The following is a 72,089-nucleotide window of genomic DNA, read 5'->3' as shown; positions in this document are numbered from 1 at the left end:
CGCTGCACCCAATGTAAGGTTTCTCATACTTTATATGTGTTTATTTTATAATCGTTTTAGAAGTTCATATTTAGGGTGTTAATCAACATACTTCCCAGAAGATACCCCAATAGTTTGGCCCACGGATAATTTAGAACTCCAACAAATGTTTCTCCAGTTATATGGGCCGGATTTGACTGATAAATTCAAAGCCCAACAATCTTTAATCTTATCCCCCTGATATTTCCGAGTTAATAACCCATTTATTGGGTACCCGAAAAAGGAAGGCCCACACTTGGTATAATCCAGTTCCATCGTCCTCTCAGTGCAAATTATCAGAGATTTCGAATGAAGTATTACCTGGAGAAGAAGCATTACTAGCTCTGGATACTAGTGCAAAATTCTCAAGCGGCTGTACTACAGCAGGAGAGAATTCAAAGAGTCAAAAGAAGAGCAAACAAAGGAGAAGTATCAAAGACAAGAAATCTTTGCAAAGTGCAAACTCAGGAGTCAAAACCAGAAGTAAGAGGAAATCGGCTCAAAGTGTGGAGGGGAATCTAAATGATGCTCTTTAAAACTGTTTTGAGCTACAAATCAGTTATGTCCAGAATTTTGGTCAAGGCGAGGAGGCGGCCGGAAGCATGCCCCCACCTCCCCAATGAGGTGCTTATCTTGGAACTGCCGGGGTCTTCGAAGACCCACGGCAGAAAGGTCCCTCCAGGGACTTATTCGAGAGAATGATGCGGATTTCTTATTTCTCTCGGAAACTAAGGTGAGCACGAAATTTATGGTTCAACTACTGAATAGGTTGGGTTTTATAAACTCTTGTTGTATCCCTGCGGAGGGCACTGCAGGTGGTTTTTGTGTAGCTTGGCGAGTTGGGGTGCAAGTGGACATCCTAGAGGTGTTTGATATGGGTTTTAAGGTGAAAATAGAAGCTTCTCTCGATTATCCTCAATGGGTGTTGTTCTGTATTTATAGTCCTCCATATGCTGTTTTGAAGAAACATTTCTGGGACTGGCTGATCCAAATTGTTCAACAGTGCAAGGATGCTTGGGCTATAATGGGAGACTTGAATGTTATCATGGAGGAAAATGAGAAAATTGGGGGATGTAAGTACCAGTTACGAGAAGGGAATATTCTAAAGAACTTTATGTTCAACTCTGGAGGTGTCAACCTGGGTTTTGAAGGTGCCTCGTGTACTTGGCAAAATACAAGATCTTTCCCTCATCATATCCGTAAACGCCTGGACAGGGTTATCGCGGATGACCAATGGTGTGTCTCCTTTCCTAGAGCCTCGGTAGTACATCTGCCGATCTATGGATCAGACCATGCCCCAATATTGCTAAAAGCTTGGGGAGAATATGAGAAACTCTTGTATCCATTTCGTTTCCTAGAAGTTTGGACTACGTCATCGGAGTGTGGCAATATTATCTCAAACGCTTGGCAATCTGTAGCGTCAGGAAATGAGGGCTCTATCCTATGCAGCAAGCTGAAATACACAAAGAAAGAATTAAAAAGGTGGAATGCTATGAGATTTGGCCACTGTGAAAAACGGCTGCAACATCTTAAACGCGATCTTGGAGTGATCCAAGAAGCTACGATATCACAGGAAAACCTTGAAAAAGAAGCCACTATCCAATTAGAAATTCTAAACTTGGAGGAGAAAATTGAACGAATATGGAGGCAAAAATCAAGGGAGTGTTGGCTGAAATTTGGAGATAACAACACCAAATTCTTTCATGCTTCAACGTTGATCAGACGTAGACGAAATCGTATCAGTTGTATCGAAGCTTCTCCGGGTTTGTGGTTAAAAAGAGCGACAGCAGATTGGAGATTACTTCCTCTCAAATTTCAAAAATCTATATCAGACTACAAACCCGTGCTTTGGTGATGAGTTTGAGTCCCTATTCTCAGACCAGGTTACTATGGAGGAAAATGAGGCAATTTGCAGTATCCCGAGCGAAGAAGAGATCAAGAATGTGGTGTTCAGAATGCATCCACTAAAGTCCCCTGGACCCGATGGTTTCCCAGGAATTTTCTTTCGAAAATACTGGCACACGGTTGGTGAACAAGTCTGTAAAATGGTTCAAGAATTCTTCTCTAGTGGTATACTCCCCCCGACTCTAAATCACACTTTCATTTGCTTGATTCCTAAGCACGATAACGCAAATTCCTTCGACCGATTTCGACCGATAAGTCTGTGCAATTTTGGTTATAAGATTATCTCCTGCATTCTCACTGATAGATTGAAGAAAATCCTGGACAGGCTGATATCCCCACATCAATCGGCCTTTATCCCAGGCCGGTGGATAGCAGAATGTTCAGTCTTGGCTCAGGAGGTGTTACACGCTATGAAGAACAAGAAGGGTAAAAGAGGTGTTATGGCAATAAAGACGGATTTGAGCAAAGCTTATGATAGACTCGAATGGAAATTTATCCTCAAAGTGTTGCAAGCCAACGGATTCAATAAAAAGGTGATATCACTAATCATGTCTTGTGTAAGTTCAGTAAGCTTCTCAATTCTCCTTAATGGTGCTCCCCTTGCTCCCTTCAATCCTAAGAGAGGTCTGAGACAAGGGGATCCACTATCACCCTTTTTATTCATCCTTTGTAGTGAGGTGTTATCGAAAATGATTTTCAAGGCTGAGAAAGATCAGAATATTGATGGGATTAAAATCTCGAGAAATGCCACTCCGATATCCCACTTGTTTTACGCAGATGATGCTATTTATTTCTGCCAAGCAACAGAGGAAAATGCTTCAGTTCTGATGAGTATTCTGAAGCAATATGAAGATTGGTCAGGTCGGAAGATTAACAAGGAAAAAAGTGGTGTGGTTTTCTCTCCAAACACTAAGGCAAACACAAAGGATCGTTTGATGGAGATTCTAGGCATGCCAAAGCTGAATAGAAATGAAAAGTATTTGGGAAATCCTTTTTTCTTTACTGCCAATAGAAGAAAGGATTTCCAGTTCTTGAGACAGAAAGTGTTGAATAGAATTGAAGGTTGGAAAGCTAAATGCCTATCGCAGGCTGGAAGAACAACACTGGTTAGTTCGGTGCTACAGAGTATTCCAACCTATTTTATGGCAACCACTTTGGTTCCTCAGTCCCTCTGCGAAGAGTTAGACAAACTTTTGGCAAAGTTTTGGTGGATAGGTCCTCGATCAAACAAAGAAAGATACGGTGCCTTAAGGAGTTGGGGAAACTTATGTCAACCGAAAAGTTGTGGTGGTCTCGGATTTAGAAGATTTCAAGACATGAATCATGCATTACTGGCAAAGCTGTTTTGGGAAATTCTCCAAAAGAAGGACAAGCTATGGGTCAGAACCCTTAGCACAAAATACTGCTCTATCTTGGATGCGTGGTCGGTGGATAAACAAGATTCAAACTCGAAACTTTGGAAGAATTTACTGCAAACGAGGGAACTCTGTGTGAAGGGTGCTGGTTTCGTAGTGGCTAATGGGGAGATTGATCTTTGGACGAAGCCTTGGATCCCTTGGAAAACAATACAACAACTGAAAGACGGATTTCATTGTAACCGAGTACATGCCTTCACTAAGGTGAAAGATCTGTTCAAGGATGGAACTCAAACATGGAATGAGCCCCTTGTGCGGGCCTGTGTCGATCAAGAAATTGCTGATTCAATCCTTTGTATCAAGCTGCTTTCAGAGGGAGAAGACATTTTATTCTGGAAACCAGCAAAATCAGGAAAGTTTTCTGTGAAAAGTGCGTACTAGCTCCATCAGCAGGACAGATTCTCGGCCCCTACTCCTATCTGGAAAAATCTCAGGAAACAGAAAATGCACCCAAGATTAACTTTGTTTATGTGGAAAATCCTGAATGACTGTCTACCGACCCTTGGAAAACTAAGCTTCCTAAACATCTCAAATAGATCGTGCATTTTTTGTGGTGAACTTGAAGATACTTATCACCTGGTTACTCAATGCAGCATAACCAGAGGCTTATGGTTCAAAAGCATCTGGGGATTGAGGCTAGATACTTTCAATTGGAAGGAGGTAAAGGATTTTGGTTAATGGTGGACTGAATTGGAAGATATGGAGCTCAAAATCTTTACTGTCTGCATATACGAAGTTCTTTGGTTCTGGCGTAATTCTATCAGATACAACAACAAGCAGTGGAGTATCGAGGAGATTTTTAAAGACTGTTCTAAACGAGCGGTTGAATTCTCTAATACATCTTCAGACTTGGAGGACAATGTTAAGGAACCTATGATTATGATCCACTCCACAGACATAACAGGTTATCATGTTTTCCAGGTAGATGCTTCAGTTGCAGACGGCAGTGCTGGAATTGCGGCAGTCTATAAAAGTTATTCCAACGACACAGAAGACTTCCTTCCTATAGATCATTTGAGAGTGGAAAATGTCCTTCAGGGGGAGCTTGCTGCAATCTCCTTGGCTCTTTCGACTGAAAAACAACTTGGTATGGAAAGAGTGGCTATCCAATCCGATTGCAAGACTGTTGTTACAAGTCTTATCTCCAATACAATGCCGATACAATGGCAATCCTATCTATGTTTTTTGAATGTTTGTCGAAAAAGAAACAATTTACTGATGTCGTGTTCATTTCAATTAGTAGATCTCTCAATGTTGTTGCGGACTCTCTTGCTAACTGGGCCCGAGTTCAAAGGAAACAGTTACAAGGAACGCCAAGGGAAGTGACCCCCTTTTGTGGTCACTAGTTTTTTTTCTCCTTGGTCTTAATGCATTTTAATTATAAAAAAAAATCAACATACTTGTGAGTAGATCTAAGATCCTGGTAAAATAATTTCCAACAACTGGTCTCAGAGCCATGGTAATTGATTTGCTTGCAAGAAATTTGGACTCAAAAATGATTTGTTTGATGTTTTGGATGGTATCATGTTGTTTTGAGTATTGTTTGATGATTGATTGATGTTTGTGAATTTTTGTGAAAAATAATTGAATATTTGTTTCTGGAATTATTTTTATTGGATATTATGGAAAAAATTAAGCAATTTACTTTTTTACAGAACTCAATTTCGATTTAATTTGAATTAGTTATGATTTTTTGAAGTTTTGAAAAATATCAGAGTCGTGCATCATCATCACGCACGCGCGCACGAGGGTTGTCTCTCGGACATCACGCGTTTAGACACAATCCTTGTCTGAAACCGAGGCGTCCACGCGCGGAGAGGCTGCATGCAGCCTCCTACGCCGACGTTTCTCGGTCACGCACTCTGAGATGCGCGCGCGGGCAGTATGCTCAGCATACTGTCCGTACAGCTCGCAATTTTTTCGTTTTTCTTCGATTTTTCATGCTATTTCATGGATTTAACTTCCGATTTTTTGTGTAGTTTTGTATTTAGACATTTACTATTCCTAATTCAATTATAAATATCATAATTAAATTAATTGTTTTTTTTAATTTAATTCATGATATTAGTGTAATTTGAATTTGAAAATAGTAAATATCTATCTTTTTTGCTTAATTATCTATCTTATTTTTAAATTTGATTATATCTTATCTTATTTTTTAAATTTAAGGTCAGATTTTAAATTTTAAATTAAATATTTTTTTTAAATAATTTGACCTTATTTAAATTTAAAATAAGATAACTATAATCATGTAATTTTAAATAGAAGTAAGATATTTTGCTAACTTTTAAATTTTGTTATTTTATTTATTTAAATTAAATCATAAAATCTGAAAAAGATATTTATTTATCTTTTTTTATTTTTATTGAATATTTAATTTATAAAATAACATTAAACTTTTAAAAGTAGTTAGCAAATTTTGAAATGATATTAGGTTAGTTGAAACCTAATTTTTCAAAATTGTAGGTTTAATTTTAAATATTATTTTATTAATTTCAAAAATATAAATTTTATTATTTTATTTTTTTATTTTTTCGAAAAATAAATTTTTTATTATTTAATTATTTTTCAAAATTTAATTATTTAAAATTAAATAAATCCTACATCCAACTATCCAGCTAACCTTGTTGCAGGAGTATGTGTTTTAGCTTGTTTGTAAGTTTTTAAAACCTATTATTGCTTGATTGCAAATAGTCATGGTTAACTTGTTGATAGATCCAATGATCTGATTTTAACTCATGGCTCCCTTGGTCAAGTAAATAATTTGTAACAGGTAATTTTCACAATCTTCTTTCATCTGTGTATGACCTAGCAACATGATAGGATCCATCCAAATTGTGTACCTGTGTGAGCCTATGTGTTTAATTTTATTATAGATGCATATAGGTTGTTGTTGCTAAATAAAATATCATAGTTTTTTTTTATAGATTTTATTTAGGCCCATTTAGTTTTTGGGCCTATTCAATTAATAACAGTTGTTCACTTTAAGGTTAAATTCCTCTCTTTTGGGCCTTGTGTGAGAGTTGGGAGCCATAGAAGTGGGTACGACATACTGAACCCAGCACCCCCTCACATGAACCACCCCAATTGTGAAGGCCCATTTGCCTAATTTGAATAACTGTACTAGGTTAATTAAATTAGTTTAACTTAATAAAATTGATTAGCAACATAATTAATTTCATTTATTTTTTGAAATTAATTTAAGAAAACCATAGTTCAAAGAATTTTTTATTCTAAGCTAAACTATATGTATTTTCTTGTATTTAATTGAATATAGAATTATAACCATCTAGATTCTTTCTGAAGCTTAATTTAAATTTTTCATTAAATATTCCTATTTAAGTTGATATATAGTTATCCATAACTAATCGGCTTAAATCTGAATATCTTTTGGATTTAAAATTTCAAAATTAAGTTGAGTAATTTTAGGAATAGGTTATTAAGATTCTTTAGATATTTTTTAAGTTGATATTTTTTCAAATATTAACTTAAAATAGAATATTTTCAAATTAAGTGGTTACAACTTAATTTTAATTTAATTAAATCTATTTTGAAAGATATTTAAGTTGATTTTTTAGATTCTTCTAAAATAACTTAAACAAGATATTTTCAAAGTTGTTCCATTTTATTCGAATTTATTTTTCGAATTTAAATAATAATTGAAATTTAATTAAAGTTGATTTTTTATTTAAACCAACTTTAATTTGTAATTTTTCATTATTATAATACGGAATAAATGATTATACAAAATACATATTTTAAAATAATGAGCTTTAATCAAAAGACATTCGATCTCCATTGTTGGTTTTACATAGCGTTTATTTTAGTGAGTAATCCTCCCTAATGGAGGATCGTTCATTATCAAGTTCGCACCGTTTAATCTCGAAAGATAAGTAGTTTGTAAGAGTTTTATATGGTATGGATCACCCTAATGGTGGCGACCATATTTGACTTACAAAATTATGAAACAATGGTAGAAGCTCATAAGATAGATTTGCCTTGACTCTCGCCTAAACGGGACAACGCTGAATTCCAATCTTGATCGAATAAAAGGTTGCTAGAATGATTATCATTTTAGATGAGTTGACAACTCTATTCAATGGATGATGCTTTGACTCTCGCCTAAACGGGACACTGTATCAGTTTGTTGAAAAACCTTGGAAAATAAACTATGTTAGATTTAGTATATTTATAACATATGTGATTATTTATTATTTTCTGAACATGTGTATGAATTTATGAACCAAAACCTTACTTCTGTTTTATTGATGTGTTGTAGTGCCAATATGAATAACCCTCACCCTGATCCTCTCCTAGTTAATATCTTAGCAAAAGAACTCTATAGTGTGAAAATGCATCCTGGTAGTTGCATAAACTCGCACCTGTTGATGATGAATCTGAAGTTCCAAAAGGCAAATCTACTAGGAATTGATTTATCAAGAGAACAATGGGTCCAATTCATTCTTAATAGTCTTCCTCCGGAGTATAATGAATTTGTTGTTTCCTATATGATCAACAATTTCAACTCCTCCGACATAGACAAGCTCGAAGCAGAATTACGAGCCCATGAATAGAATCTGATTGCAATGGGTCCTCTTGGGTTTGCAATTCATAATCAGAGGAAAAGGATTAAGCATGAAGGCTCTAGCAAAGCTGCTTCTTCAAGTACAATTATCAGACATAATCTTCTATGTTCGAATTGTAATGAAAAGGGACATCAAGAAGAACGATGTCCCCGGCTTCTAAACAATTCAAACGAAGGTAATGCTTTTGTCTTTGAATCATGTGTTTTAGAGAACGACAAATCCGCTTGGATTGTTGATTCTGGGTCTACTAACCATGTATGTTCTTCACTGCAACTGCTTGAAACTTGGGAAAATCTGCTTCCAGGAGAGTTAAAGCTTAAAGTTGGTAATGGCGAGTTAGTGTCGGTCAAAGCTAGAGGAAAAGCCCGCATCAAGTTTCAACAAAGATTTTTAATTTTAGAAAATGTTTTATTTATTCCAAACTTTAGTAGAAACTTGATTAGTGTCTCATGTTTGCAAACACAATCTTATATATTGAATTTTTCGAGTTCTAATTGTTCAATTTCTCGTAATGGATTTCAAATATGTGTTGCTACCATGGAACAAGGGCTTTATGTTTTAAGACCAAATACACAAATCTCACTAAACAGTGAACTTTTCAATGTAGCTAAACCTAGAAACCTCAAAAGAAAAGAGATTGATAATGATGATCAAACTTATCTATGGCATTTACGTTTACGTCAAATAGGCTTTGATAGACTCAATAGGCTAACCAAAGGCGGTCCATTGAAAAATGTCGTCTTAGGTGAATTGTCAGTATGCGAGTCCTGCCTAGAAGGAAAAATGACTAAACGTTCTTTCTCTGCAAAGGAAGAGTGTGCCAAAAAACCCCTAGGGTTAGTGCATTCCGATGTCTGCGGACCTTTGAATGTAAAAGCCCGAGGTGGTTATGAGTATTTTGTCACTTTCATTGACGATTACTCTAGATATAGTTTTCTTTACCTAATGCAAAAGAAATCTGAAACGTTTGAAAAGTTTCAAGAGTTTCATGCTTTGGCTCAAAACCAATTAGGTAAATCATTAAAGATCTTGCGAATTGATAGGGTTGGAGAATATATGGATATGCAGTTCAAAGATCATTTAATTGAACTTGGAATTGAATCCCAATACACTGCCCCAGGCGCTCCACAACAAAATGGAGTTGCAGAAAGAAGAAATCACACTCTTTTGGAAATGGTTAGGTCTATGCTGAGTTATTCAACTCTGTCTACGTCCTTCTGGGGATATGATATACAGATGGCTAATGACATTTTAAATGTTGTTCCATCTAAAGCAGTCCCTAAGACACCCGTCGAACTTTGGAATGGTCGTACACCTAGTCTACGCCACTACAGAATTTGGGGGTGCCTTGCTCATGTCTTGAGAAAGAAAGAAGGCAAACTTGAATCACGTACCGAAGTATGCATGTTTGTCAGAAATTCTAAAGAGACTAGGGGTGGACTATTTTATAGTCACAAGGATAACAAAGTGTTTGTTTCTACAAATGCTACTTTTCTTGAAGAGAACTATATTAAAGACAACAAACCGAAAAAGTAAAGTTGTTCTAGAGGAAATGCTTTCAGATATAACTCCTTCCAATGTTCCGTCCTCTTCCACTCAAGAAGAGGACAATCCCACTCCCTCAGTCGAACCAACTGAGAAAACTACTACCAAAGTTCCTGTTCAGAAGATCACCGCTCCTCGTCGTAGTGGGAGGGTTTCAACAAAACCAACTCGTTATGGCTTGGATGGTGAAATCAATATGGTCGTTGGTAACGGTATTGAAGGCGATCCATTAACCTATAAACAGGCAATGGCTAGTCCGCAACGGAAATGATGGTCGGCCGGCATGGATTTAGAAATGGATTCCATGAAAAAGAACAAAGTCTGGGAATATGTAGACGCACCTGATGACTATCATCCGATAAGATGCAAGTGGGTTTACAAGAAGAAAAGAGGAGCTGGAGGCGAAGTCGAAACTTTTAAAGCTAGACTTGTAGCCAAGGGTTATACCAAAAGAGAAGGCGTGGACTATGAGGAAACTTTTAGTCTTGTTGCCATGCTCAAATCCATCTGAATTCTTCTCTCCATAGCTGCTGCTTTCGATTATGAAATCTAGCAAATGGATGTCAAGACTGCCTTCCTTAATGGGGTACTTGAAGAAACCATCTATATGGAGCAACCAGAAAGCTATGTTCTTCCAGGGCAGGAAAAGAAAGTTTGCAAATTAAATAGGTCTATCTATGGACTTAAGCAAGCTTCTCGCTCATGGAACAAAAGGTTTGATGAAATCATCAAGACCAAGTAGTAGTATTCCTGGTCCTTTATGTTGATGACATGTTGATTATTGGAAACAATATCAAGAAAATGACTCACATCAAGGAATGGCTTAACACTCAATTCGGTATGAAAGATTTGGGTGAAGCAACCTATGTTCTTGGTATTCAGATTATCAGAAACAGGAAGAACAGATCCCTTGCTCTCTCTCAAACAACCTACATTGATAAAGTTTTAGAGAGATTCTCCATGAACAACACCAATGGGGCAAAGATGCCTTCTAGATATGGTATTCGTCTATCTAAGGAACAGTCTCCTACTGATCCTCAAGAGATAGAGGACATGGCGAAAATTCCTTATGCTTCTGCAGTTGGAAGTCTAATGTATGCAATGTTATGCACTAGACCTGACATCTGCTATGCAGTAGGAATCGTGAGCAGGTATCAGTCTAATCCAGGACAGGAACATTGGAATGTAGTTAAGTATATTCTAAAATACTTACAGAGTACAAGGAATCTTGTGTTAGTCTAGAAGGGTGGTGCTTTAATGTATGAATTCATCTGAAACCCTTTTCACATACTTGATCCTATTTATTGTGTTGTCAACATATTGGAAAGTAAACATGACTATGTGAATAAAGTTTCCTAGATTTATTAGACACAGGGTTTTACTGATATGATAATCTACAATAGAGTTTACTTGCATTTGGAGAAATGCTATGTTCTTTCCAGAGCATTGGTTAAAGGAAAGCTCAGGTTGGATGCATGGAGTATGCATCATAAGGGACCGATATTGAACTTTGACTTAGATTTATTAAACTTACTGTAATATCTATTCAAGTCAATATCGCCTAGTTGATCCTAGATCAAATGATCTTAATCCTGTTATGATTAGGCTCAATCTCAAGAGGCTATTCGTGTTCTTTGATTTGTTAGTTAAGCCTACTTTTAGGTCCGGGTGATACGTACATTTTGGGAACACGGTAGTGCAATTGAGTGGGAGTGCTAACATAAACATGGAATCTATAGCTTCTATCTGGCGAATAGTAAGTAAAGGATGATCTCCTTCGAGCTTGACCAAACAAAAATAAATGGTGGAGTACTCATTTCACATAAGCTGAAATATCATTTATACGGGGTTAAGTGTTTTAAGGATAAATACATTGTAGGGTGTAACGGTAATCTAATCCCTTTACAGTGTAGATCATTCATATAGAGGATCATTGATCAAATTAGGATTATAACAATGGATAACTAATGATGTGTCTATATGGTGGAACATATAGAGCATTCTATATACTGAGAGTGCAATTCTAAGTTCTATGCGTGGATTCAACGAAGAATTAATAAGTCAGTGAATTTAGGTTATAAATTCTTGATCTGCTTATTGGAAGCTCGGTTATATAGACCCATGGCCCCCCACTAGTTGAGATAATATTGCTTGTAAGACTCATATAATTGGTTTTGATTAATCAATTATAATTCTCAATTTAGACTATGTCTATTTGTGAATTTTTCACTAAGTAAGGGCGAAATTGTAAAGAAAGAGTTTTTAGGGTATATTTGTTAATTATGATACTTTGTATCGTTCAATTAATAAATATGATAAATGACAATATTATTTAATAATTATTTATAGTTATTAAATAGTTAGAATTGGCATTTAAATGGTTTAATTTGAAAATTGGCGTTTTTGAGAAAATGAGATGCAGAAATGATAAAACTGTAAAATTGCAAAAAGTGAGGCCTAAATCCACAAAACTAGGGCCGGCCACTTTTATAGCATTTATCATTTGATATTTTCATTATTTTAATGCCAAATAATTCAAACCTAACCCTAGTGGAATGCTATAAATAGATAGTGAAGGCTTCAGGAAATTTACACTTAACTTTCTACTTTTTCCTTCAAAGAAAAACCTGAGCCTTCTCTCTCTATACCTAGCCGCCACCTTCTTCTCTCTCTTCTTCCTTGAAATTTCGAAATCACTTAATGTTAGAGTAGTGCCCACACACAGCAAGTGATACCTCAATCATAGTGAGGAAGATCGTGAAGAAAGACATTCAACAAGAAGGAGTTTCAGCACTAAAGAAGGAGAGAAAAAGATCCAGGTTCAGATCTTGAGAATACTCTGCGACAGAAAGGATACAAGGGTTAGAGATCTGAACGGAAGGAGTCATATTATTCCGCTGCACCCAATGTAAGGTTTCTCATACTTTATATGTGTTTATTTTATAATCGTTTTAGAAGTTCATATTTAGGGTGTTAATCAACATACTTGTGAGTAGATCTAAGATCCTGGTAAAATAATTTCCAACAGTATAATGATGATGTTCAAGTTTTGGGGTACTCTGTCTGCCATGTTGACATCGAAATTGGGGGACAGGATGTTAATGCTTGGCGTTTAACATGCCTATATGGTGAACCTAATAGATGGATTTGTTATAAGACCTGGGATCTTTTAAGGTCTCTATCATCTAAGTATGCTTTGCCTTAGTGTGTTATTGGTGACTTAAATAACACTCTCTCACATTATGATAAAAGAGGAGGCAACCCGTACCCTCAAGCGTTGCTGGATGGTTTTCAAGAAGCATTGAACGACTACTATCTTCATGATATGGATTTATCGAGTTATCCATACACGTGAGAAAGAGGTCGAGGCACCGAAAGGTGGGTTGAGGTTCGGCTTGACAGGGTGTTGGTTAATGCGGATTGGTCTTAAATGTTTACATCAGCACAGTTATTTAACCTTGAAGTTTCTATGCCTGATCATTGTCCTCTTCTTCTTCAACCTGTGGTGCTGAATTTTACTCAGCCTATATGTCATTTTCGGTTTGAAAATGTGTGGCTTAGAGAGACAATGTGTCTTTAGGTGGTCAAAGACAGCCTGGAGTTAGGCATGAACAATTCTGTGGTGGAAAAAATTTTAATCTGTGGGGAAAAGACTTTACTGGTAACTTCAAGCTTCTGATTGCTGAATGTAAAAAGGAGATAAGGAAGCTTAAAAAAGCAGTGATATTGGCTCGATACAAAAAGGCCCAGGAGCAACTCCACAAAATTTTCACTCAAAAAGAAGTTTTCTGGCGTCAACGGTCTAAATAGTTATGGTTAGAAGCAGTAGACCAAAACAATAAGTTTTTCCATGCGAAAGCTACTTCTAGGCGCAAAAATAATCTGATTCATAAATTGCAAGATGCTTATGGGTGTTGGGTGGATTGGGATACTGGACTACCATTGGTGATTATTGATTATGTTACTAATCTTTTATCGTCTAGTGGGTCTATTTCAAATGATATTGTGCAAGGTGTGGTGCTATTGGTGTCCTTTTAGCAGAATGAAGACCTTCTCCGAGATGTTACTAAAGAGGAAGTCCGCAAAGCTCTCTTTCAAATGCACCCAGACAAGTTGCCAGGCCCTGATGGTATGACACTGAGATTCTTCCAAAAATATTGGAGTGTGGTGGGAAGCGATGTGGTAACTCAAGTTTGAGAGTTTCTTAATACTGGTATGCTTCCTAATGCTTTGTGCAAAACAAATATTGTCCTTATCCCTAAAAAGAAAAATCCTACAACCATGGGAGATTTGAGACCCATATCCCCTTGCAATGTGCTTTTCAAGATCATTACCAAAGTTCTAGCTAACCACTTGAAACTCATCCTCCCCTAAGTAAAATCTGATACATAGAGTGCTTTTGTGCCGGGTAGGTTGATCTCCGATAATATCATGGTTTCGTTTAAAGTTATGCACTACCTCAAACGTAAAAGGCAGTGGAAAGAAGGTTATATCACAGTGAAGTTGGACCTTAGTAAATAATATGATCGAATTGAGTGGGATTTCTTCAAGCCATGATGCTTAAAATGGGTTTTGAAAATCGTTTTGTCAATCTGGTGCTGGTCACGGTTACTTCTGTTTAATATATGGTGGTTAATAGTGGTCGTGAGATGGGTCCTATTACACCGGCTCGGGGTCTTCGCCAATGAGACCCTTTGTTTCCATATTTGTTCCTTCTATGTGTGGAGGGTCTCACATCATTGATTAAAAAATTCAAAAGACAAGGGGATTTACATGGTTGTAAAGTTGCTAATGGCGCACCTGTTATTTTACATATGTTATTTGCGGATGAAAATTATCTATACTGTAGAGCAAATGATCGAGAAACTGGTAGTGTGATGCGTCTGCTAAACATATTTGAGATGGCTTCAGGACAAAAAGTCAATTATGCTAAGTCATATATCTTTTTCAGCTCCAATACTCTTGTGGCTACTCAAAATTAGGCTCTGTGGTGTCATGGGCATGATGGAGGCTGATGATCACTCTAGTTATTTGGGGCTCCCAAGTACTATGGGGAGAAACAAGGATGCTATTTTGGGGTTTTTAAAAGAAAAATTGCAGCAGAAAATTCAGCGATGGGAGGGGGCGTTTCTTATCAAGAGCAGGCAAAGAGATCCTCTTAAAAATGGTGGCCCAGGCCATTCTAAGTTATGCAATGTCGGTATTTCTACTGCCTTCAAAAACTTGCAGGCATCTTGAGCAAATGATGGCCAAATACTGGTGGCAATTGAATTCAAAGAAGTCTCGAGGTGTTAGTTGGGTCAGTTGGTCACGTTTGTGCAAGCACAAGAGTGCTGGAGGCTTGGGTTTTCGTAGTCTTCATGATTACAATATGTCATTATTGGGTAAATAAGGCCGACGTTTGCTGAAAAATGAAAACTCACTTGTTGGTCGCCTCTTTAAAGCAAGGTACTACCCACGAGGATCTTTTCTGAATGCTACGCTGGGTAATAACCCAAGTTATATATGGAGGAGTATTTTTGAGATGCAAACTTTGATCAAAGAGGGAGCCCAGGTTCGTATTGGTAATGGACCAAACACTAGTATTTTGGGAGCTCCATGGCTGCCAAATGCTCTATCTATATGTAATATCAACTCACCCTGGGTTGAGTACTTACACAGTTCAAAATTTGATGAAAGTGACTCAAAAAGAGTGGGATGAAGAGATTATTCGGGATAAGTTCGACAATAGGGATTAAGATATTATTTTAAGCTATACCTTTAAGCAACTCGATTGAAGAAGATACATGGTATTAGAGAAGAGATACTGTTGGTTTTTACACTGTGAAAAGTGCCTACCAGTACCTCCAAGAGTTGAAAGAGGTGTGGAGTGTGGACATGGAGGATATGGTGTGGAAAACTCTGTGGAAGATTAAAGCCCCACCAAAAGTCCTACACCTTATGTGGAAGGCATTAACCAATTGTCTACCTACTCGTACCCAGCTTTATTCCAAGCATATACCTGTCAAGTTATCTTGCCCAGAGACGATTGTTCATGTGTTGCTGCACTGTCAATTCAGCAAATCTTGCTGGAATCGGTCTGGTTTGGCTAGTGTTTCTGCACACAGTAGCAATTTCTTCTTAAGGTTTAAGGATTTGGTTGACAAGAATACACCAAAACTTATGGAGGAGGCTGTTATGCTTTATTGGTCAATATGGCAGGCCAAAAATGGTGTTATTTGGAACCAAAAAAGTTGTTCTACGGCCGATGTAATGTTCACAGCGAGGTTAACTTTAGCTCAATGGAAACACGCTCACTCAAGAAAATTTGAGCCACTGCTGGTTCCCTCAGGAACTTATGACAGTGGCGAGCGTTGGACAAAACCTACTACACATATGCTAAAGATAAACGTTGATGGAGCCATTTTTAAGGCTGCTAATGCTAAATATATATTCTTTGAACATGTTTTGCTGGTGCTACACTGCTACTGCTGGCGAACATAGCTATTGGAGGAGACGCTGGTTGGAGAGGGCTGAACCGCCATCAATGGTGGCGAAAGATCTGGAGAGGAGAAATAAGGTATGAGATCTGAAGCCCAAAATCGCACTTCACCAGGAAAAGTAAAAATAGAAGAAGAGAATAATCAATTGAAATTTCGATCTTATATTATATAGTTTTATTTTTCAAACAGAGAGTTCGGGACTTATATTGTTAAAATCTTAAATATCTTCTATTATTAATATTATTAATATTATTTTAATTAGAAGAAGTCAATCCATCAATTTAAACGAATAGTTTAAAATAATATAAATTTCTGTTAAAAAAATAATATAAATTAATTAGGAATATTTTGTTAAAGTTAAGGGAAGAATATCGTTAAACCAAGAATTGTCGTTAGATAAACACTTTTAATATATAAAGATATAAAGATTTGGTTAAAAAAAATACTATATTTAACATATCTACAATTTTTTTTTCATTTTTACCCTTGTAAATAAATAGCCCAAATTAAAATGTCATATTATTTAGGAATAATTACATAAGGCATCATTTTTTGTAAAATAATTATATTTTTACGTTCAAAGAATGTTTTTTTTTTTTATTTTTACGGTTTTCCAAAAAAATAACACGAAAATAATATAAAATCAACAAGAAAACTACATAAAAGTAACATCAAAATAACATCAAAATAACAACAAAAAATAACATACAGATAACAAAAAATTAATAAGAGTACTACATAAAAAGACCGTATTTTCTGTAAATAAAATAAATAAAATCATAAAAATGTTTAAAATTCCGTCAAATCGTATTTTTGAACTTTTTTTTTTTTTTTTTGATGCGAAATAATTCCTATTATTTATCAAGTTTAATTTTGTAGGGTTTCATGAAGCAGACCCAAACCAAACCAATAGACCCTAGCTTAAACCTCAACTCTTTCTTTCTTCTCATAACCCATAACCTCTCTTTGTCTCAGTTACTCAAGTCTCCCTGTCCCCTTTTTGGTTGGGTTTCCTCTCTCACTAACTCATCAGCAGGACAGGACTTCCGTTTAGATACGGGCATAGGCCGTCGAGTTCTCGAACTTGGGCTCATTACCATATGCGCTTCAATCGATCATTTCTTCACTACTCACAGGTATGAATTTGAGGCGCTCCTAATGAGGATTGGTTCCAGAACATTGAGTCTCTGAATCGTTGTATTTTTTTTTTTTCATGGTTTCTGATTGTTGTTTTTATATGTAATAAAATTGTTCGGCTTTTCTCACGGGTTTGTGGATTCTATGTTGTGGATGGGAAACGAGGGGTGATTTCTTTTTCCCTCTTCATATTTTGTGGTTTCTCTCCTTCGATTTCTGTTCACTCTTATTTATTTGTTGAATAGTATTGGTTTCTCAATCTAGTGTTCTATCCCAATGTCACGATATAATATTGCTTCATTCATTTCAGGAAAATGCTTTGTATTACGAATGGTTCTTTCTCCATCTGATTAGTTATTTGAATATGATATATTCAAATAACTAAATTTCAAAGAGTGTCTTTTAAATTATATACTGTAATTTAATTTATAATGGTATGTTTTGTGTTTAATTTATAGTGTTTTAGATTTGTGTAGAGAATGGAATTCTTTTGTATAGGGCCAGTATGTGGATGTATTTACTTCTTATTCTTCTGAGGCAGAGTGGGGGAATAACCTTGCCTTAGAATTTTTGTTATTATTTGTAATTATGGTTTTTCTTCCACCATAAGGGAGACTTTTAATATATATCGGGGAGGATCCTGTCAATGACATAAGGATCTCTTCTCCTTTTTCAAAAAAAAAAATATTTTTTCCTTTCCACCCATTTAGTTTCTATTATTTTGTTTTGGTTATATACTCTGATTTTGTTATATTCTCTAATAAATGTATAAGTAATGAAACTAACTTTTTTTTGCTCTTCAAACTCTTCACAGTTTTATGCTTTAAACTTCGTATGAGAATATCAAACTCACGCTAAAAATTCTTCACAAGAAGAATAGTTATTGATTTTGAAATATGCTTGCACTTTTTTATAAATATATATATATATATCTCATTTATTGTAATCATATTTTTAGTGATTAAAGTATCTGTATAAAGGCAATTAGACACTTTCGCTTATTTCGAATTTCAGATTTCTACAATTTGAGAATGGTTCTCACAAGTTCATGGATATGTTGTAAGTTGTGTAGTTTTTGAAAGATGCCTTGTGCTGTGGATGCCTATTGGTTGGGAATGGGTGCAACTATTCATTGTGAATGTGTGCAACGGTTAAGATAATATAGACTATTGCTTTTTTTGAACAATAATATAGACTATTGTTAAAGTTGACTATTCTAAGTCTTTCATTGTGTATATTATGTTAAATCACAAGAATCTGTTAAAAGCACAACAAAATAAGGTCAGGTAGACATTTATTTAATAGCTAAGATAAGATATTTTTGTCTGTGCCTGAGTTGGTTTTGAATATTGGTTTTTTATTTTTGTTTCTAATGGTTTTGAGTGGTTTCACGCTTTAATGGCTAACAAACATGACAACCTTACTTAGCATATCGTTCGTTTTTAACTTTAAAAGCACCTAGAATTTATACACTTATTGTGGCGAAGCTGTTGGGAGAACGGATCACTGATTTGTGCAATTTGGAATGTAGATGAGCAGCTAGACTTTCTATTGCTGTATTTGGAATAGAAGTGCTGATTGTTCCCAAGCCATGGCTCTGTCAATTTCTAAAAGGTTATTACGATCTCTTGGTTCTTCATCTGCATTTTCCTGCTGCCATTCAAGATTTATAGGCCCGTCAATTTGCACAACTGATGGTGAGATTATAAATTATTTGACCCTAAGTTGTAAATTGATTTTATAGATTGCATTATTGGATCTTGTTGTGGCTTTCCCTACACACACATATACATATTACATATATTGATAAACATATGCATCTGCATTGTCTACCTCGTACAGATTCGTGCAACCATGTTCGTGGGGATAGCTTACTTTTTAAAGAGACTTCGGCTATTGTCAAGGTAAGTTTAATGTAGTTTCTTCTTTTGTAGCGTTTAGTGTCATACTTAAAAGCAAATGAGATGTTCAACATGCATTCATGCCTTTGCACAAAATTCATTTATAGACATATTAGTTTGCCTCTATGTAGGGTGGGTTATCTTTACTTTCTTATCGGAAGTTTTCAACTTCTATCCTGACCCCTGAAGCCAGTGAAGGTGCATTTCCCTCTGATCTGTTGTCCGCTAAGCCTGTGCTAGAATCTGACCGAAAGATAGGTATGAAGAAGATTTGAAACCATTGCATACTTGAATCTCTTATCTGCAACATTTTAATCTAGTAGAAAATGTAATTAGATTATTACTAGAGGTTATATAGGTGATAGCTTGGGGTACATTTTTATAGCTGTTGATTTATAACTAAATGTCATTGTTGACTTTTGCTCTTATCCTTTACATGATTTGAGTATACAAACAAGATTTTGTCACTTTCTTGTGTTTAGGCTGTACAATTTTGTTTGTATGTCTACTGATGTTGTGTATCTCTGTTTAGGACTTTATCAGGACCTTGTAATTCCTGTGACAAATTTTCATAATGAAGACAAGGGCTTCATGGTTTTGGATGGTGAAGTCTTTGATGTCCCTATCAGGAAGGACATTATTCATCGAGTTGTACTATGGCAACTTGCGAAACGACAACAGGTGCTGATCAAACTGTAATGATGCTTGAAGCATGTTGTGAGAAGTATTATTGGTATCAATATTACCATATTATATGTATATCCAAGATTTAAAGCTACAAGAAATTTTGAAATGTACAACATTAGCTTTCTTTTTAACAACCCACATGCTGCAAAGTGTTCTTTATATAACTAGTCTGCATTCCAGCAGAAGGAATGGACTGATTGGTGCTGACAAGATTGTAAGTAAAATGTTTAAGTTCTTTTGGATTGAATGATATGCAGGGAACGCATTCAACAAAAACTATCAGTGAGGTCAGTGGAACTGGGAGAAAGCCATGGAGACAGAAGGGTACTGGTCGTGCAAGACATGGAACATTGCGTGGCCCCCAGGTACATTGTTAAAGAATTTTTATATTATTGTTCCTTTATGACTTTTTCAAACACAGTGATGACATTGTATTGTAAATGGGTAACAGTTTCGGGGAGGTGCTATAATGCATGGGCCTAAGCCACGAAGTCACGCTATTAAGTTGAACAAGAAGGTCCGAAGGCTAGGGCTAAAGATTGCTCTCACTGCCCGTGCAGCAGAGGGAAAGGTGACTCTCTATCTCTATCTCTCTCTCTCTCTCTTTTCTCAATGTAAAACAATTAGCTTCTGTCTTCCTCTGTTTATAATGTGTTCTGAAGTTTATTTGTGATATTGTAAGCAAATAAAAACAAGGCTAGTAGAACTCTGGACTGCAGGTGGTCTGATTTTGTTCAATTAATGCATTTTGTTTTCAATTTGTTTTCAATGGCAAGGGAGATTTGAACTTGAGACCTTTTCATTGTAAGAAATTGTGAAGAGAGGTGTGATACCTTTAGGCTGAACCTATGACCACTCAAATAATGCATTTAATTAGTGCCTTTGTTATTTCTTAGCATGAGTGATATTCTGGATTTGCGGTGAATTTTGTATTCTTGGAGGAATATTTTATAGCTGATTAACTATAAGTCTCAATGGGGCTGAATTTATGAACAACATCCTAAGTAAATATCTTTCACACATGTTTGTGAGTAATTTCATTTTAAACAAATATTTTATTTGTATATACGTTATTATATAAATGTTGCACATGTCAAAAAAAAATATATAAATGTTGCAAGTCATAAACAAAAATTTTAGTGTGCATGTATTGTCATTTCTCAATCTTGGCACCTATTATACATGTATGTTGTGCTTTTTTGTAAGTTGAATTTGATTATGTTATATGACAATTGATGATGAAATAATGATAGAGTTTCTAGTTTAGCCAAACTTATGAAGACAGAAAGAAGAGATGCCTAATTAGCAAAACTTCCAAATGTACAGCTTCTGGTTTTTGAGGACTTGGAGGTTCCTACTCATAAAACCAAGAATATTGTGAACTATGTTCAACAAATGGAGAATGCCAAGAAATTTCTGCTGGTGGATGGGGATGTAATAGGTGAAAAGTTGAAATTGGCTACTCAAAATCTGCATTATGTGAACGTGCTGCCCTCAGTTGTAAGTAGTGCATGTCTAACCCTTGAACAAGATGTGTATTTGCTTGGCAAAATTACTTACTAGAACTGACTTTTTTTATGAAATAGATTTTCATTTGGATTGCCTGATGGAAACTGCTACTATTTAAACTTGTTAAATAATTTACCTATCCTCATGTTCACCATAATCTTGTTGGTTTAGGTAATTCCCCTTAACATTCTACTTAATCCATTTTCTTACATGTTATTACAGGGTCTCAATGTCTACAGCATTCTGCAACACGACACACTCGTAATGTCTCGTGCTGCAATCAACAGAATTGTAGAGCGAATGAACACACCAATTAACCGTTGATGGCATTCTAATGTTCTCTTGCTCTACTTTAGTTGCAGTTCCTTTTTTCTGTTTTCTTTTCATTCATAGGAAGAAAGAGATCCCTAAAAAATAATGAGGCTTGTTATAAATTACTCGAACACAGTTCGACATGTCAATTTTCCTTGCAAAGAATCTTGTAATTCAATGTCAATGTGAGGGAGTTTTATGACACATGATTGGTAAAGAACCTATGAAGGTTTGAATGGGAAGTTACCTGATTTCTTAAGTTGTCATAGGTTGATTACGCAGCTTGGGTGCAATCTTTGCTCGTACTTGCAGTGATTTCTGTTCGCAAATGTGTAATAATACTTTGTGTTAACTTGAAAGGGAAAAAGAATTACAGATGTGTTGTAAGAAGTTTTATGGGAGCTTTTATAAACATGATTTCTAATAGTTTATTTTTTGGGATGGAAAGTTTTTAATAGTTAACATATACAATAGAATCTCTATTCAAGAATACACTTGGGACTAAGCAAATTATATTCTAATTGAGAGGTTATAACTAAATAGAGTTACACTAAGAAAAAAAATTAAAATACTAAAAAATATCAATGTAACAATAATAACAATAAATAATTATTAATACTATATTATATAGAATTGTTTTAAAGTAAATATAATGTTAATACATATATTACAATTTGGAACAAAATTATTAATTTTATGTAAATAAATTTACGAAATATATGTATATATTTTATGAAGATATAATTATTCTTATATAGAGGTATACTTTGTTAATACGGGACTTAGAAAATGTATAACTAATTACAATTTAGAGGTTATTCTTATTTATAACTGGCTCAAATTGGGACTTGATAAATGTATAACTAATTACAATTTAGAGGTTATTCTTATTTATAACTGGCTCAAATTGGGACTTGATATTTTTATAACAAATTAGAGGTTATTCTTGAATAGAGTATTCTTAAATAGAGGTTCTACTGTATATGGAATATTTTTTTAATGATGGTTATTAAAGAAAATTGAATATAAATATTAATTTTAAAATTAAATTATTAAATTTTGATCCAATAGTTAAGTTTTTATATTTAACTTAACTAAATTAAAAAAATAAATATAAAAGTCAAAATTACCTTTTTTTTAATATTTTTATTTTTGCTGAATAATTTTTTTCTTTTTTCGATTAATTTTTTGTAATGAAACTTTAACTCATATAATCTAAAAATAAGAAATTTATTTTAATTAGATTAAAAAAGTAAGCATATACTTAAATTTTCTTAATAATATTCATTAGGAGTAATATCAATTAAGAATGCACCACATTTATATTTATATATTAGTTATATGTATGTGCATAAACATTGTATAATAATGTTTTAGTGATGTTATACTAATTATTAGTAATTTTTTACATAGAATATAGTAATTGTATTAGCATTTTTTGGAATGTGACACGTGTAAGGTTCAACTTTTTGTTCCGCTTATAGATCCATTCATAAGGCCCAAGTAGGTTAATAACTTGGTCTAAGAATAGAACTACATCAAGGTCTATATTCAACTAAGATTGCCCTGCGTTTAAAGCCGGACAGATGAATCTGGAAGGGTAGCATAACCAAATCATTGAACACCAGAAGAGGTGTAGACAGATATCCTCAGGGGTATCCTGAAAGAGTAGTAAAAGGGATATTAAAAATTGTCAACCGTTCGGGGCTAATCTGACGTGGCATCCCTTTGACACCAAATCCCACAAAACTAGGGGTTTGTCACCTGTGTTAGACTTGGGAAAGGCGCACAACACAAAAAGCAAACTACCTTTTGTCCAACGTTCACTATTGATGGTAGAATCTCGTCAACTAAATGTTAACCCAAGATATGTTTCGAAGAGGAGGTGAGTTGAAAATTTAAAATAATTTCGGTAATTTAAAACTTAATACACAAAACTATACAATTAATTAATTAAATACAAATAATATGGAAATCAAATATATAGAACAAATATTTAAGCTTGTAAAGTAAAGAGTTTAAGGGTAAGAAATTGCAAACTCTCAATTTTTACAAGGTTTTGTAGAACTAAGCCACCTACGTTCTTGGTCTTCAAAGCTTTGGACCTAGCTTTGAGTTCCACTATCGAGCCAAGTTAACAGGCTTGACTAAGCCTTACAACTAGGAATTTTTCACCAAGGTTTCAAATCTCTTACGATAGTTTTCACCGCCAAGGACTATTAACCTCAAACTTGATTTTTTGTAGTGCCAATCTCACTCTAACTGAGTTGTTTACAATACCGGTGCCAACTTCACCTCAACAAAATATGAAAATGTGATTATGACTACAAGAAAATTCACTCTAGAAATGTAAAGATACAATGAAGAACCTAGAGTGATTAGCAAGCACACTTAGAAGATGTAAATAAAAATTTGAGCTTAAGTGTGTGAAAATTGTTTAATTAGATTGAACACGAGGTGTTATCTCAAATTTTGTCTACTTGACGTGGCATGTCCATGTAAGCAAAGATAGAGTACAGGTGAAGCACAGCCTTGCCAATAGCAAGACATGGTCTCCATACAAGGTATGACAAAATCGTCAAATAGTAACCGACACTACTACAAAATTAGGTTTTAGTGACACTATTTAGTGACTCGCACAAAAGTGTGGGTCACTAAAGGGTTAGGGGTGAGCTTTAGTGACATGCACATAAAGATCCTAAAAATTCAGTGTTAGTGTCCTATAATTTGCGTCACTAAAAATATGAGGTGTCACTAAAAAATAATTCCCATATTTTCTATTTTTTTTTTTTTGAAAAAAAAAAATATTGACTTATAGTGACACGCCAAGCGTGACTGCATACATGTGGCCTGACACACTTGGCACGTCACTATATCACAAACATTAAATTTAATTTACAATAATAAAACAAGGCACAATATTCAAAAAAAAAAAAACTAATTTTAAATAATAAATATTTTTTTTGAAGAGAATAATTAATATTTTATTTAGAAATAAAATTCAATAAAAAAGTCAACACCAAACATTTAAACCAGCTCTAATAACTAAATTGAATACAATTAATTTATATAATATATTATATAAAACAAAGTGGAAAACCCTAATTTCTATGCACATTTCAGCCGCATAAAAACTCTTCTCTCTTATAAAAAAAAAAAAAAAAAGCTTCTGTTCGCCTGGCCTCCTTCTCTCTTCGCCTGGGATTTCCTTCTCTCTTCGCCTGGAATTTCCTTCGTCTCTCACTGTGACGACGATGACCTCCAAGGGAAACGCCTGAGACACGATGATGGACGACTCCCACTGCTCCACCGTCGGCTTCTCAGCTGCCCAAACGCCCACGGTCTCCCTCGTATCTCTCTCGATCTATCTCTGATCTGTGTAGGTGGACCAGCTCCGACCTTGTCTGCCACAAACTACTCGCCCAGTGTCACGGGCTCACCTTTTCAGGCAGCGGAACACCCGTGCGGCACCTTGACTTCTCTAAGCCAAGGTCAGCCTTCCAACCATCCGAGTAACAATGGGCTCATTTTTCGCGCGACCGTGTGCCTCGGACACACTCCCGTCTCTCGAACAACTCCCGCCGAGTCATGCTCGCAAGCATCCATGAGTGCATTCATGTACCGAGACTCTCTAGCCAAGATACTCGCACTGTCCATAGGTTCCCACCATGGTCAGACAAATCCCAACACCGACGCTCACCTTGTCACTCGTGACCAAGGTAGCATGTGTGGCGAGATGCCAACACCAAGCCAACGTACCAACGCCTCTATCATGCCCCATTCGATACTGTCCGAATAGTCTCCCTCGTCGCCCAAGGACTCCCATACGTCCATGGACCAATCCTCAAGGCGCCATGCCTCCACGCATGTTGGCAGGCCCTCAAGACAAGCCACCAAACCAGTTGCATACATTAGACCTTTGCCCCTTTCCAACATGGTGCATCCGTCCCATGCGCGTATGCAAACTAGCCCACGAATGACTACCCGTGTCATCTCGTGTTGAGACTCGTGGCCTAGGCGCACCACGACGTCTCCTGGAGGATCTAGGCCACGTCTCGTGCAAGCGGCATACCGGCAAGCCAAGGGAAACGTACCATTGAACCTCTGGCGGCATTCTTCGACGCACTACCGGGTCGGCCCGATAATGTCCATGAGTACTCCAACTCATGGAGACATATGAGTCCCCTCGTGGTCCTCATATGCCCGCCCTACTAGTCCCCACTGGCTAGTAGTAGCTCACTTAGCACCAAGGTGCAAGGGGTGGTGGAGAGCTGACACCAGAGTACCCCCTTTTAAAGAGCATTCTGAGCTTTTAGCCTTCTACCAGGAACATAGATGATTTTTGCTCTGTAGACATATGGGAAGCACCATATACCAAATCACCTAGTTTCGCCAAACCGATTGCACCATTCTATTTGTAGACCCAAATAAATGGTGAATACCAAGTCCCGTCCCGATCCGGACAATATTGAAGATATTTACGAAAATGCCACTGCATACAAACTAAGCATCAGCATGCCACCTGCATGCACCACAGCATGCGCCACCACTTGGCCAACTTGTGGGCATCACTTAGCTTGTAACGTGCCATCATAGACTGCACGTAACATTCTCCCCCACTTCAACATGTCGATGCCCTCATCGACGGACCGCAGGCAAATCTCCCTGATCTCGACTCCTAAGCTTACCCCACGCTTCTCCCAACATGAACTCCTCTAAGTCCATCACGACGTCCCTCCAGTCAACCAAGTAGCCCTTGCAACACTGACCCTGAAGCTACCACATCCTCTGATTGCAGCTCACTCGCCAATCGTCCAATGCATACTCCTTTCGACAAGGACAAAGTATGGTGCACCCCTCGGGGTGAGGTTCGCAAACCAACCGTTCCCAACGGCACCTACAAAACACGCTTTCACTGAAGCCATGTCCCTCTGGACAAGTCCCTTCGGAAACTACACACGCCAACTCTATGGCGCACCATCCTCCTGATGGCAATCGAGCAAGACACTCTCATCGCAGGATAAAGTTTGGTGCGTCCCACCTGGACGAGGCTCGCAAGCCAACTGCACCCAATGCAGCACCAAGTGCACTCTTGCACCCAATTTCTTCGCGAAGTTCACAACATTGGCCCTCCGGCCCAACCGTATACCCACGGCTTCATGCAAAAGGCCCCACTGACCCATTGCACACTCGCTCCTCTGAGCTCCTGCTTGTGTCGGCTCCCAAAATTGTGTCACAAGTTTATCTCCCAAAATCAACCCTGCATCCTCTGATGACTCGCTAATTTTCGATGAACTTGATGACACCCAGTCTTACTCTTAAGACTTGAAGTCATCCCAATCCGCTATCTCCCATCGGCAAATGTTCTCTGAACCATTCGGCTTACAGTGTCCCATACAACACCAGTGTTCCCATAAACACAAAACATGCCCATAACATGCCGCAAACTAGTTCAGTCTTGATCTCAGTCTACGCCCTTGCATATTGTCTATCTGCAGCTTGCAGCAATCATGCAAGTCTTCACCCTGAACAACCAATCTGTTGTAGTGTTTCCCTCTGGATTCACACACCAAAACTGAACAAGTACCCTGATTCTTCAAACACATGAATTAGTGGGCTCCCCCACTCCAACTTGGGAAGGACTTCTCTCTAAGAGGAATATCCCTCAAGATATAGCTCGCAAGCTAACCGCATACTCGCGTGCGGTTCCTCCATTCCACATTTCACTTTGATGAAGATGTTGCACTAATGCCTCGATCATTTTGACTCTTCGCCCCTCGACATTTCAATGTTGCCTTAGTATTGTAGTCCTGCTGACTTTCACCCTAGGCCAACATTGCCATGATGTTATCTTAGTACCTGAGTCCAGCAGACTTTCACCCTAGATAACTGGCTCTGCCTGTGTCCTGAGTCTTCTTGACTTTACATCCTGAACAACAATCAATCTCCATGATACTCATCTCGATGCTTGTAATGAATAACTAGTCTTGTTGAGTGAACCGTGAAGGTCTCTCCCCCACTTCATCTGTTGGCGTCCTCGACAACATGCCCACACGCAAATGCCTGACCGCCCCAACTCTTCATGCACACCATGTCATCTAAAAGTGCATCCCGCAGGATGTGACTCTCGAGTCAACTATCTCATTAGCACCCCTGTCGATTTCCACATGCATGCACTAACTTCCCACTCAACCATCCAACTGATTCATACTTGCATCACGTCCTTCTGGCTCCCACGGTGTACTAAGTTCCAATGACGCAGCCCTCTGGCCTTCATGCAAACTCTAACACCCTTCTCGACCTTCGCAGGCCAACATGACTACTAAGTCTCACTGGCACGGCCCTCTGGCCTCCACACAAACTCTAGCGCCATCTCAATGCTTGCGCTCGGTCTTCTCAGCCCTGCTGGTTTCCTTGATGCCTTTATTCCACAACTCCGCGTCTCTATCGCTGTCTTTATGTGACTTACGCCCTCTGGTGATTTAACAAGCCAACACATTCCACTCAACTGCCTCGGCGCTTCCATATGGATCAAATAAAACTCGCATGCGAACACCTCCAAGTACAACCATCCTCTGACGATTGCGGCCTCTGCCTGCCTTGGTCTCCATGTGCGTCCCATCTTGACACACACATGTAGCAACTGAAGCATTCCATGTCTATCCCAATTAGACCCATCTCAGTTATCAACTCTCGACCTCTGTCGTGACTAACAAGGATTTGACGGTCCCTGCACTACTTCCACACTCCTGCCAGAAAGCTTCCTTTTCAACAAAAGCGCCTCCTGCGGCTTACAATGTCACTCAGGCAAACTTGGCCTAGTGTACCAAGCATACAGCATGGACTATCCCCTCAACCTTGTCCTATGCCAACGAGTTTCAAACATTCTGTTGCGCCTCTCTACAGTTTCACGTGGTAGTTGTCTCTCTAGCATCCCTGAACTTGACTCGAAGCAACCATCCATGTCTCCTCTTTAGGATGTCCAGTATTCCCATGAAGAGAAGCAACCAAGTCTTAACTCCATCTCAGCCTACTGATCCTCTTTAAAAGACTAACTGGCTCAACGACGTCTTGTTCCAACATTCGGACCATCTCGATCCGTCCACACGCCTATATCCTCTCTAGGATAGGCCAACCAGGTTCACCTCCCACTGAGATGAACCTGGCTCTGATACCAACTGTCACGGGCTCACCTTTTCAGGCAGCGGAACACCCGTGCGGCACCTTGACTTCTCTAAGCCAAGGTCAGCCTTCCAACCATCCGAGTAACAATGGGCTCATTTTTCGCGCGACCGTGTGCCTCGGACACACTCCCGTCTCTCGAACAACTCCCGCCGAGTCATGCTCGCAAGCATCCATGAGTGCATTCATGTACCGAGACTCTCTAGCCAAGATACTCGCACTGTCCATAGGTTCCCACCATGGTCAGACAAATCCCAACACCGACGCTCACCTTGTCACTCGTGACCAAGGTAGCATGTGTGGCGAGATGCCAACACCAAGCCAACGTACCAACGCCTCTATCATGCCCCATTCGATACTGTCCGAATAGTCTCCCTCGTCGCCCAAGGACTCCCATACGTCCATGGACCAATCCTCAAGGCGCCATGCCTCCACGCATGTTGGCAGGCCCTCAAGACAAGCCACCAAACCAGTTGCATACATTAGACCTTTGCCCCTTTCCAACATGGTGCATCCGTCCCATGCGCGTATGCAAACTAGCCCACGAATGACTACCCGTGTCATCTCGTGTTGAGACTCGTGGCCTAGGCGCACCACGACGTCTCCTGGAGGATCTAGGCCACGTCTCGTGCAAGCGGCATACCGGCAAGCCAAGGGAAACGTACCATTGAACCTCTGGCGGCATTCTTCGACGCACTACCGGGTCGGCCCGATAATGTCCATGAGTACTCCAACTCATGGAGACATATGAGTCCCCTCGTGGTCCTCATATGCCCGCCCTACTAGTCCCCACTGGCTAGTAGTAGCTCACTTAGCACCAAGGTGCAAGGGGTGGTGGAGAGCTGACACCAGAGTACCCCCTTTTAAAGAGCATTCTGAGCTTTTAGCCTTCTACCAGGAACATAGATGATTTTTGCTCTGTAGACATATGGGAAGCACCATATACCAAATCACCTAGTTTCGCCAAACCGATTGCACCATTCTATTTGTAGACCCAAATAAATGGTGAATACCAAGTCTCGTCCCGATCCGGACAATATTGAAGATATTTACGAAAATGCCACTGCATACAAACTAAGCATCAGCATGCCACCTGCATGCACCACAGCATGCGCCACCACTTGGCCAACTTGTGGGCATCACTTAGCTTGTAACGTGCCATCATAGACTGCACGTAACACCCAGCCGCCGCTTTTTGTACATTGGAGCAGGTTATCTACTCTCTTCTCTACTTTCCCTCTCTTCAGATTTCTTATTTTTTTTTTTACAGATCCACGATGATGGTTGTTGTTCATGATGAGTGATTGTGGGTGTTTGTAGTGGACGACGGTTAGCGGTCAACACCGATTAGTACGCTCATTGCCGGGATTGAAAATGAGCTAGAATATTTAGGTTTTGATAATTTTTTCTGATTTTTTGTCATATTTATTTTGGGTTTATATTATGTATTTAGGTTTGTATATATTTTTTATTATTGGTATTGGGTATTTTTCTTTGAGAAGATCTGTACATTGTAAATTAATTGTAACATTTTTTATTTCATTTAGTAAATTAACCCATTTTATTTTACTGTCAGTGAATGATTTTATTTATTATTAATATGATAGTATTTATATCGCCTAAAACAATTATTTATATTCTATAAAAAAAATCTAAATGAATTTGTATATTATTATATCCATTAATATTAATAATGGTATCTTTTAAATTATATAAATGGAATATTAAAAAAAATAGGAAATTAATTAAAAAAATAAAATAAAAATAGATTTAGTGACACTTGGGGAGACTCCGTATTATCTTTAGAGTCTGACAATTTGGGACTATAAAATTCTATAGTGATGCACTTTGAGAATCTCTAATACGTTTTAGTGACGCGTGTTGAGTGTCACTAAATAATACATTTCCAGTCACCCACATTAGTGACGTTCAATGGAGTGTCACTAAAAATATTTAGAGTCTCTCGAGGCGTGTCACTGAAGCCCATTTTTGTAGTAGTGCGAAAGGAGTGAAGCAAGCCATCAAGGAGCTGTATCAACATGTTTGGCCGGCCAAGAGAAGCCTATAGGCCATCCAGGGTGAGCTTGTATGGCTGGCCAGGGTGAGCTTGTATGGCCGGCCAGGATTTGGGCGCAAGTTGGCCAACTAAAAGGTGACTTTCAGACCAAGAGAGCTTCCATTTGATCAAGGGAACCTAGCGTCTACAAGAAAAAGGTGTACAAAGCTAGCCTCAACTTGCAAAAGGTTGGCCTCCTCTTGGTAAAGGTGACAGTAACATTACCTACCAGACCCTGGAAGGAACATGACCTGCCAGACCCTAGCAGGGACATGACCTGCCAGATCCTAGCAGGAGCATGGCCGACAAGGAGTGACCTGGCAAGGTGGATGGCCGGCTAGGATTTACCTGGCAGAATTCTCGATTCTACTTGATACGTGGACTGCAAGCTAACTGCAAATTGGGCCCTTAGCAGCCTAACAAACTAGATGGAAAATATCTATTTTAAATGGGCATTTCAGTCTTTTGTATTTAATCAATTTAATATGTAAATATCTAATAATTTCAGTTGTAAATTAGGGTTTAAGCTCTCCTATATAAAGAGCCTTAACTCAATTCTAGAAACCTAAGTTTAACTCTAGCCTCCAAGTCATTAGCTCTCAACTCTAAGTCTGAAACCCTAGCCTTCTTCTCTCTCTCTTCTACACGCCCAAAGGGCTTCTCTCTTCCTCTCTCTCACACGCCTCTAAGGCCATATCTCTTTCTCATTATACATCTATCTACTTGATTCATACTTTGTAACCTTAAAGAGAGCTATATCAGATCCCACCTATAGTGATCTGAATAGTATTATCTCTAGGTATTAATACACAAAAAGAGGAGTAGGTCATTACCCGCTAACAAAGGGGGCCAAACCTCTATAAAAATCCTTGTGTCCTTTTACTTTATTGTTCTTATTGTGTAACGTGTGACAAACATCAAATTAATACGACCCATGTGTCAGTTGACCACTTTTTGCAGTCAACAGTTTGGTGCTTTCATTGAGAGCGATATCATATCTGATCAAACACTATAGTTAACACGAGAAGAACTTTGATTGTACCATCTACATCTTTGGGTCTTCTTCAAGACCCACTGATTGCAGATCTTGATGTCCATGTTCCAGACACGACTAGAATTCCCATGAATACTGCAGATGTGGTCACCTCTGCCATCTCGGTAGGCACCACGGATCTGGCCACTACAACTAGCCAAAGTAACATAAACATTCCAGTGGATCTGAACAACATGCCCTTACCTCCAAGGGAGGACCCTCCACAGGTGCCTCCCACTGAAGAAAGGACCCTTGGTAAACAACCCATAGGAACAATAACTGGATCTCGTCATCGGTACTATGCAGGAGAGACAAGGACCATGATTTGGTGAGCCTGCTATTGGCGAGCCCCATGTGGACCACAGAGAAGATCTAGAGTTAGCCTGACTTAGAGAGGCCATCTACCAAGCTGACCTAACTGAAGAACCACATGCTGCTAATTGCAATATATTTGCTCAGTAGAGACGCTAATTCTTGAGATGGATGGATGACCAAGAGTACATCCTTCGATCTCACCAGGCGAAGTTGGATTACCGCAACAAAGAGGCTAGCAACCTAATAAGGCAGTTCAATCAGAGAACTAATGGAAGAGGCCAAGATCTCTTTAGAATATGCACATATGGATTTTTATTTTCTATTCCATGAAAAGTCAACAAAAACATAAAGATGTCGGGTTTGACACCGAGACTTGACATATTAGGTTGAAATATAAAGCATGACGGTATGGAAGTTTGGTGGCATGAAGGTAATCATTAAGTGTTCTCTGTTGTATTTTATTATTATTATTCATTGCAAAAGGATTACCGATTATTGTGTGAACGGGAGAATGAGTAGTGGATGGATTGGAAAAAGTTTCACTAGAAGTGGTTTTGTCAAAAGAAGAGTTACTCATCCACTCTTGTTTGCTTTTTTTTTAAAAAAAAAAAATATATATATATATATTTGTTCAACTTGTTTCCAAATTACTTTCGAGGTTTTCAGAATGGACCTTCACAACTTACTAGAACTCCCCGGGGTTGCCAAGTAAGTGTGAGGGGTTCATCAACCTTTTTTGACCAAACCTTTCTAAGTAAAATTGAGTTGTTTATTTTTGATAGAAAAAGATTGTTTTTGTTATAAAAAAAACACAAAAAATATAATATTACAATGATTAACACAACAAATGTTCCAAGGCCAATTAGAAAGGTTGTTAAGGTATCGCTTTATCTCAACCTTGCCTAGACAGAACAGAGGTTTCCAGGTAAAGTGGAGGGTACACTAACATAAACTTTATTTAAACCTTATAGATAGAACAATCTTAGTTTGTGTCATATACAATATTACACCGTTGTACAAATACTAAGCGTTTTATGATTAAAATGTTAGAATCTTTTTTTTTTTTTTTGTATTTTATGATTTTTTAAAGGACTTAAATTATAAGAGTACTAAGAAAAAGACAAATAAAACTCAATGAAGAAATAGAATTAAAACATAATAAAAACTATCACGCTAAACAGAAGTCAAAGTGAGAACGAAATAAAAATTAAAGGGAACAATTTTTTTAAAAATATATATATATAGTTGTGAAACTAAATATTTATAAAATTTCTAAGGAGAAAAGATGAGAAAAAAAGTGAAGAGAAATTTTTGCTACAGTTTTTCTACACTAAAAATGACTCTAAGTTACCCTTTAAAAACTAAAATGAGCTTTTTTTTATACAGTCTCAAAATGACTAAAAAGCAAAATAGAAATAAATTAAGGTCTTAAGAACAATATAAAATAATATTAAAAATAAAATCTAATTTATTATTAATATTATTATTAACTATGTTGTTAGAAAATAAAATTTCTTTCCAATGCCAAGCTAGGCATGGCTCTTGGAGAGATGAAGACAAAAGAACTTCCATGTGGCAGGTTGTGATTAGAAGAAGAATAAGGAAAAGATGATATACATTTACTTGCTTCTTCCTTTTTTTGTGCATAGGACAAAATAAAAGTTTTCAAGTGATATGTATTGCAATTAATGTACCAATCATCCATGACTTCATCATGATAGAGAACTATGGGGAAGTGGAGCACTTAATGCTTTGCTTTAATTATTTTATATGCAAGTTGCATGCTTGGTGCCTTGGGAGCCCAAGAAGTTAAAAAGTTGCTGGTGAATGGAAAAGTTCCATGTGGCGCACGCATAGAGAGAGGAGAGAAGGAATGGTGGTTGATTTGCACAAGAACAAAGGCGCATGGTATCAATCTCTACTCTTATTCACCACTTTTATTTATTTTCTTTTTCTTTTTCCAAAGTGCCACAATAATTTTTAATCCCTACAAAAAAACAATAAGTTAAATCTAAATAGAATATTTTCAACATAAAAATATATCTCATTAATTTCATGAAAGTATTAATTTAAATTTAATTTATTTTACACTTTAAGATCAATAAAATGACCTTATTACGCACTAATCAACTGCCCATCTAGAAGATCTATGTTGACGGAGCGTCAAACGAGAAAGGAGTCAGAGCAAGGATCATTTTGATCTCTTTGCAAGGGCACGAGCTCTAGATTGCCCTACGCTTCAATTTTTGCGCCTCCAACAATGAAGCTGAACATGAAGCTATGCTGGCAGGCTTAAAGCTGGCTAAGGAGGTGGGAGCCCAACACATTGAAGTACATAGCGATTCCCAACTAGTGGTGAATCAAATATCTGGCGAGTACCAAATAAAAGGTGAAAAAATGGTTGCTTAAGTCATGATATCCCGGGAGCTGCTACAAGGGTTCAAGGGTTACAACATCTACCAAGTCCTGAGGGACCAAAATTCACTCGCGGACATGCTCGCCAAACTTGCAATGGATCTCGAGATCATTCAACACAAAGTAGTCCCAATTTGTCACCTAAAAAAGTTAAACATTGAGGCCCAGGGGGTAAATGCTATAGTCAACAACTCTCATTCTTGGATGACACCCATTTACAAATTTTGGAGTTCGGGAAAGCTTCCTTTGGATAAAGCCGCCTCCAGGAAAGTCTAGTATCAGGCTCCCCATTATGTGATCATGGATGGGAAGCTTTACAGCCAGAGATTGTCAATGCCATAGTTGAGGAGCATTGCTGGAACTGAAATCAGTGATGTAATCCACGAGGTTCATGGTGGCTTCTGTGGAGATCACACATCCAAAACCAGCTTATCAAAGAAAGTCTTTGTCAAGGGTATTTTTGGCTCACAATGAAGAAGGATTGCATAAAGCATGTCCAAAAATGTGAACAATGTCACAGGTATGCTAAGGTTCTACGTGCACAACCAACTAAAATCACACCCATGAGTAGCCCATGGCCTTTTGCAGTTTGGGGTATCGATTTAGTAGGATCCCTCCCCACAGGAAGAGGAATCAAATACGTGATAGTAACGATTGATTACTTTACTAAGTGGGTTAAGTTAGAGTCGATGAACACTGTCACCTCAAAAAATCCCCTAGACTTTGATATCAAGAACATCGTGTATCGTTTTGGGCTTACATACAAGATTATCTCCGATAATAGGAAATAGTTTAACAGTGAACACTACACTGACTTCTATGCCAAGTATGGAATCGTAAAAAGTTTCTCGACTGTAGCCCAGCCATAGGCCAATGGACAAGTAGAAGCCGTAAATCTAAAAACAACGTTGAAGAAGAAACTTCAGGCATGCAAAGCTCACTATCAAGAAGAGCTTCCGCGAGTTCTTTGGGTCTATAGGACCACGGAGAGAACTCTAACGGGACACACGCCATATGTGATGGCTTACAGGTGTGAAGTAGTAATCCCAATAGAGGCAACCTTCCCCTTTCATCGATGAGATACCTACAACACTTTCTAGAACCATTCCTGTTCCAAGAATTGTTGGGCCTAATCGAGGAACTTCGAGAATAATGACAGGTTCAACTCAAAATGTACAAAGGCAAGATCTCCTAGCACTTTAACTCCAAAGTCAAGAATCGTACATTTGATGTTGGAGACCTCTTCTTGAGAAGAGTATTCCCAACTGTGCAAAAACTGGGAGTGGAAGTACTCGGGCCAAACTGGGAAGGCCCATATGAGATACTTCAAAAAGTGGGTCAAGTAACTTTTCAACTTAAGAGGATGGATGGATCAAGGGCCCCTCATGCCTGGAATGTAGACCACTTGCGTTGGTACTACCAATAGGCTGAGGTGACCAAGCTCTAATGTATCTCTTGAATTCTGTGTAAATTTTTGAACAATTCTCTTCTTTATGTAAACCTACGGGTACAATAAAATGAAAATAGAAGAAGTTTACACTTAAAAATTATGCTTTTCGTTCTTAAGTCACAAGCTATGTTTTAAACGTATAGTGTGCTATGACTACTTACTTTATTTGTCCATGTCAATTTTTTAGTTTAACTTGCGTTTAACCAAAAAAAGAGATGTATTTTCAGCCAAATTTCCCAAGGAAAAGACTCGTTCGAATTCCTTCTCAAAATTAAAAATCAGTGTAAGCCCTGAAATGAGATGCGTTTTTAGCAAAATTTCCCATGATGAAAAACCCGCTTGCATTCCTTCTCAAAAATTTTAGTGTGTTTTTTAAAGTTTAATCTGTTGGATGTTTTGCAATGGATGAATGGGGAAGCCTCGCCTGAACTCGTATATGTTTTTAGCCCACCCTAAGCAAAGGGTCCTACCTAAAATCCATAGCATGTGCAGCTTGTGTGGCCCTAGTGGCAAAAGACTCTATTCAATAAAGTCTACGCCAAGGAAATTCACCTAAGTGTTATCACAGTTTTAGCCTAGTCCTTGAACAAGGGACAACGTCTGAAATCTGTAACACCCCCAATCACCTTTTCCAAAGCTCAACCCTAGAAAGAGTAATGATCAGGGAACACTTGGAACGCGAAAGCCCAACCTTCCACGAAGAAAACCATCCCTATCAAAGCATCCTTCATGTAGCGTTCTATTTAATTAGTTAAGTACTCAAGGCACTTAGAAGGCACTAAGCTCTGTGACAACTCGACGGTCTGGGAGCGAGCTAACAACCCTTTTACGTTGCCAGGGTATTTAGCTAACTTAAATTTGCAACTACCAAAAGGGTCTTAATAGCAGTAATCCTACCTGAAAATAGGAAACAAGTGTTTGGCCCCCAAGCGCTTCTTAAATCAGCAAAGGGACTAACAGTTAAGAAAATCCTAAGGTTTGAGGTTTTAACCATTGGAACCCAAAACCTCTAAACGACTTAAGGAGATAGCTCTTAAAATGGTCTAGCAATTAAGTAAAACGGAATAAAGGTTAGCATGCAAGAGAAAATAAATACATAAAATCAAAAGACCTAAGTCTATTTTAGTGCCCCGCAGACTAGGCATAGTAAAATATCTATGTGAAAAGATAGTCTTCTACTCTATTACAAACAGCCCCGCGGACCAGGCGTAAAAAAAACACTTCTGCAAAAATTAAAGATATGCCTTTAAAAGGGGAACAAGTTAAAAATAAAAGTAAGGCATGATCACTGTTAAGGAGGGATGTCAGACTTAAGGTTTTAATTTTGGATTTACTTTTTGAGGTTGTCCTTCTGCGAATGTTCACCTTCCCCGGAAGAAACTTCCACGACCTCTCCAGATTCATTCCCTCTAGCTTTTTTATCCTCAACCTCTTTAGTTTTGGTTTCAGCCTTGCTATCTTCTGATGCCTCATCTTCGGCCATGTCTTAAGTATCGAGGTACTCATTAACATCTCTCTTATAAATCACGACCCTATTGGAAAACTCCTCTGCATCTTCACCAAGATAGTTGAAGATGTTGCGAACACTCTCTGATAAGTGGGTCAACATAAGGACATGGGCTAGGTTTACCGAGTGGACTAAGGCTCGATGACGAGACTTTTACTCTTACTTGTGTTCTTCCTTCCCGTCCATAAGTTCCTTGCGTACGAAGGTAACCTCCTTCAGGGCCTAGGCCTGGCCTTGTTGAAATTGAGACTATGTCTTACAAATCCTGTACAGTCTTGGCCTTCGTCTCAATGATCTTGTCCTTCTCCTTGATACCAGCAGTAGGTGGTAACCTGGTTTTTAGTAATCCGAAAAAGTGCCTCAGCTAAGCCAACCTTGGCCTCCAGCCCCTTCATGAGACTATTTTTGTCTTGAAGTTCTTGAAGCTTAACGGACATCTGGTTCTTGAGAGCCTCCTTGGCTTCTTTGGCCTCCTTAACCTCATAGGAAAGAGTAGAATTGGAGGATTCTCGCTCAGCACGTTGGGTCCTAAATTTTTCCTCCATTTGAGTCTTGAAATCCTCTTTATAGTCATTGAACTTCTGCAAATACTTCTTATCGGCCTTGGTGTTTGCTTCAGCATAGTACTATTTGACCCCTTTGATGTTCTTGTCAATCTTTTCCATGGCTTCCTTCTTTATATTCTTGATTTGGGCCTCCAAAGTCCGTCGAGTGGCCAAGGAAAGATCTAGTTGGACCGCCATAGAGCTTACTTCTCTACAAGTTCGCTTCGCAAGAATTTCCATCTTAAATAAGAAAGGAAGACTCAGAAAAAGGAGTGATAGTTTATAGCAAGTCAAAAAGATAAGTAAAGTAAGAGGTTAAAATTCCCTAACTGTATGCTGCCTCGCGGAGTTAGTTAGTTATACGGGATTAGTACTGCTGCCTATTACTCACTTTTTGGTGGTCAATTCACTCACACTAACTGCTATTTTCTCCAGCAGGTCAGCACTGAATGGCGCCAATTCCCTACCCAGACGAGGCACAAGTTGTTTGTTGAGGACAGGAAGGTCCATTACGAGTGCAAAGTATTGGAATTTATTTTACCAGGATCTTAGATCTACTCACAAGTATGTTGTTTAACACCCTAAATATGAACTTTCTAAAATGATAATTAAACACATATAAAGTTAAGAAAACCTTACATTGGTTGCAGTGGAATAATGTCTCCTTCCACTCAAATCTCTAACCCTTGTATCCTTTCTGTCGCAGAGTATTATCAAGATCTGAGCCCGAATGTGCTTCTCTTTGTGTGTGATCCTTCACAGTCTTCCAATCTATGATTGAGGTACCACTTGCTGTGTGTGGGCACTACTCTATCACTAAGGGTTCAAAATTGTGAAGAGGAAAAGAGAGAGGTATAGGGTCGGCTATAGAGAGAGAAGTGGAAGGCTCAGTTTTTCTGAAAAGGCAATCTTTGATTTTCTGAGAAAAAGGTTATTTTGAACTGAGCCATCACTTTCTATTTATAGGCAACTACTAGGTTTAGGTTAGTAATTATTTGGCATTAAAATAATGAAAATATTAATTGGAAAAAGCTCACTAAGTGGCCAGCCAAGGTGTTATCGGGCCTCACTTGGATTTTGCAGTTTTCACAATTTTTATTTCTATTTTCTCAAAAACGTCAATTTTCCAATTCTAACCATTTAAATGCCAAAAACAATTATTTAATAACTAAAATAGATTATTAAATAATATTGTCATTTAATTTAATTATTAATTAGACATATAGAGTCTCTTAATTAATAAATAAACCTAGAATCTCTTTTCTTTACAATTTCACCCCTGCTTAGTGAAATTTCACAAATTAGACATAGTCTAACTTTAGAATTATAATTGATTAATTACAAATCAATTATTGAGTCTTACTAGCAGCATAGTCTCAACTAGAATGGGGACCATAGATCTATATGCTGAGCTTCCAATAAGTGAACTAAATTTACTAAGTAAATCCCTACTTATTAATTCCTCGTTGAATCCACTCTTAGAACTTATAATTGCACTCTCAGACTTATATAGAGCATTCTATATGTTTCACGATATAGATATGCTATCTCATTTAACCATTCTTATAATCTTATTGTGATCAAAGAGCTTCTATATAGATGATTTACATCGAGATGGGATAATTTACCGTTTTCACCCCTCAACGTATTTTGCCCCTTAAAACACATAGCTACCTGTAAATGATGTTTAGTGATCTAAGAAATAGTCACTTAAATAAGAGCTCATCCATTTACTTCTATTTAGCTAAGGTCGAAGGGAATCATCACTTGACTTCTATACACCAGTAGAAGCTATAGATTCCATATTTATGTTCAGCGCTCCCACTCAATCATACTATCATGTTCTTAAAATATACGTATCACCCTGACCCAAAAGTAGGCTTAACTAATAAATCAAAGAACATGAATAACACTCCTGAGTTGAGCCTAAGCATATCAGGATTTAGATTCTTTTAATCTTAAGATCAACTACTGATATTGACTTGGAAAGATACAACGGTAAGTTTATAATATCTTAACTAAGTTCAATATCGGTCCAGTCCAATGTATACTCCATACATTCGAAACTAGTATACTTTACCAATGTCCTGGAAAGAACATAACACTTACTCCAAGTGTAAGTACACATCATCGCTGATTATCACATCAGTGTAAATCCAAAACACTGATGAAACAGGGACTTTATCTTTTGAATCATATAATCACAATCACATTCCACTGTGTTGACAATACTGTAATTGTGAATAAATATATGATCTGGACTTAACAGATTTTGTGTATAAACATTAAAACATATTAAACCATAAGCATGTAAAATTCATGCAAACGTAAATCACTTCAAATTTCTTTTATTGATAACTAATCAGATTGTAATGGGTTTTATTTAGGGCACAAAACCCAACACAAAGTGCCCTAGATTGCGGAAACTAAGTTACTCTCTAAGTTACTATCTAGGTATTGATAAAATTAGAAATACCTTGAACTTTTATAATGGCATTGAAGTTCCTAGGAGGGTCTTGGGGTGGTTTAATGTTATTATAGAAAGATAATGTTGATGAAACTCTTCTTAAATATTCAATGAATCATATTTTTTGCTATATAATGTGTGACGATGGACCTAAATGGAATTGTTCTAGATTTTATGGTGCTTCTAAAACTCACTTAAGACTTGGAACTTGGAAAATTCTTGAAAGATTAGTTGATGTATCTCCTATGGACCCTTGGTTGGTTATGGGTGATTTTAATGAAATATTTGCTTCTAATTTTAAAGACGGTGGTGCTCCTAGAGATTTGACTTTAATTGATAATTTCCATTCGGCTATTAATTATGGCAGCCTTATTAAGCTTGATCACAACGATGACAACCTTAAATATTAAAGAATGTCTTGATTATGGTTTTGCCAATCTCCCTTGACAGCAAACTTTTGTCTCTACTTCCTTCCATCATCTAGACTTTTATGCTTCAGACTATAGAGCTCTCAAAGTAGAATTCTCCAATAGGCCAACCCTTGACCAGAGCATTCCTAGACTTGTGGCTCAAAGATTCAGAATGTCATGATATTGTTGCTAATCAATGGAACTCTTCAAGACATAATCCTATACTCCAAGTTGTTACCAATATTCAACGTTGTTCTTCCCATCTTCAACCATGGCACATTAAAAAATATGGGAATATGAATAAGAATATCTCTAAAGCCCAAGACCGTGTTGCTAATCTTCTAACTCTTATCAATTTAGTGCTAATTTCTTTTCTAAGATTCACAACTCCAAAAAAATCTTAGATGATCTTTTTGAGTAAGAGAAAATTTATTAGAAGAAACAATCTCGTGTTAATTGGCTGCAAGAAGGTGATGCTAATACCAAATATTTCAATTCTCGGGCCTTTGGACGCCACGCTAACAATAGAATTAAAAAGTTACAAACTGAGCATGGGAATTTTGTTTCTATCTTGGCAGCATTACTGATCAAGTTCACAACTATTTTGCTAATATTTTTGAAAGCAATGGCAATGATACTCTTGCTCTTGCTCGCTCCTTGGACATCATTCTGACAACCATTACCCTTGCAATGAATACTCTTCTTCAAGAACCTTTTACTAGTGATGAAGTTCTTGGTGCTCTTCATAGTATGGGATCCGATAAAAGCCTGGTGTTGGAAATATTTTACCAGGATCCAGATTTACTAACAAGTATGTTTCATTAACATCCTAATATGAATTTCTAAAACAATGAAATAAACATATAAGGGTTTAAGAAAACCTTACATTAGGTGCAACGGAATATAATGACTCCTTCCGTTTAGATCTCTAGCCCTTGATTCCTTTCTGTAGCAGAGCATTATCAAAATCTGAACTTGGATCTCTTTCTCTCCTTCTTGAGTCCGATTCTCCTTCTTGTTGATTGGATTCTTCAAAGTCTTACACACTATGATTGAGATACCACTTGATGTGTGTGGGCACTCACTCTATCACTAAGGGTTTGAAAATTTGAAAAAGAAAAGAGAGGAAGTGGTTTCGGTTTTGCTATAGGTAGGAGGCTTAAAATTTTACTAAAGGAATGTGATGTATCATCAATCTTTTTTTTTCTAAGCCATCACTATCTATTTATAGGTAACCACCTAGGTTTAGGTTAGATTTAAATAGCATTAAAATAATAGAAAAATAAATGGTAAAATCTACTAGTGTGGCCGACCTTAGGAAGTTATTGGGCCCCACTTTGTAATTTTTCCATTTTGTCATTTTTCCATCTCATTTTCTCAAAACTGCCAATTTTCTAATTTCACCACTTAAATGCCAATTCCAATTATTTAATAACTAAAAATAAATTATTAAATAATATTGTCATTTGATATATTTATTAATTAGACATATAAAGTCTCTTAATTAATAAATAAAACCTAGAATCTCTTTTCTTAACAATTTTGCCCTTGCTTAGTGAAAATTCATAAACTAGCCATAGTCTAATTTGAAAATTATAATTGATTAACTAAAATTAATTAATTAAGTCTTACAAGCAGTATGGTCTCAACTAGTATGGGGACCATGGGCCTATATAACCGAGCTTCCAATAAGCAGACCCAGAATTTACCAAGTAAATTCACTGAATTATTAATTCCTTGTTGCATCCACGCATAGAACTTGGAATTTCACTCTCAGTCATATAGAAGGCTCTATATGTTCCACGATATAGATACGCTATTAGTTATCCATTGTTATAATCCCAATAATCAATGATCATATATAGATAATCTACATTGCATAGGGATAAAATTACCGTTACACACCTTTCAATGTATTTTATCCTTAAAACACTTGCCACCTATAAATGATATTTTAGTGAATTAATATAGTCACTAAAATGAACATTCTATCATTTATCTTTATTTAGCAAGCTCGAAGGAAATCATAGTTTCACTTCTAAATACCTATAGAAGCTATAGATTCCATATCTATGATTAGCGCTCCCACTCAATTGTACTACCATGTTCCCAAAATGTACGTATCACCCTGGCCAAAAAGTAGGCTTAACTAACAAATCAAAGAACATGTATAATACTCTTGAGATCGAACCTAAACATATCAGGATTAAGATCATTTGATCTAGGATCAACTAGGTGATATTGAATTGAATAGATATTACGGTAAATTTAACATATCTAATCAAAGTTAAATATCGATCCCTTCCAATGTATACTCCATACATCCGATACTTGTAAACTTTGCCAATGCCATGCAAAGGACATAACACTTATCCAAGGTGTAAGTATACCTATCGTTGATTATCATGCCAGCCTAAATCCAGTGAACTGACAAATCAGGGAATTAAACTTTCGAACATATAATCAAGATTATATCCCACTGTGCTGACAACACTATAATCATTAACAAATACATATCTTCTAGACATAATAGAATTTATACATTAAATATAATCATGAAATAAATCATGTGAACCATGCAACATAAAATGTTATTTCTGATCTTTAATAACTAGTAAATCTAATTATATTGAAATGGATTTTATTTAGGGCACAAAATCCAACAAACTCCCACTTGCACTAATACAAAATGAAAGTGCATTTCAAATAATCTCAACACCTTCATATACAAATCAAGTGTTGTATGTAGTGTACTCTGCGTAATAGGATCTAACAGGTTGTATTAAACACAACCTTTCCTCCACCATTACATTTCCTTAATCACAAAATACTAGATATTGTGAAATTCCTCTCTATATGTCTACTCCTTTAGGGATAGTGGATTCTTTACTTTTGGCAACTACTTTTGTGTTAATCAGAAATTAACACTAGTAGTTAATAAATATTGGAACAAATGCCAAAAATGTATAGAACTTTCCTTAGACTGAATAAGTACCTTTCCTGCAACTTTAACATTCAGTCTCTCTCTGGTAAACTTAGAGACTTAAGATAGGTTTTTACACTTCTCCAAAATCATTAGTCCACCCCCAGAGTAATCACCATCTCATCAGCCGACTTTCTAGCACTAAGGCAAGTCTAGAAATCTGATTTGGTGTAGTCTAAGAGTATTAAATACACCCTTATCGACTAACATATAGTTTCTCTTCTTAATCTTAAGATTTACTTGATTTTCTTCCAATGTTCCTTTCCTGGATTAATTTGATATCTACTCATTACTCTCACTCAACAGTAGATGTTTGGTCTAAGGCATAGGAAAGCATATCTGAGACCTCTCACTGTTGATTCATGGAATTCTTTCATGGCTTTATCTTTTCTGGAATAGTTGAAACTTTTCCTAAGATAAATTAAATCTATGTCTAGAAGTCGAAAAGCTTCTATAGATTTAGCCACTAGAAAAGAAAATGCTTCAGGATCTTACTAAAGTAAGTTGCTTGCACTAAAGTAAGTAATTAACCAGGTATACCACAACCCATAGGTTTAGATAAACGCAAACCTATAATACTAGGATTAGGAAGTTTTGTTAAGTCCATTGAATAGACTTACTTTCAAAATTTCCTTTCTTGTCCTTGTAATAGGAAACTTTGGTTGTCCCATATGAATGGTTTTAACCATAGTTCTCTTGGCTTTTCTTCTTAGTTTCTTATTCTGAAAATCCATTACTTGTTTAAACTAACAAAGGATTTTCATCACCAGTGTCTTCCAAGTCATAACAGGGTGAGTTCCTTGAAACCCTCTCACTACGACAAAGTACTGTGACTTTTTTCTAAGAATCTAAATGGTATTGTCCTCTTTGGTTGTGTCAACAAAAACAGAGGAAGTGGGATCATCTCATATTGAATAAGATGATAGAACACTTTTGGAAATCAAGAAAATTATCTCCTTTATTTGCTACTTTGTTTTCAGACTTAGTCATTTTCTTAGAAAAGTAGTATTTATTTAAACAACACTTTCTTATCTAATGACTATGGGATGGTCCACCCCTAATCACTTAGAATAGCTAACAAACATGCAAACCTTGGTTAACAGTTCTAGCTTTTCTTAAGATTACGATTAGGTCATCCATGAATCTAGTAATGGTTTACACTAAGTACACAACCATTGCATCATTCTGAAATTTTCTTGTCACTAGGGTATATCCTTAGAAGGACTTAGGCAACGACTAGTAACTAATCATCAATATGAAAATCAAATTTCTAGGGAGGTAAATTTGGATATAATTTAAAAAATCAACTTAATGATCTTTGAACTGCATATCGATCAAATATTTCTCCACCCCTATCAGTTCGCAAGATCTTTAACCACTTACCTTAATGTTTTTTAACATTGCTAGAAATTCATGAAATTTATCAAACATTTCAAATTTCTTTGCATAAGGTAAAATCTAGAGTGATCATCTTAAGAATATAACGAAAACTCATATCCACCCCTGAATGTACATCCATCTGCGAATGAGATGATTATACTTTCAGTGGATATAGGCATATTGACTCTTTGCAGAGAATGATCTTGTCAAAACCACTATGAACAAGATACAAATGCCATAGATACTAAAATGTGATTGTGTCTTTTGATGACTTAGGTTTAGTTACAATAACGAGTTCTTAGAATAGTCCAATCGGATCCTGGTCACAGAATACTAAACTCATATTCCCTACTTTAGTATAAAGTTTGAATCCATTAATAGAAAAATAGATATTAAACACTTGTGAAAGTGTGACTGTATTGTATTCTGGAAATAGAAATATAAAATTTCTATTTGGAATCTAAAATTTAAAGTCAAAAGACTTAAATTTATACCAAATATACATGAGTAATTCTTCTTTCTTGGACCACCACTACTAATCTAACTCTAAGTTTGATTTGCCTAAAGTAAGCATATATAAGTAGGAGATTTCTAAGATTGAGGATTTATATCATTTCGAGATAGAATGTCGGGAATATAATCAAAAAGCGCCATTCAATTTCTTAAGAGAAAATAGAATGACATTATATGCAAATGATTCACAAACCATTCATCCAATGATATATTATTTAAGCTAATTCGAAATGAATAAGCTAAGAGGAATAAGGATAATTTTGAATCTAAAATAAGAATCCAACGATGTCCCGATTAGCGAGAGTCAAAGTTATTCTTATTTTTATAAACTTCTTGTTTCATATTGTAAATACTTGTCTAAGGTGTCATCTATTGATGAGCAGCTAGATGTTACATTTACAATATTTATCTATCGAGATCTAACAATATTATGTTTGTCTAATGGATGACAATCCATTAGGGATTTGTCCCATTAAAACAACAAGCCAACTTAGACCAACAATGAAGATTCGAAATTTAAACTACATTTAATAACAGAAAATATGGTTCAATATAAATTCGCACACAACTCAGAAATTATTAAACATATAGCAAATAGGAATAACAAGCGAAAATACTAAAACATACAATCTTAAATAATTTCTAAGGTTTTCAACAAACTGATATCAGTGTCCCGTTTAGGCGAGAGTCAAAGCTACCATACATTGAATAGAGTTGTCAACTTATCTAAAATGATAAACATTCTAGCAACCTTTTATTCGATCAAGATGAGAATTCATCGCTGTCCCGTTTAGGCGAGAGTCAAGGCTATTCTATCTTATGAGCTTCTACCTTTGTTTCATACTTTTGTAAGCCCTATTAAAAGTCGTCACTATTAGGGTGATCCATACTAAAATAAACACTTACAAAAAAAATACTTATCTTTCGAGATTCTACGGCGTTAAATTGCTAATGTATGTTCCTCTATTAGGGAGGATTACTCACTAAAACAATAACTATGTAGAACCAACAATGGAGATCGAATGTTCTAATAATAAAGCTCATTATTTAAAATGTATTTTCTTCTAATATTTATTTCAATCAATTTATTTTAAAAAATATATTTATTTAATTAAAATTTCCAATTTAGAATAAAATTCTAAATATGAATTTTAATTTAATAGTTATAAAACTATACTTAGATGGATATGAAAAAATAAAATGAATTATTTCCATCTTAGTTACATCAAATATTTAGAAAAATCATTCAATTTAAGTTGTATCAAAATTAATTTAAATTAATTTATAACTCAAATTTAATTTTCGATAAATATATATTGCATTTCGAAAAAATTAAAGTATATAAGAATACAATTTTTGAAATTGCTCTAAAATAAAATAAAGTAAATCCTGAAAAAATTATTCTAATTTTAGGTTGGTCCAAAATTAATTTTCAACAAAAATATAATTTTCCTATTTAATTAAATATTAAGAAAATTTCAAATATTTAAGTATCATGATGAAAGTCAACTTAAATATTAATTTTCTATTTAATTAAATATCACTAGAAAAATACTTCAAGCAAAGCAGATAATATCTATCTAGACTTACATTGACTAATTAATTCATTTTCTAATTATAATATATTTTAGTACATTTATTTTAATTAATCATTTAAATGAAAAAAATCATTGATTTAAGTTGGTCCAAAATTAAAATAAATAATTTTTAACTTTAATCTATTTTTCAAGAAAAATTCAAAATTTTCTCCATTTGAAAAAAATGCAATTTCGAATTGTATAAAAAAATGATTAATAAAATAAAATAAAATATATTTGAAAATTATTCAAATTTAAGTTGTTCTAAAATTAAAAAAAAAAAAATCCAACTTAAAATAATTTTCTATTTAATTAAATGTCATGAAAATAATAATATATTTAAGTATCATGATGAAAATCAACTTAAATATTTAATTTTCAATTTAATTAAATGTATTAAATACAAGAAATAAATAATCAAGTATAAAAGAAACTTAATTATTAATTCTAATTTAATACAAGGAAAAATATTTTATAATTAAGTTGGTCCAAAATTAATTAAAATAAATAATTAATTTTCAACTTAAAATATTTTCCTAATTAATTATTAGAAAATATAACTAGTACTAGAAATAACTATCTAGAATATATATCATTAACTAAGTGTTTTTCTAAAATTAACTTTAAAATATTAAATGAAAAATAAATTTCATATATTTTAAAGCTAATTATGTTGCTAATTCAATTTTCATTAGGTTAGACTAATATAATTAACCTAATACAATTATTTAAATAAGGCAAATGGGCCTTCACAATTGGGGTAGTTCATGTGAGGGAGAGCTGGGTTCCGTATGTCGTACCCACTGCTATTGGCCCCCTAACTCTCACACAAGGCCCAAAAGAGAGGAATTTAACCTTTATATAAATAATTGTTATTAATTGAATAAGCTCAATTCTAATCGGACCTAAATAAATTTACTTATGTCAAAATTTATTTTAGCAACCTAGTCCATTTACTTAGTAAAACTTAAATGGGCTTCCTATATGCATCTAAGCCCAATAGCAAACATATAGGCTCACACAGGTCAAATGATTTGGATGGGCCCTATCATGTTACTAGGTTTACACAGATGAAAGAAGTACAAAATTTACCTGTTACAAATTATTTATAAGATCTATTGACAATTGGACTATGATTAAAATCATATCATTGGATCTGTCAACAAGTTAATCATAGCAATTTAGATCAAATAAATAATAGGTTTGTTAAAAAAAGTTTTGAATAAACAATATAAAATTAAACAAACAGTGTCCATGTAACAGATTGTGAAATAAGATATTAATATAATTAAATTATTATTTTAAACTAACCAACTAAATTTTGAAAATTTAGGGTTGTTAAAACAGCCTTAAAAATATCATCAAAATTTAAAATTCAAAAATGAAAACTAATTTAAAATATCTAGGTTTATTTTGAATTATTTTTATCAAATTAACGTTGTTACCCATATTCAACGTTGTTCTTCCCATCTTCAACCATGGCACATTAAAAAATATGGGAATTTGAATAAGAATATCTCTAAAGCCCAAGACCATGTTGCTAGACTTCGTAACTCTTATCAATTTAGTGCTAATTTCTTTTCTAAGCTTCACAACTCCAAAAAAATCTTAGATGATCTCTTTGAAGAAGAGAAAATTTATTGGAAGAAACAATCTCGTGCTAATTGGCTGCAAGAAGGTGATGCTAATACCAAATATTTCAATTCTCGGGCCTCTGGACGCCAGGCTAACAACAGAATTAAAAAGTTACAACACTACAAGAAAAGCCTCTTTTGCCGGCGCATTGTTGCGCCGGCAAAAGTACCCTAACTGCGCCGGCAAAGCTTTGCCGGCGCACAATTGCATCGGCAAAGCTTATCTGGGAAGCTTGGTCAGTAAAGGACTTTTTACCGGCGCTTAGAGTAACTGCGCCGGTAAAACTTGCTTTTACCGGCGAGAAATCACGCCGGTGAAAAGTAAGCGCCGGTGTTTAAAAATATCCTTATCTGCTATGAACCTGCTTTGATAAGCTTTTGCCGGCGCAATAGTGCGCCGGTAAAAACTATTGGCGCCAATCTGATGGTTGGCGCCAATAGTTTTGACCACTTTTTACCGGCGCACTATTGCGCCGGCAAAAGTATTAATTTTTATTTTTAACAAAATTTAATTAATTATAATATTAATTAATTAAATATAATTAATTAAATTTTTTTAAATAATTATAATATTATATTAACAAAAAAAACCAACATAATTTACATTAAAAGATAAACCAACATTAATTATATTATGTTCTACTAAAATCAGTTATAAATAAAATGTTAAATGTTCGAACCGGATAATAAAAAAAGTACAGTTCTATAGGCGGGTAATGTCGTCATCGTTGTTTCTCTGAGTCTCGGGAGGCTGCGATGACGATCCAGCACCAGCAGCAGCCGACGATCCAGCACCAGGAGTGGGCAATGGTGGAAGATCCATGGGAGGCAAGTTGAAACCCGGCACAGCTCGAGAAAGATACTCAAACTAATCTTGGAATCGTCTGAGGTAGAGTTGTTGTGTCTCATACTGCTGCCTCGTATGTTGAGTTGTCTGCTCCGCTTCCTCCACTTTTTTCTGTAAAGCCTCGTACTGTTCCATTGTAACAGTCGGTGGGGCTGAAGGATGCGTGGCAGGTGCTCTTTTGGCCCCAACTTCCTTCAGTCTGGGGAGATGGCCAAAGCCTCTAAGATGCCGAGATCGTTCCCCGAGTACTTGCGTCATAACAGGTAAGTCTCGGGGGTACTGTGTAGGATCGACAGCAGGCTCTTCGGGCTCATCTTCAGTGGGCACTGGTTGAGTTGCCGCTATTTCAACCATTTGCTCCTAAAACAATCAAACAAATAAGTTAAATGGTTAATTTTAATACAAAATAAATTGAAAGAAATAAATAAAAATTGAATTAAAACGTAAACTTACGTAAGCTTGTTGCGCGAACTCGTTGCGCCAATTATTGCCTTAAATAAAACGTAAACTAGATTTTCAGAGAAATTTAGAGAGATTGAGAGAGATAGAGGGGGCGGCTGAGAGAAAACAAGAGAGAAGAGGGGGGGCGGCTGAGAGAAAACCAGAGAGAAGAGAGGGGGCGGCTGTTTTTCCAGAAAATGAAGTGGGGGGAAGAAAGGGGGGGCTTCGTAGCCCCTAATACATATTAATACTTTTACCGGCGCATCCAATTGCGCCGGTAAAAGTATTAAAAAATTGTAAACCTAAACCCAAAACAAGCGTTTTACTTAACACTTTTGCCGGCGCATAATTGCGCCGGCAAAAGTGGCCCCACCTACCACATAAAACCCACGCGGGAATTTTCCCTCCAATATTTTTGGTGACTTTTGCCGGCGCACGTATGCGCCGGTAAAAGTATAAATGCGCCCCAAAAATGAAATCGAAGGCGGCAAATTCTCGCGCCTAATGGTTTACGTTTTACCGGCGCATTTAACTTGACATCGCCGGTATAGATATGTTTTGCCGGCGCAAATCTGCGCCGGCAAAAGTAAACCAAAAATAAATTTGGGAGTCCACACATTTGTTTGTGTCGACAACTTTTGCCGGCGCATGTCACGAAATGCGCCGGCAAAAAGCCCTTTTCTTGTAGTGCAAACTGAGCATGGGAATTTTGTTTCTATCTTGGTGGCATTACTGATCAAGTTCACAACTATTTTGCTAATATTTTTGAAAGCAATGGCATTGATACTCTTGCTCTTGCTCGCTCCTTGGATATCATTTTGACAACCATTACCCTTGCAATGAATACTCTTCTTCAAGAACCTTTTACTAGTGATGAAGTTCTTGGTGCTCTTCATAGTATGGGATCCGATCAAAACCTGGTGTTGGAAATATTTTACCAGGATCTAGATTTACTAACAAGTATGTTTCATTAACTTCCTAATATGAATTTCTAAAACAATGAAATAAACACATAAGGGTTTAAGAAAACCTTACATTGGGTGCAGCGGAATATAATGACTCCTTCCGTTCAGATCTCTAGCCCTTGATTCCTTTCTGTAGCAGAGTATTATCAAGATCTAAACCTGGGTCTCTTTCTCTCCTTCTTGAGTCCGATTCTCCTTCTTGTTGATTGGATTCTTCACAGTCTTACACACTATGATTGAGATACCACTTGATGTGTGTGGGCACTCACTCTATCACTCAAGGTTCGAAAATTTGAAAAAGAAAAGAGAGGAAGTGGTTTCGGTTTTGCTATAGGTAGGAGGCTTAAAATTTTACTAAAGGAATGTGATTTATCATCAATCTTTTTTTCTAAGCCATCACTATCTATTTATAGGTAACCACCTAGGTTTAGGTTAGATTTAATTAGCATTAAAATAATAGAAAAATATGGTAAAATCTACTAGTGTGGCCGGCCTTAGGATGTTATTGGGCCCCACTTTGTAATTTTTCCATTTTGTCATTTTTCCATCTCATTTTTTCAAAAACGCCAATTTTTCAATTTAACCACTTAAATGCCATTCTAATTATTTAATAACTAAAAATTAATTATTAAATAATATTGTCATTTAATATATTTATTAATTAGACATATAAAGTCTCTTAATTAATAAATAAAACCTAGAATCTCTTTTCTGCACAATTTTGCCCTTGCTTAATGAAAATTCATAAACTAGACATAGTCTAATTTTAGAATTATAATTGATTAACTAAAATCAATTAACTGAGTCTTACAAGCAGTATGGTCTCAACTAGTATGGGGACCATGGGCCTATATAACCGAGCTTCCAATAAGCAGACCCAGAATTTACTAAGTAAATTCACTGACTTATTAATTCCTTGTTGCATCCACGCATAGAACTTGAAATTGTACTCTCAGTCATATAGAATGCTCTAAATGTTCCAACATATAGATACACTATTAGTTATCCATTGTTATAATCCCAATAATCAATGATCCTCTATAGATGATCTACATTGAATAGGGATAAGATTACCGTTACACCCTTTCAATGAATTTTATCCTTAAAACACTTGCTACCTATAAATGATATTTTAGTGAATTAATATAGTCACTAAAATGAACGTTCTATCATTTATCTCTATTTAGCAAGCTCGAAGGAAATCATCGTTTCACTTCTAAATACCTATAGAAGCTATAGATTCCATATCTATGATTAGCGCTCCCACTCAATTGTACTACCATGTTCCCAAAATGTACGTATCACCCTGACCAAAAAGTAGGTTAAACTAACAAATCAAAGAACATGTATAATACTCTTGAGATCGAACCTGAACATATCAGGATTAAGATCATTTGATCTAGGATCAACTAGGTGATATTGAATTGAATAGATATTATGGTAAATTTAATATATCTAAACAAAGTTCAATATCGATCCCTTCCAATGTATACTCCATACATCCGATACTGGTAAACTTTACCAATGCCATGCAAAGGACATAACACTTATCCAAGGTGTTAGTATACCTATCGATGATTATCATGCCAGTCTAAATCCAGTGAACTGACAAATCAGGGAATTAAACTTTCGAACATATAATCAAGATTATATCCCACTGTGCTGACAACATGATAATCATTAACAAATACATATGTTCTGGACTTAATAAAATTTATACATTAAATATAATCATGAAATAAATCATGTGAACCATGCAACATAAAATGTTATTTTTGATCTTTATTAACTAGTAAATCTGATTATATTGAAATAGATTTTATTTAGGGTACAAAACCCAACACCTAGACCTATTGGTATGTCGGCTATGTTTTTCACTAACCATTGGTCTATTATTGGTCATCTTGTCACAATTGCTGCTCTTGATGTCTTGAATAATCAAGTGGATCCTTCTCACATCAACAAACTTTAATTACCCTCATATCAAAGGTGAAGAACCCGTTACAGTTGCTCAATTCAGACCTATTAGTCTTTGTAATGTGGTTTACAAACTCATTTCTTAGGCCATTGTCCTTCGGTTGAAGCCTTTTCTGCATCTGGTTTTTTCTGAACATCAAAGTGCTTTCATATCTAACTGTCTCATCACTGATAATGTCTTGATAGCTTTTGAGTTACTCAACTATCTTCGAAGCAAAATTAGGGGTATGATTAATTATGCAGCGCTTATGCGGTTATTTGACAACTCAGTGTCTCTCCTCTTCTGAATCCTCTTTCCTCAATACTTCAATCGGACTGATTTCTTACATGCTAGATTGGGTAATAATCCATCCTATATTTGGCGTAGCATTCATTGGGGAAAAGAGCTTCTTCTTGATGGCCTTTCTTGGAAAGTTGGTACAGATACCTCTATCCCATGTGTTGATGAACCTTGGCTTCCAAGCATACTAATTTTAAGCCTTTTCATGTTAATACTATGGGCCATGATCTGCGTGCTTTAGATCTCATCACACCGAATCGTACTTGAGACCTTATTTCTCTACAAAGACATTTTTTTAGTATTGATATTGATCGTATCCTTCAATTTCCTCTAAGTCTCCATGCTCTCGAAGATGGACTTGTTTGGCACCACACTACAACTGGCTTTTATACTGTTAAAAGTGGCTACCATTTGGCCACCTCTTTAAGGAATGTAAGATCTCCATCACAATCTCTCTCGTTTTCCAGTTGGTGGACTCGTTTATAGAAGTTGAAATTTCCTTGTAAGATTAAAATGTTTGCTTGGAGAGTGATCCATGATCCTTTGTCCCTTGCTGCCAGTCTCCATCATAAGCATTTTATTGATGATCATTCTTGCTCTAGGTGCTCCATCCTTGTGAAACTCTTAACCATACTTTTTTCCTTTGTAAACATGTGAAAAAGGATTTGGCAATTGTTACCTTTCCTCTTGAATTTTACTGGTATATCCTCCATAACGAACAATGACTTTGTTCACTCGTTTTTCTCTCACTTTGATGATAATCAAATGGAAACATTTTTTTGTCTCGTGCTATATTTGGTACAACCGCAATAATAACTTACATAATTTCTGGCACAACACCGGTATTCTTCCCAAGGCGTCTAGGAACAAACCAGCCCGCAATCAGCCATGGCAGCCTCCACCACCTGGTATGTTTAATCTTAATGTTGATGATGTTGTTGATATTAATGGTTGTATGATGGGTATTGATGGTATTGTTTATGACTCCAATGACCATGTTCTTTGCCGCAATCTCCAAGCCAGTTAAAGAGAATTTCTTTGTCAAAGAAATTAAAACTAAGGCTATTTCCTTATGTTTATAATAGTTAAAGGATATTAACTGTGTGGTTCATTATGTTGAAATTGATGCTTTTACGGTCTCACAGAGCGTAAACAATTACCAAAAACATTATGGATGTTTTAATGATTTGGTTCGAGATATTATTTATCGGCTATCCTCTTTATTAAGTGTTTTTTTGCACCATGTTGGTAAAAGTACTAACTCTGCTGCAGATGGCCTTGCTAGAGATGCGGTGTGGATTCTAATTTCGTTTTGAGGGCTGTTTTTCTTAGCCGTAAGAAGTTTTTGTTGTAAATGAAATGGTAATTTAATTTCTCTCAAAAAAAAAAAAAAAAACAAAACAAAACAAAAAAATAATTTATTATTTTTACTGAAAAAATATATATATTTTTGTAAATAAAAAAAAATATAAAGCATAAAGATAAAAAAAATTCTATATAACATATTTTTATAATTTTTTTAATGTAATAATAATAAAACAAAAACCCTATTACCAGTGTTAATAATTATTTTAAAAACTGATAGTAACGAATTAGCATCTCATAAATTTTTATAGTAACTTTTATTAATGTAGATTACTTTGGTAACATTATTACTGTTATCCATATTTATAAAAATAAAAATAAATAAAACAATTCAATACTTTTGTAAATTGCTCTATTTAATAATATTGAATTCATTTTTCTCAGATAATAATACTAATGATAACATTTTTATCTTCTTGTTAGACATATTTATGCACATTTGAAATAGATCATACTATTTAAATAAACACAGGAAATATTACTAAAAATCAGTGTAAAGTTGAAAATGTCAGAAGAAATACAAGGAAAGCTTGTCAAGGAATAAGGGCCAGAAACAATGCATTTGGTCTCTTGATTTAAATAGCAATGCTTCTTATCCAGTTCATCGCCAGGCCTTTTTGCTGAAACAACCATAAGAATTTCATGACTAAGCTAAACAAAATTGTCAGCTTAACGTTAGACAATAAAAAATGATATAGATGGTAAAAGGTTGAATAATTAAAGGGAAAAGAAGTTCATACCCAAATCAAACTCATGTATAAAAGGAAAAAGGAAGAAACGAATTCTTGAAGGTACAGTTCTCTTCATAATATTTACAGTCACGAGTACATTTAGGAAATTTGAGTAAAAATAAAATTGGTTTTTCCAAATCGAACATTATGTACCTTTGGAAATATTTCAACTTGCTCTAACCAACTGAAGACCAATATATTAACATGGATGAATTCCGGTTGAAGAGAAACACTCACTTGAAAACAGCAGGTACCGAGTACTTAGTCCTCATCACTATCATAAACAACAGCCATTCGACGATGAGTAGCAGCTGCCTTCCTTGGGGGAGAGTCCTCATCTGATTCAACCCCTTTGCGTTTGAGGTTGTGTCCAGAGTCCTTACCCCTGTACTTGGGCTCCTAGGAAAATGTCCAAGAAACAGATTAAAAGAATATCACTACATTCTCCAAGAGGGTGCAGAAAATCTACAAGTCATTAGGGTTTATATCTCAATTATTTAGCGCATATACAAGTAATTAAATGATGTTTAATGTTCAGTTTTATCAGAATGTAATCAACTGACAACTACGAAAAAAAAAAAAGAATAATATTGAAATTTGAAGAGACGGTTCCATTTCTTGATTGGTACTGCTTAAGCAACTAGAGTATATGCTTTTGGCCCTCTGAACTTTCACTCCTCGCCAGTTTTATCCAGTGCTCAAAATTTGGTGGAACTTACACAGATCATCCAAAAATAAATTCAAGCTGTATTTGAAATTCTAATCGGAGCACCACTGCTAGTATGTTAACCAAAGCTGATAGACAAGTGCTTAATCTAAACAACAAAAATACATACCTCAGCTTCCTCCTCTGACAGCTCATGTCTTTCTGCCTCATCGTGGTCTTCTTCCTCTTCTTCATCTTCTTCATACTCCTGCTCCGGCTCCTCAACCCTTTTACGTGGAGGAGACCTCTCATCTTCTTCTCCATCAGTTTCGTATTCAGATTCCTCTCTCTCACTATCAGAGAAATCCACAGGATGACGGGAAGATTTGGCAGGTGGTGCAGATGATTTCCGAGGGATATCTCTCGATCCCTGTGACTAAAGTTTCAAGAGCAGACAGTAAAGAATAGCGTGAACAAATTTCCGTACATGAAAGAGCTAATGTACTTTATTAGTAAGACCTTCTTAGCATTCAAAATCCGTTTCTCTGCGCGAGCTTCCACTTCTAGATCTTCTTCAAAGCGGTTGCGAGAACGACGAGAGTCATAATAATCTGCTTCATCATCCTAAGCAAATTTGGTAGATAGTTACAGGATGCCTAACCTCTTATAGCCTCAGATTAAATCAATAAGTAGAGCCAAAAAGAACCCAACCATACCTCATCAAGAGCATCTTCCAAGAACCCAGGTGAAAGTTGGCGCCTTCTATCAACATTTGGTGTATATTTCCGACTCACCTTTTCCCTCTTCCGACTAAGGAGTAAATTAGCTCTAATAGTTTGACTTTCAGCCTACAGTAGTATAATAAAACAGTACATAAATAAAAATGGAAAAGAAAGAAAGACCCATGAGGGTTAGGTTGAGAGATAGGCCCATGATTATATTCAAAGCAATATGCTAGAGTTTTCTTCTTTGTTCTTCCCAGAAAGTGTAGGGTTTGAAAGGACAAGTTAAAAATAAATAAATAACAGAGAAAGAGGTTAGCCTTCAAAGACAATAACAAAGCAAAAGCTACCTTTTCCTTCTCCTCCTTTTCCCTTTCAGGATCAATATCAGTGACACAGTTTTTAACCTTGTAAACCTTTTTATGCCTCGAGTCAACCAAAGCAGTTAGCAATCTATGAGAATTTGATGTCAAGGATGAAGGTATGAACCTCATCTTTCTCAATAGCCTTCCTTGTGATTGAAGGATTCCCTGCAAGCACAGATCATAACTATTTAAAAAGGAAATAAACTATAAGCAAACAAATTTTGTGGAAGCAGACCAATGAGGTACTGGGTTTCACAAACATAACATAAACATACTTGTCTGTCAACAATTTTATTAAACCCTACTTGATTATCCACAATACGATAAGTCTATCTAGGTCCCGGACATTACAATGAGCTTCCAAAACAGCTTAAATGATCAGGATTTCGGGATAAAAGTTGCATGGGTGGTAAGAGATTAAAATAGATGTGATGGCTGGTCCACGAGAATAAAAATTTATAACCCTAAACTTGGAAAGAAAAAAATTGCCTCCAGTTATATTGAACAAAGCATAATCACAAGCGTATAGTGACTCTGGTAAAAGCACCAGGAAACAGAAACATGGAATGATATAGCATTAGCTTTAGTAATATTTATGAATCAAGATACCAATTCTTAAATTCCAAAGGTAAATAGGTTTAGAAAGTCACCTTTTGGTGTCGAACAAATAGATGCGCTTGATCATGCTGTGCGTCTTGCACGGTTATGTCTAGGACTTCATTACCAAGTAATAACTGCAAACTGCCATCTGACCATCTCACAAAGCGTGCATTGCTTTCACGCTACAATTAAAAAGTAATCCACATACATTGAGTCAATGCCATATAGGGAAACTAATAAACATTCTTAGAGTGCATGTTAAATCAGTTATTCTATTGAGAGGGATAGAGAGGAACCTCCTGTTTTAGAAATTAATCAAACAACATAACATATGACTAATCAGCAATTGCCTATTAATGTCACAGCTTGATGGTAAGCTGTATTTTTATTTTCCATGAGCTTTGTTGTTTAACTTATGTATTGAAAGGGTTGAACATGGCAGGGAAAAAGGCAAAGACATAGACAATAGAATGACCACAAAATTTTTATGGCCTACCCTAATTCAGTATATCTGAATCCTAACCCCTGCGGGTGATAAGTAAAAGACTTGCTTGGTAAAAGGGAAAAAAAAATAGAAACAGTGATTAGGTTCATGATCTTCTAAAATGTTGAAGAAAACATCCGCTAATAGTATCGTTTGCAAAGAAAAAAAAAATGAAAGAATGAACTTACCAAGCAAATCCTAAAAAATAATGCCTGCAGAATACATATTTATGATTGAAGTCCATATAATTTAACTTCTGTACCAAAAAGAGAATCTACTAACAAAGTTACTTACCGATACCGAGCCATCAGGATGTTTAACAGATCGCCAGCGTACAATATTGTTCTCCAAGCGTATCCGTTTCTTTGATCCAGATTCATCTGTGACAAATGTGTCTTCCTCCACATATGTCTTAGGATCAAATGGTTTTGGGTCAATTCCCATGATATTAGACACTTTAATCATGTTCATCTACACAGCACCACAGAAGAGAACTTTAGTAAAAACTCTGGATATAACAAGGCATTAAATTGTTTATCAAACGGAAGTGCAATATAGGAGTATAGACACAGGAATTGTGATATTCAAATGCTTCATTCTCTTTTCTTTGAAGGGGAATAAAAAGAGAGAGAAAGCAAAAAAAAAAAAAGGTTGATGTAGCTGCAGGAACTTATTGCTGTGAATCACTAAGAAAGACAGCGGTTGCATTCATTAATATACTGTCAAAATTAAACAGGCAGAAGCCGGACAGATGAATGGATCTATTTAGTATATATTTTTGGATCACGAGAACTGTGCAATGTATTCATATTTTGTTATCGAGGAGTCAAGGACTATCTTGCAAACATAAAACTATTTAAAAGTTCATGCATCAGAATGTCCATGATAGTGATACATCCTTCCTGAACCCACCACAGCACAGTTGCAGGTCTTAACACTTCCTTCTTTTTCTCCAGTATGCCTTTTATAACCAGGCCATCACATAAAAAGATAGCTAAAGGTTATTTTGCAGTCTTCCTATATTCATTAAACTCCAAAGCCAGAGTATATGACTATTATACTGTGCTTGTCTCATTCAATATCATTAAAATGAGCGAAGTTTATCATGTGGACCTATCAATTATTATTGATGACAAATCAAGCAATGGATTGAAAGAAATCACATTCAAGTATACGCAGGAGTCGAAAAAACAATAGAAGACATCCACTAAATTTGGCATTAGAAGACTTGAAGAGCATCAATAAACTGAGATATCATTTCAAAGCAAGCTAAAAAAGATGGAACCTTTTCAGGATGCGCAGGCGGTATACGCAATGGAATCTCCAATTCCAAAGGAGGACCAACTGGTTTCTCCTTGATCTTTGTCTCAATGTTTTCCTCTTCAGACTCGTACCGAGCATCTTCATCAGGCACTACATCCTCTGGTCTTGGACTTTTCTCATAGCTCCCTTCTTCTTCCTCTTCTTCTTCTTCTTCCATGGGCAATCTCTGAAGCAGAAAAAGCATTTATATCATCTTCTGAATCCTAACCCAAACTCAGGCAGAATCTACAGATAAAGATCATATGAGCATAATGTTTCCTAATATTGAAAACTCACTCTAGAATCATGATCCAGGGCATTTTGAATAGCATACTCTTCTACTTCCTCGTCATCAGAATCACCAAATACATTACGGACAGCAGCAGAGTTTTCAACGTGAATCTGATCCTTCTCCTCTTCAGGGAATCTAATGTCAAGAAGTCAGTTTTTTCGAACCATAAACAAGGCTGCTGCTTAATCAAATTGTATACAATAAGCAGATCGAATTCTTAAATCAATTCTTCCCCTCAATACAAAAGTTGCCATAGTAGTGCAGAAACAAATTCAAACAACAATATAGAGTATACATATGAGAGCTGAGAATGAGAGAGGAGAAGAGGGAGGCTTTACCCTGGACTTTGAGCCTGCTCAACCTCATCATCTTCATTGTCAGGGTAGTGATTTTCTTCTGATCCACTTTCAATCACATTTCGTCTCCGACTTGTTAACTCTTCTTTCTCGTCACTATCACTATATCTACCTTCACTTTCATCTCTGTGGACACCAGGCTCTACCTCTTGGGAACTTTGATCTCTTTCACCCTCACTTTCACCAGGATCAGGTTCTGCATCACGCAACTCTCCTTCACTTTCAATTTCTACCTCCCCTTGCCCCTCTACCTCGCCTTCACCTTCAGGCTCTACTCCCCCTTCTCCTTCATCCTTAAATTGTATAAAAAAATAAATGTTAAGAGAGAGAACCATCAACAATGTGTCTAAGTAGAGAAACTAAGTCATCTAGTTTTAGGAAATTATTTCACAGTAATTCACCGAACAAAATTTTTGGGGCACACATACAAAAAGCATTGATTCATTGCAAGCAAAATGAAAACACTGATCAAAATATAAGTATGATCCCTCTTAAACTTGATTATCATTCACCACAATGTCTCACCAAAAAGTGGGGATGAAATTTCATTATTAATGAAATGGAATGGTCTCTTTAACATAAGCAAACATATATATTCTTTAGCAATGATGTATGTGTCGTAATATAAAGCTCATGATAAATTCAACACAACCGAAGGTGAGATAGTAATTAAATATCAAACCCAATTCCACAAATTAACAATTAACAGACGAGTTCCTAGAATTTCCTTAATAAACTTAAACACGGTAGACCCAGGAGCATAGTTTTATAGCAAAAACAAACCCTCACTCAAAGAGCTTAGTGGGATAATCATGTAATCAGAGCTATACGTTAAAATGCAAGATAGATATGATCATGTTACAACAAACAAGCTAATTAACTTTAATAGTTAAAACATATATCGCTATACATCCACTTGTAATATTACATACCAGGCACCTACCAATAAAAAAGTTCCGAAAAAGAATATATATATATTTTCAGGAAAAACTAAACTTTAACAAAACCCTAACCTATCAGAAAAAAGATTCCCAGACCGTAAAACCAATGCATGCATACCAATTACCAAACCATAGCGAACAAAAAGACCGAAGAACTCGATTGTTGACCTAAATTATGTAGTCGAAAAAGGTAGCTTAAGATTCCAATAAGCTGAGCAGAAAATACTTGAGGGAGAAAAAATTACAGAGATGTAATTGGGTTGGGGGTTGGACTCGTGCTCGGAATCGATCTCTTCTTCTTCCTCGGATTGATCTCCGAACAAGTTCTGCATCATCTCGTGCCTCTTCTCCTCCCCCATCTCCCTATTCTAGAGTAATCGACGGCTTTCTTGTAATCGGAGAGTCTCGGTTGTTCGGAGCAGTGCTGCGGATCTGGTTGGAGCTCCTCTCACTCAAATATTCTCCTTGTGTTAAAGGCACAATGTCGGTCTTCCTTTGTTCTTTTTTTTTTCTTTTTTTACACTTCTCTTTTTAATGTTGCTATTCGTAATTTTTTTTTTTTTTTGAAAAATTTACTTTTTATTATAAATAATTACTAATATATAATGCATAGTTTAATATACCACTTTTTCATATTAAATAACTTAAAAAGATAATTAAGATTTTTACCCTTTAAATGTTAAATATTGGACTGGACTACAGTGGACAAGATTGAATTTGGTATGAGGTGTTCAAAATAATTTGATTATAGGGAATATTATGAAAGAGAATATGATTATAGGAAAATGTGTAAACTGTGTTTGGCTGTGTAGGGTAATCATATTACTGTTAATTAAATTACACTGTTTGGTTGAGTACAGAAATCTTATATATATTATTTTGAAAAATTAAAATAAAAATATTTTTATTATATCTATTTAATGTTAATTACATATAAAAATAAAATAGTTATTTATTAAAGAAATATATTTATTAATTAGTAAACATTAAATTTTTATTGTATTTTTTATTAATTAAAATGAACATTTCTATATCTTTTATCACTATGTTATTTATTTTTGTTTAATATGTTATTTATGTACACCATCAGCATAAAATTTTTGTATAATAAATATGTATATGTTATTGCTAATAATATAAAATAACTCAGTTAAAAAAATTGATCTCACAGACTAAATATATATATCGTAATATTTTATTTATAATAAATGATAATATTATTGGTATTTAAATTTATTTATTAATTCAAAAATATTATTCAAATTAATATGATGGAAGGTAATAATTCAATCCTACTCTTTTTTAAGGTATGAACATTACCCTCCTCAAGGGTAGTTATATTACTAGGGAATAACATTCCAAGGTTAAACCCTCCAAACAAACAAGGTAATGTTTCACATTACCATTCCCTTACTAGGATTAACCTATTCCAAACAGCCCCTAAAAGTAATCTTGTGTTTAGTTTAAGAATAGACTGGATTATTATATTTATTTTTTTTAGAAGAAGAAAAACTTAAATTAAAATAAAAATATATAATAATGAATTAAAACTAAAATATATAATAATAAATAAATAAAAATGAATAATTCGCAGTAAAAATTAAAAATAAACAAATTATAAAATAAAATAAAATAATATATATTCTATATAATTAAATATATATTATAAATATATAATAAAATATTTTATCATATTTTTTATTTAATAATTAATTAAATTAATAAAATAAAAATACTTGAATAATATAAAATTATTTATCTTAAACACTAATTTAATCACTAATTTAATATAAATATTAATTTTTTAAAATATTTATATAAATTTTCTAATAATTTAAAAATAATATTTAATTTTATTGTCTTATTATTTTTCTTCAAATCAATTTAAGTAACTATTATTTAATTAATAATATTCTGAATTTTAAAAACTTATGTATAATAATTCAAAATAATACATTTTCACTAATGAATAAGTTTTTGATAAAAAAAAAATGTATAAATAAATGTGTGATAATTATTTCTTTTAAATTCTTATTAAATTTAAAATATATCAATAAAATTAAAATTGAAAAAACGATAAAATAAAAATCTCACCTGCATGGGAAATAATCCCAAACAGATGAGGTTAGCTGGATTAGTTATCCAGACTTCTAACATGCCCAAACACTGGATTGGACAAATTAGCCTGTCTAATCCAATCCAGTCCTGCGTACTAAACTGGCCCTTAAGGTCGTTAAAAATACCCCCTGAACTATTGAGATTGTTGGATTTAAGGACTTTTTTTTTAATTTTAGTAAAAAAGTCTAACAAGGATAAAAGTTCAGGGGGCATAATTTAGTACATGTCAAAATTTAAGGGGCATGATTTGGCAGATATCAAAGTTTAGGGAGCATGATTTTGTACATAAACAATCACTGAAATAGTAAAATTGAAGGAAATTAGAAAAAAGTCATTAAATCCAACAATCTCAATAGTTCAGAGGGCATTTTTAACGAGTTGAATCGGATGGTTGGACAAAAGGGGTGGAGTTCGTCCAAGATGAATATGAAGCTCGGAATTTTTTTATTATTATTTTTGAATTAATTGTTTTAATTTCAGAACAATTTGAATTTCAATTATTAGTTTGGGATTTTATTCCCTATTTTTCATATTGTTGCAGACAATTCCTTTAATTTTGGAGAATTTTATAATAAAGTTTTCTATTTGGAAATAAATTGCATTTATGAATTGAGCTTCATTTACTTTATCTTGTGTATGCCAGTACCAATTATATTTATATTTTTTTTTTATGATTGTATGTGTATGTGTTTTTATTATTGATACAAATTCTATAGTATCTTAAACTCTTCAAAGAGTTAATACTACATAAACACTTAAAATTTCTTTTCTATGTTTATGAATAATTGTTAATTCTAAAATAATTATTAAGAATTTGTTTAATAGAAAGATCTTTTGATCTGATAGGGGTGGAAAAAGTTAAGAATAATATGCAGTTCAACGATCTTTTATATCTTTTGAACTCTGGATTATATTCATAACTCCACATGATCTCTATAACACTAAGAGATGGACCATGATCTCAATATCTCTTAGGGGTGGATCATAATCTCTATATATACTTAGGGGTGGACTATACTGTTGAGTTATGTAGTTCATTTTGAACTCTAGACTATATTCAATACACCACAGTACTCTTTGTCACACATATTTTAAACATGGAAGTAATATAATGAATTAGCAATTATCAGAGTAAGTTCTTGATCTTGATTATATGTTCCATTTAATATATTACTGTTGTAATAGAAATTGATACCAATAAAGTTCTTTGACAATGTATCACACTACCTTAATTGAGTGGGAGAATTTTAAAATTATTTAACCCATCTTCATTTGGTTGACACTTATGATAGGAACTTAAGAACACTACTGAGAAAGTAAATCTAACCATTCATATGGATAGAAATAACTTATCAGAATTATGAGAATAAGATAATAGAATTCTTGGATAGTCTATTCGAATGACTTGGGCAAAGATTCCTAATCCTCATAAAATTTTATGGTATCTCAATTTGATTACTTAATCTCTAGCAAGTATTTTATACTTCATTTAAAATACTAGATTGCTATGTTGATGACTTAGTCTAGAAGGAACTTACAGGTTCAGACTAAGATAATATGTCACAACTAGATATCCCTCAAAACAATAGTAAGAGGTTAAATGTACTTTTATGTGTAATTTAACCAGACATCTACAGTTGAGTGGGAGCCATCTGAGATGTAATCAAACAAGGAACATTAAGGGGCAGTCAAGAAAGATTTATGAAAGTGACCTATGTGTTAGATAATAAGGAACTATAAATTAGTAGTCCTTATATCTACACCAACTCATTAAGAATTCGAGATGTGTTAGGTTATTTTTAGTATTAATTTTAGAGTAAGTTTAGTATATTTTTAATTGAATTTTAATCATGTTTGGAGCATTTTTACGCTTGTTATCTTTTATTTTTGCAGATTTAAAATAGAAGAAGATTAGAAAAATATCAGAGAAAAAGATGGGAAAAAAGATAAAAATATCTCACAAAAAGATGATATTTAAAATAGAGAAAATTGTGCAAGAAAATAAAGCCGAAACTTCAATCCTGAATTCTACTATCTTCTGATTAGATTTTGGAAAAAGTCAAAATATAAAAGTTCTAGATCTCTCTTTTATCTTTCCGGAACATCTTGAATCGTTCAATTCTGAGCAATATCGAGAGAGTTATGACCAAAATACTATCAGTCAACGCAGCTGAAAAAATATCTCGTTTGAGGTTTCCCAAAAATTTAAATCCGAATGGAATTTAAATTTGTGCGATTTTCCCATCTTTTTAGGCCCTGAATGCCTATATAAAGAGCTGAAGAGAGTTGATTTCATCAAGCAATTTTAGAGAGAAAAACAGAGAGAATACAGATGCAAAGTGGAGAGATCAACTGCAATATTGGAGGCATTCTTCGGAGGGTTTTCAGCATTCTTCTCTTCTCTATTTTCATCTCTTTTCTTAAAGTTAATATGTGTGATTGTGCTCTCATAAACATGAGTAGCTAAACACTTTATTAGGGTTAGATGGATATTGTTTAACATTGTTTATGGTTTTAATATGATTTATTTTCCCCCTAATTTCTATGTATTCTATTTTATTTGTGCTTAATTACTTTTCACCAATTATCTGTCTATGATTTTGATGCGAGATCTGAGAAGTGAGTGTCAAATATGCTATAGTAAAATAGAACTGAATTTCGATATAGGACGAGAGTACCTATATGGTTTAGATAGCTTATAGGGTTTCTGTGTTTAATGTCTGTTGCATGTTAAATTTATCACGAGAGTAGAAAGTTTGCATGTAATTGAGATTTATATATCTGAGAAGACTATAAATTAGCTTAGTAAACCTGCTATTGCATAGAAATTAATATTAAGAAAATAATCATATTAGACCATATTCAATAGAAACAATTGAAATCGAAGCCCTAGTTTTTATTAACTTTCAATTTTCTTGAATAATTGTTTCTTACTAGTTCCTTATTTTTAATTCTTTCTTTTCATTCAACCAAATAGAAGTAAAAGTTTAATTTTAACGTACTTAACTGCACTCCCTGTGGGATCGACCTCACTCCTGGTGAGTTTACTACTTAAAACGATACGTACACTTGCGTGTGTAAAATATCGCAACAAGATGGTGGTTACTCTGGGGGTGGAGTTATTCTAGAAGAGTGTAAAAACCTTATAATAATTCAAGCTCCATCAGTGAAGACATATAACTTTGTAGATTCAAAATTACCAGAAAGTTATTCAACTGAAGAAAATTCTACACAGTATTATCTCCATTTCATTCTTTGAAAGAGTGAGAGATATGTCTTCTGTTTATTCAGATGTACTTAATAAGCAGTAAGGATTTCAGTATCCCTTGATGAGTAATGCATATAGTAAAGGATGTTGCATAATATTTTATGAACTTGGTTCTAGAAATTTGGGTTGAGTCAAATATACTACACTTGATCTGAAGATCAAGACAACAGATTGATCGGAATGCACAACTTGTTTTATGTTAGTGCAAGTGGAAGTTTGTAGGGATTTTATGCCCTAAATAAAATCCATTACAATCTAATCTGATTTGTTATCAATAAGAGATTAGAAGTGATTTATGTTAACCTATAGTTTTCATGTTTATGGTTTAATATATGTACAAAATTTGTTAAGTCCAGAACATATAGTCATTCACAATTATAGTGATGTCAACACAGTGGAATGTGATTGTGATCATATGATTCAAAAGACAAAGTCCCTGTTTCATCAATGCATTGGATTTACACTGATGTGATAATCAGCGATGAAGTGTACTTACACTTTGCATAAGTGTTATGTTCTTTCCAGAACATTGGCAAAGTATACTAGCTTCGAATGTATGGAGTATACATTGGACTGGACTGATATTGATCTTGGTTAATATGTTATAATACTTACCGTTGTATCTTTCCAAGTCAATATCACTATTTGATCTTAGATCAAAAGATCTTAATCCTGATATGCTTAGGCTCAATCTCAGGAGTGCTATTCATGTTCTTTGATTTGTTAGTTAAACCTACTTTTGGGTCAGGGTGATTCGTACATTTTGGCAACATGATAGTATGATTGAGTGGGAGAGCTAAACATAAATATGGAATCTATAGCTTCTATAGGTATTTAGAAGTTAAATGATGATTTCCTTCGAGCTTGGCTAAATAGATGTAAATGGAAGAGCTCTTGTTTCAGTGATTATATTTTAGTTCACTAAAACATCATTTACAGGTAGCTTAGTGTTTTAAGGATCAAAATACATTGAGGGGTGAAACGGTAAATTTATTCCTACTCAGTGTAAATCATCTATATAGAGGATCTTTGATTATTTAGATTATAACGATGGTTAAATGTGATAGCGTATCTATATGGTGGAACATATAGAGCGTTCTATATGACTGAGAGTGCAATTCTAATTAATAAGTTAGGGAATTTACTTGGTAAATTCTGGTTCAGCTTATTGGAAGCTTAGTAATATAGGCTCATGGTCCCCATTCTAGTTGAGACCATACTGCTTGTAAGACTCGGATAATTGATTATAATTCTAAAATTAAACTATGTCTAGTTTATGAATTTTCACTAAGCAAGGAAAAAATTGTGAAGAAAAGAGATTCTAGGTTTTATTTATTAATTGGAAGACTTTATTATGTCTAATTAATAATTATATTAAATGACAATATTATTTAATAATTTATTTTAGTTATTAAATAATTAGTTTTGGCATTTAAATGGTTAGAATTAGAAAATTGGCGTTTTTGAGAAAATAGAAATGAAAATTGTCAAAATTACAAAATACCAAGTGGGGCCCATTAACTCTATGGCCGGCCACTTGTAAGGCTTTTTCCAATTAATATTTTCATTATTTTAATGCCAAGTAATTGCTAACCTAAACCTAGTAGTTACCTATAAATAGATAGTGATGGCTCACACTTAATAAGAGATTGAAAATCAGAAATTTTTGCCTTCAAAAAAAATTGAGCCATTCACTATCCTTTTATAGTCGAACCTCCCTCTCCCTCTTTTCTTCTTCAATTTTTGAAACCTTGAGTGATAGAGTGAGTGCCCACACACATCAAGTGGTATCTCAATCATAGTCTGGAAGATTGTGAAGAATCCAAACTGAAGAGAAGGACATTGGGGCTCAGATCTTGGTGATACTCTGCGACAGAAAGGATACAAGGGTTAGAGATCTGAGCGGAAGGAGACATCATATTCCGCTGCAACCACTGTAAGGTTTCTCATACTTTATATGTGTTTATTTATTATCGTTTTAGAAGTTCATATTTAGGATGTTAAACAACATACTTGTTAGTAAATCTAAGATCCTGGTAAAATAATTCCAACAGATTCTCGATGCCATTGCTCAGATGTGTCACTCAAGACGAAGCTGCACGACTCCTATCTGAAGTTCACGACGGATTCTGTGGAAATCATGCTGCCGGACAGAGCTTATCCAAGAAAATTCTAAGACAAGGTTACTTCTGGCCAACGATGATTGAAGATTCGAAAGCCTATGTTAAGAAGTGCGACAAATGCCAGAGATTTTCAAAGATACTAAGAGCTCCGCCCAACGAGTTAGCACATATGTAAAGTCTGTGGCCCTTTGCCATTTGGGGAATTGACTTGATCGGACAATTACCTAAAGGTAAAGGTGGAGTGCAGTATGCAGTGGTAGCGGTTGATTACTTTACTAAATGGACTGAAGCCAAACCACTTGCAACCATTACATCAAAGAAAGTTCAAGACTTTATTGTAAAGAACATCATATGCCGGTTCAGACTACTGTACAAAATAGTCTCAGACAATGGCAAGCAGTTCGAAAACCAATCCTTCACTAATTTCTATGCGAACCATGCTATCATCAAAAGTTTCTCTGCAATGGCGAATCCTCAAGCAAATGGTCAAGTTGAAGCAGTCAACAAAACCTTGAAGGATACACTAAAGAAAAAACTTGAAGATGCCAAAGGAAACTGGCCAGAAGAGCTTCCTGAAGTTCTATGGTCATACCGTACAACGGAAAAAACGGCGACCAGACAGACACCATTCGCAATGGCGTACGGTTATGAAGCTAAGCTGCCCGTCGAACTCCAGCCACTTTCCCATAGAAGGTTAACGTACGATCAAGGTACCAACCACATACTCCTTGCAGAATCACTTGATGAAATCGAAGAAAAACGAACAATTGCAAACTTAAAGTTGATGGCCCATCAACAAAAAATAGCTCGATATTTCAACAAACAAGTGAAGGCTCAGAAATTCTTCGTGGGAGATATGGTCCTGAGAAGGGTATTCCTAAACACCAAAGACAGTACGACATGTTTACTAGGATCTAACTGGGAAGGACCATATCAAGTGGTCAAAGTTCTCGACTCCGGAGCATACAAATTAGGTAAGTATGACAAAAAAATGCAACTCATTCTAGTACCATGGTATTGGAATGGAGAACATTTAAGAAAATACTACCAATAAAGTGTTGGATATTATTTTACCAGGATCTAGATTTACTAACAAGTATGTTTCATTAACATCCTAATATGAATTCTAAAACAATGAAATAAACACATATAAAGTTTAGAAAACCTTACATTGGGTGCAGCGGAATATAATGACTCCTTCCGTTCAGATCTCTAGCCCTTGATTCCTTTCTGTAGTAGAGCATCACCAAGATCTGAACCTGGATCTCTTTCTCTCCTTCCTTTGATGCTGATACTCCTTCTTGTTGGTTAATTTTCCACAGTCTTACACACTATGATTGAGATACCACTTGATGTGTGTGGGCACTCACTGATTCACTCAAGGATTTCAAAATTATTGAAGAAGAAAAGAGAAGAAGAGGTTTCGGCTATAGAGAATAGAAAGAGGCTCAAATTTCATTAGACAAAGTTCAAGTGTGAATGAGAGCCATCACTATCTATTTATAGGTAACCACCTAGGTTTAAGTTAGAATTATTTGGCATTAAAATAATGAAAAAATAAATGATAAAACCCTATAAGTGTGGCCGGCCATGGGCTTTGGATAATGGGCCTCACTTATGCAATTTTGCTGTTTTATCATTCTTGCATCTTATTTTCTCAAAAATGCCAATTTTCAAATTCAACTATTTAAATGCCAATTCTAATTATTTAATAACTAAAAATTAATTATTAAATAATATTGTCATTTAATATATTGATTAATTAGACATATAAAGTCTCTTAATTAATAAATAAACCTATAATCTCTTTTCTTTACAATTTAGCCATTACTTAGTGAAAATTCAAGTCATTCGAATGGACTGAACTAGAGTTCTTTATCTTATTCTCATAATTCTGATAAGCTATTCCTATCCATGTGAATGGTTAGATTTGCTTTTCAGTAGTGTTCTTAAGTACCTATCACAAGTATCAACCTAATGAAGATGGGTATAGAACTTTAAAATTCTCCCACTCAATTAAGGTAGTGTGAAACTTTATCAAAGAACTTTCAAAGGTATCAAACTTTTACTTACAACAGTAAAATCGAAATGGAACATACAATCAAGATCAATAATTTATATTGATAATAGCTGTCTCATCATATTACTTCCATGTTTAAAGAAGATATGTGTTACATAGGGAATTGTGAAATATACTCCACCCCTAAGAATATACATATAGGGTACTTGTGGATAACCTCCACCCCTAAGTATATAGAGATTATGATCCACCCCTAAAGGTTGTAAAGATCATTATACTCTAAGTGTGATAGAGTTTATGTGGAGTTGAATACTATCCAGAGTTCATTAGATATAAAAGATCGTTGAACTGCATAGTTTTCTCAACTTTTCTCCACCCCTATCAGATCAAAAGATCCTTTTATTAAACAAATTCTTAATAATTGTATTAGAATTAACAATTATTAATAAACATAGAAATAGTTTCTAGTGTTTATTTATTATAACTATATGAAGAGTTGTAAATATAATAGAATTTGCATCAATAATAAAAACACTTACACATACAAACATACAAATATAATGTGGTAATAATTGATGAAGATAAATTAAATGAAGCTCAATCTCATAATTTGCAATAGTGAATTTCGAAAATAAAGAAACTTTATTAATAAAAAATTTAAAAAATATTGCAACAATATGAGAAAAACAGGGATAAATATCCCTAACTAAAATTTGAAATCCAAATTGTCTTTAAACTAAAACAATTAATTCAAAAATAAATAGAAGAGCTTCATCTTCATCTGGACGATTTCACCCTTGGTCCAGCTTTCTGATCCAACTCAATTGAGTTCAAGTAGCTTGGCCTATAAGAAGAAGAAAACAAATAAACAGAGTTAGTCCAGAATCATAAATCCAATTGGATAACAATTCACTAAAACTCTTAAAGTTTATAAATGGAAATACCTTGTTTCTTTGCAAGAAGTTTAGGACATTGGGATTTCCAATGACCTTTCTCATTGCAGTAGAAACACTTTCCTTTAAGTGTAGCATCACCAGAAGGAACAACCTTTTTATTCTTCATGGCTTTTGTTTGCTTCTTGGTGTTGTTCCACTTCTTCTTCGATTTGGGCTTCGAAGCAGAGGCAACATTTGCTTCAGGTTTCATCGTCCCATTACCATTCCCAGGATTATGAGGTTTGCTCCCTTTCTTCTTGGGTCCTCCAATCAAATTTTCATAAGTTTGAAGGTCATTGACTAATTCATGAAAGTCAATTTCCTTCTTATTCATGACATAATTTGAA

General features: G+C 35.2%; 3 protein-coding genes across 4 annotated transcripts; 2 read left to right on the top strand and 1 right to left on the bottom strand.

Moving 5' to 3' along the window:
- The first annotated feature begins 637 nt into the window (after positions 1–637).
- LOC133036231 (uncharacterized) lies at positions 638–1,873 on the top strand. The gene has a single exon (XM_061112749.1). It carries the CDS (start codon positions 638–640, stop codon positions 1,871–1,873), a length of 1,236 nt encoding a protein of 411 aa, XP_060968732.1.
- A 14,968-nt stretch (positions 1,874–16,841) lies between these two features.
- Positions 16,842–21,933, top strand: LOC133035836 (uncharacterized). The gene is made up of 9 exons (XM_061112214.1): positions 16,842–17,087; positions 18,620–18,785; positions 18,931–18,992; positions 19,121–19,247; positions 19,522–19,670; positions 19,934–20,041; positions 20,128–20,247; positions 21,003–21,176; positions 21,408–21,933. Exons 2-9 carry the CDS (start codon positions 18,680–18,682, stop codon positions 21,507–21,509), a joined length of 948 nt encoding a protein of 315 aa, XP_060968197.1. The 5' UTR covers positions 16,842–17,087; positions 18,620–18,679; the 3' UTR covers positions 21,510–21,933.
- Positions 21,934–55,177: 33,244 nt separating this feature from the next.
- On the bottom strand, positions 55,178–61,802 carry LOC133035835 (protein LEO1 homolog). 2 transcript variants are annotated; one of them, XR_009686956.1, is made up of 12 exons: positions 61,524–61,802; positions 60,320–60,630; positions 59,987–60,116; positions 59,673–59,876; positions 58,682–58,858; positions 57,954–58,085; positions 57,289–57,468; positions 56,933–57,064; positions 56,736–56,840; positions 56,407–56,652; positions 55,724–55,969; positions 55,178–55,459 (listed from the first exon to the last, which is right to left on the bottom strand). XR_009686956.1 is itself a non-coding variant. In XM_061112213.1 (12 exons), exons 1-11 carry the CDS (start codon positions 61,635–61,637, stop codon positions 55,832–55,834), a joined length of 1,869 nt encoding a protein of 622 aa, XP_060968196.1. In that variant the 5' UTR covers positions 61,638–61,799; the 3' UTR covers positions 55,178–55,459; positions 55,808–55,831. The 2 variants fall into 2 exon arrangements, 1 of the variants encoding a protein (XP_060968196.1); XM_061112213.1 differs by having other exon boundaries at positions 55,808–55,969; positions 61,524–61,799.
- Between the last annotated feature and the right edge of the window lie 10,287 nt (positions 61,803–72,089).

This window comes from Cannabis sativa, chromosome 3 (genome assembly GCF_029168945.1).
Source record: "Cannabis sativa cultivar Pink pepper isolate KNU-18-1 chromosome 3, ASM2916894v1, whole genome shotgun sequence".
NCBI classification, from domain to species: Eukaryota; Viridiplantae; Streptophyta; class Magnoliopsida; order Rosales; family Cannabaceae; genus Cannabis; species Cannabis sativa.
The sequence above is the reverse complement of the archived record's forward strand: the minus strand, read 5'-3'. Positions and strand labels throughout refer to the sequence as shown.

What these genes read in the sequence shown, in the direction of transcription:
- LOC133036231 (XM_061112749.1), top strand. Translation starts at nt 638, where the DNA reads ATGAGGTGCTTATCTTGGAACTGCCGGGGTCTTCGAAGACCCACGGCA.
- LOC133035836 (XM_061112214.1), top strand. Translation starts at nt 18,680, where the DNA reads ATGGCTCTGTCAATTTCTAAAAGGTTATTACGATCTCTTGGTTCTTCA. An exon ending in GTCAATTTGCACAACTGATG is followed by an intron (nt 18,786 to 18,930) that starts GTGAGATTATAA and finishes TACCTCGTACAG; the next exon opens with ATTCGTGCAACCATGTTCGT. An exon ending in AGACTTCGGCTATTGTCAAG is followed by an intron (nt 18,993 to 19,120) that starts GTAAGTTTAATG and finishes GCCTCTATGTAG; the next exon opens with GGTGGGTTATCTTTACTTTC.
- LOC133035835 (XM_061112213.1), bottom strand. Translation starts at nt 61,637, where the DNA reads ATGGGGGAGGAGAAGAGGCACGAGATGATGCAGAACTTGTTCGGAGAT. An exon ending in CCCAACCCAATTACATCTCT is followed by an intron (nt 60,631 to 61,523) that starts GTAATTTTTTCT and finishes ATACAATTTAAG; the next exon opens with GATGAAGGAGAAGGGGGAGT. An exon ending in TATTTGTTCGACACCAAAAG is followed by an intron (nt 57,469 to 57,953) that starts GTGACTTTCTAA and finishes CTGTGCTTGCAG; the next exon opens with GGAATCCTTCAATCACAAGG.